Genomic DNA, 72,089 nt, shown 5'->3' with positions numbered 1-72,089 from the left:
AATTAAACAAGACAGTGTACAAACATGCACATTACAACACCTAAACAGTGTGCTGAATCAGTTGCTTGGTTGGTGAACTGGATTTTTCAATTGTTTTCTTATCAAGTCATAGTAAGGGGGCCAATTACATAAATAAAACTAGTTGCTGTTAACATTACACTAGTACTAATAATTAATACTGAAACTGCTTTGATTAATCTCAAACTACATTAATTGTTTATATATTAATGAAATAGACATGTTAGGTTCCATTAGTCAGACCGACTAAAAAGATAGGCTAGATGTGACTTCTCTTAAAAAATAAACTTAAGTATTTACGAATTGAAAGCAAGAAAAGATAGGGTTGGCAGCAAAATGCCAATATTGATTGATTTAGTGCAAAAATCATTGTCTGTTTTAATTATTGATAGAAAGTTCTAAACATGTGCTATTATTTTTTATATGTTAGTACGCGCTGGACATTGCTGGTTTTTATGACTAAGAAAAATTAATTACTATTATCTCTTTTTCAGTTGTTCCATAGTTAATGTTTGCATCCGATAAATTCCTTTAAATAAGAGGAAGGTAGGAAATTTGATACACCAACAAAATCTATAACACGTCTGCTTGGCAAGCTGCAAATTAATGATGAACTCTTACCTTCAATATATAGATGATATTTCGTTTATATATGGATACAACCTTAATTAGAAATCTTTTACAAGCCTCTTTAAAAAAATAAACAAATACTTCCTAACGCATTTGGATGTTAAGCAACCATAATAATAATGCACCTCTTTTATGTTTGTATGTGTGAGAGAGAAGACATACACATAAAAAAAGTGACAAAGTCAGAAATTCGAAAAATACAAGGGAAATTTTATAAAAAATATATATTAGAGCGATGTACTTAGGATTTGAATATGTGATTTAAATTAAATTTTGAATCCCCTTTACCGTTATATTACAATATCTGTCCTAATGTCAAGGAGTTTGAATGGTTAACTCATGTATAAGCAAAAAAAAATAGTTCTTATCCTATTAATTGAGGCGAAGAGAATTCTTCCTTTAGCTCCATTTTTGCATAAATGTATTTGCCCCAGGAAATATGGAACAACTGAAAAAAGAGATTAGAACGTGCTTGTGGGCGCGCGCGCGCACACACACATATTCACCTTGTACGGTGTTAAATAGAGAATCTCAATCTTATAGCTTTTAATGCTTAGCAGAGGTCTCAATAGTTGCATCTTACCTAACAACAATCTCCTTTAATTTCTTGACGTATAGTATTTTTTTTGTTTGTTTGTTCATTTTGTAGTATATATAGATTGAGTAAAACTCAAGTCTGATCCTTGCCGTAGTCTTTTCGACTAATACTACATGCACTTGAAAATGACAAATGAAAGACGAGAGCCAAGGAAAACAGTCGGTGGGCTGATAATCCACTCGAGGAAGGCAAAATCCTGACCCACCAGTCTGCAATCACTTTAACCTCGTCAATCTTTATTAAGGATTTATTAATTTAACTACATGCAAATTGAACGCCTAAGTTTTTGTTTTAAAAGTTGATTTTTACATTTGTAGGCCTGATTTTCTGTTAATATGCTAAGCACGTAGAAATTACTTTTGGTGATAGGCGGTTGTAAGATTCGATCGCAGAATCTTTACCTGCTCTGCAGGGGCGGAGCTACCCTTGCCCGAGAGGTGTCAAGCGACACCCCTTCGCCGGAAAATCACATTGTATAGATAGGTGAAATTTTAATTTTATAGATATGTATCACAGCGTGTTTGACCCTTGACATAAGTTGATGGTTTAGCGCGTGGTTAAGGGGTTCTCGTAAAAAATCGCTAAGGTCACATGTTCGAACCTGGGTAGTGATATATTTATATTTTTTGACACCCTTTAATATATATCCTGGCTCCGCCACTGCTGCTCTGATGCCATGTATTAAAGTGTCTGACCATCTCATTTAAAAGATTAAAATATTAGAGAAATCACATTTTTATTTACTTAATTATTTTTTCAATAATACTGATCATTATGATTAATAAAAGTGATGTAGTTAGAAGTTCTAATTTTATTTCAAACGGACTTTGTAAAAAAAAAACTCCTAATAGAATCTAATTGTCATTCCTAACGATGACAAACAATTAGATTAATTTATCAGTCTCAAATTTTACTGTGGGAAGCTCATGGAAGCATTTACAACAGCAAATTAAAGCGTAACAAGATGAAAAGGAGCCCACACAAACGTAACAAGATATTCCATGAAGATATGCAATGTAGAACTTTATCATAAGTTTATTTGTTGTTATATTGGGAGGTACGATATGAAAAGGCATGAAGCCAAACCGGCCTAATCCCTATGAGTCATGACGTTGATACTTTTGTACTTGTTTGATATATAATTAATTAAAAAGTTTAAAATTTTATTGATAATTTTTGTGAGGACTATAAAAGTCTTTTAATTGTCATTTATATATAATAGTAATTGTAGAGTGACTGTTCATATTTATACACTTCTCATTATATTTTGTTCGGTACTATTCCTTTTATTAATAATTCAGATATAAAAAAAAGATATAGTTGTATATGTTTTGTGATAAAAGATGTTTATAATATATATTTAAATCATAAAGTTGAAAATTTTTAGCCGCATGTTGTAGCAAATTTTAACTTTTTTCCTTTTTACTAAATTTAGTGCCAAACTAAATTATGTCAAAAAAATAAAACGAAGGTATACATAGTTTTCTTTTCTTTCAGTGAAGTGATCATTGCTTATCAGGAAACGAACAATTTTTTAGTCTTGTCGTCTCATTTCAGTGTTGGCACATTTGGAGCACGTGGTCTCTCATTGTGTTTTTCACATGCAAAGGTACAGACAAAGGATGAACCTACGTGGTTATTGCGATCCTGTGGTTAGAGTGATACTTTTGAATATTTTAAGACTCTGGTTAGTTCACTAAATCAATGGACTTCGCGCACAGAATTTGAAGAGAATAAGTTTACGTTAACCCTTTATTTTAAAAAAGACATAAAAGGGCATTTAGTTGGATTCGATCTCACAATTTTAAGGAATTAAACTCAATACTTAATCAGTACTCCACTCGATTTAATTTGATTATCTGTTTCTTCAATTAATATTAAATATATTTTAAGGATTATATACATAACATACCGAGTTTAGTTGGGTGATCATGTGCTCACGTGACCCATTTTTAATGGGTAGATACGCCCCTGGTGCATTGGATTCCATTTTCAGTAAGTTGTGCTTTAATTCTCTTCGAATATATCCATAAAAAACATCTTTAATACTGAGCATTTTACTTAAAAAAGTGAATTTTCGATATAATTCGAATTAGTGATGCACAACAGACGGAATAAGTATCAGATATTGAGCGGAAAAAAGAAAAAAAAATGGGGAAACAATATAAAAATATCCCTCCGTCGGTTTTAACATGTCCATGTTTGAAATAAATACAATTTTATTTTATAAACCCGCATTTATTATAAATTATCTAAATAATTTAAATCAATAACATACTTTAAACGTCATGCAACCAATTACAATTTTTTGAAGTTTTCAATTCAATATTTAATATTAAGTGTAAAATAGGTATAATGATTAAAAAAATTAATGTTTCAAATTGAACAACTAATATACGGGACAAATAAAAATGGACAGAGAGAGTAAATCACAGATGGCGGATGGTGAGCGAAAGTCCACGTGGTGGTTGCGGGATATTAGTAAGGTCAAAGTCTGCGGCTTTATTTGTAGTTTGCGTAGAACACCGACTTTGCCTGTGCAATCTCGAGTCATTTTCAGAACGGAAAAGAGCTAAAATTCTTTTGAACTTTGAAAAATAGTTGTAAATCCATTTTTCGTTATCTTTAGGGCCAATTATCACTTACGCTTATCTTGTAATTAATTATCATGCAATACTAGCTATTGTTGCCACGTGACATCATCCCGTGGCTTCAAAATTATTTTACTCTCAAATAATTTTTTACTCACTAAAAATAACTAATTCAATTTAAATTTTTTTTCCAGCAAAAATAATACGGATAATTTTTCCAAAAAAAATATAAAAATAATTCCGTATTATTTTTGCTGAAAAAAAAAAATTCGGGTCGGATTGAGTTATTTTAGTGAGTAAAAAATTATTTGAGGGTAAAATAATTTTGAAAAACTGGATGCGCAACAAATAGATTGTAGAAAGATATACCCTTACAAGATAACCCAGAAGTATAATTACTCTAAAGATAATATTAGGTATGAATGAACGAACTATTTTTCAAAGTTGAAGGTAATTTTGCCTCTTTTCCGTTTTCAGAAATAGCAAAGCAAAACGAAAACAATGAGAGAGAGAATTTGAAAGTGAAAGCAAGTGGACATATGAGCTGCACTGTGCACCTTTTAATTCTGTCCTTAAAAAACACCGTGTATAATCAGTACTTATCTCTTTAGATATTCTTAAAAAAAAAAAAAAAAAATTATCTTCACTCTACAGATAAAGTACATGGGATATAACTTTACAGACCATTGTTTTACAAAAATGCGTTTATAAATCAACTCATTAATAATATCGTCTGCGTCGAACCTAAATTACATAGCTATAAGATGGGTCATTGATGTTTAAGTTTATATATCCAATATTTCTCTCAGATTTTGTCCATATATGTATGGAATTCGCTTTTGGTATTGCATACATCTCTGTTAAGCCCACTAATGACATTATCCACCTTGAACTTAAGTTCGCATAACTTTAAAACGCCTAACTTTTAAATTTTATTTCCACATTCACTCAACATCATTCAATTATTTTTGGATATATTGAATTTGCCTAAGGTATTACATAATGAATTCAAATTTAATATATATCATCGCTAATTTTTTTTTAACTACAACTGAATAATTTAAGTAGAAGACCATACATACAAACTCATCTATGAATACGTATACGTTTTGGCAGTAATAGTAGTATTTGTCATGTGCTTTTATGATGGGTTGATGGAAGTTATTTGGTATGTACACAGCCCCCGGTCTTTTATGTTTTCTGGCATTACTCACCCTTTATCTATATTTAGTAAAAAAAAAAAAAAAATCATTTGGTTCAAGTTATTTTTGTGAGCTCATAGGACTTTGGTTTATATGGGTAATAATGGGACAACAAATTACAGTTGAGGTACAAGGACAGATGATAGGCTTTCAGAAGCATTAATTTATTAATGAGTTGTGGTTTTAGTTATTTAATGGGATTATTTAATGTCCCACGTTTAACTTTTATTCTGGTTTAAGGAATTTATTTTGTGCAAAATCACGCTTCAACAGGTTATAACAGATGCATCATTACTTTAGTAATCATTTTCCTCTTTTGTTAAATTTCTCACAAGTTTTGCCAAGTCGAAAAAATTTGTATACGTTCAATTATCCACAAGTTATGCAGGGCCGGCTGGAGGGGGAGCAACCAAAGCAGTTGCTTTAGGCCCCTACAAAATGAAGGCCCCAATTCTTTTTAATTTTATATACATTGTTTATATATTATAAAACTATGATTAAAAGAGACTAGATTTTATATTCCTTTTCTTGAAATGTGATAGAGATAATTGAAATAAATAAGTCTAATTTTATGCTCTTTCCGTCCCATTTACGTGACATTCTTTCTTTTTTAGTTAGTTAAAAAAAGAATGACATCTTATTTTACCTTTTATGAGAGTTTATAGCCACAAAATTTCTTTGACATATTTTAAACTAAAAATTTCAAAAATCTTTCTTTTCTCTTATATTTCGTGTCCAATCAAACACCTTCACATAAATTAGAGAGTAATAAACATTATGCATTATATAAAAGTGAACAAAATGATGACTACTTTGATAATTTTAAAAAGATGAAGTCTCTTATAGAGTTAATTGTTTCTTATAAATATTGGATTAAATCATTTTTTCTTCAAAATAGACTTGAATTGTCCTAAATGTATGAAATTATTTTGACATCTACATAATGTCATGAAATTGAGATTATTAGATTATGAGAAGTTAGAAAAATATTATCATAACGGTTTATATATGTTTCTTACACAAATATTTATTTAAATTTTAGTAAATAGAGTTATTAAATATCTCTAAGAGTGAAGCTAGCATGTAACTGAGTGAATAATCAAGATATACAAGAAGAACTATATACCATCTTCACAAAAAAAAAAAAAAAAAGGATTTAGAATAAAAATATGTAAAATTTTATTAGATGTTTTAAAGGCCTCTTATAGAGGTTTGGCTTTAGGTCACCGATTTCGTTGAGCCGCCCTTGAAGTTATGTCACGCATTATTATTTTAGTATAATCTTCATTCTCCTATTTTGTTAAATTGTTCACAAATCTTGCCGGATTGACAGAACTTTCCTGTGTTTAATTGTTCACATATTACAACGGGCACGACGTATATAATTATAATATAGTACAATTTCACATTCTAAATTTGTTAAATTATTCACTATTCATGCCAGATTGGCAGAATTTGCCTCTGTTCAACGGACTTATCATAACTTTAGTACAAGCTCATTTTCTTATCTTGTTAAGATATATTACTCACAAATCTTATCGAATTGGCAAGACATAATTACATTGTACCGCCGAGGATATTTTGCACGAGTTTCATAAACATGGAAAAATCTTAAACAACGCCCAAAAATGTCACATCTGTACAATATTTTTGACAAAATGACCCCTTTGAGGCCATTGTTTGTATTTTGTTCACATTTTTTTGAAAATTTGAAAAGTGCAAATATAACTCGTGACACGAAGGAATGGAAAATTTATGCTACTCTGTCATAAACTTATTGTAGTTCCTCCATAACTCTAGATCATTGTTTTTAAAGTTTACAGTGAACTTAGGTGAAACTTTTTGCTTGTTACATGTGGTCTGTTAAAATTAGGAGAATCGCACCCAAAGTTCTACAATATTTATTCTAAGAAGATAAGAGAAACATGATTAGTACCATAAGTTTTGATTGTTGTTGTTATATATTGGGATGTAGGACATGACAGCGCATGGAGCCAAACCGTCCATTAGTCATAGTCTTGACTCTTGAGGTTTTTGTACTTAATAATTAGGGAGTAAGTGTTAATTAGTTAGTAGAGTGTGTAACTTTTCTTTCTTTCAGTCACTTCATTAATTAATCATGAAATAAATAATTTTCCCAGACAATTTGTCTTGCTTAGTTGACTGTCCATGTTTCCTTGGCGTGGATGTATCATTTGATGTGCTTTGGCAGTTGGCACTGTATGATGTAATAAAGGTAAAGATACGTTGTCCAACACACTCTTCATGTCATACTCATTGGCTTATTTTGCTTGCTTGACCATTTTTTTCACATGAAAAATCTGAATATTTCACGGGCATAGGTACAGAAAAAGGACAAATAAAAAAGATTTAGATTATAAAAACTCGCAGTTTAAAAACATTTTACATTATCAAGAGCAATTAAACTGATTTGCGATAAGTTTTCACTATTCTGCAAATTATCATATTGGATTAAAAGTTACACGTTGCTGCAAGATGGTACCAAAATTTAGTGCACGTACTATTAGTGCATAAAATTTAAATTCTTCTATAATCATGCGGTAAGAATATCACTCAATGACTTTATGTGCGGAATTTTTAGTAATCTGTCCTTAATTCGTCACAGAATAAAATCAACAATAAAATTTATTGTTTACTATGTGCATCTCTAATTTATGTTTTTTATTAGAGTTCGTCTCACTAATTTCTTCTTTAACAGAGTCATGAATTTACTTCTTTAAGTGCCGTGCCACGACGTCGATATGTTCAAAACCTATTTGGAGCCCGTTTGGCTTAGCTTGTTTTCAACTTTTTTGAGTGTTTGGTGACCAGAACATAAGCTCATTTTTGTCTTAAAATAAGTGGAGAAAAATAAGTTAGTAGGTGTGACTTAACTTAAAAAAAAAAAAAATTTTATATGTTCTAAAACATGTCATCCGAACAGGCTCTTGGTTATCACAAAAAAGGGATTTTTTTGAAATACAAAGTCCAAATACGGTTGATGTTATCTCTCATTTTTCAATTCTTTTTGAATGATTCTAGAAGTATAACATTTTAAAAAGTGATTAAATATTCATCTAAGGTCCAATTTTCTTCGTCCAAACAGGATAAGCATTAGTGGTGCGAGTTAATTATTTCATAACTTTTGACCGTGCTTGGTGCAGATTATCAATAATTACGCATTACGCATAATCAATAATTAAATATTTGCGCACTCAATAAATGTGAACATTTTAAAAAGAGCTTCTAATTATTTTCAATTTAAATCATACTAAAAAAAAATAGTGAGCAAAGAATTAGTGGTGTAATAGAAAGATAATTTGACTCCTAAAGTTTTAAATTAACTGTTGGATCATCAAAATCAGTAGTTCCCAAGATATAAAATACTCTCCAAGTCCCAAATTGAAGGTATAATTCAAATAATTCTCTTAATTTGCTTTTCCTATTTTTGCAACTAATTCCTTAGGTTCAACCAATAGCTATTTCGTTTTAAACTTACATGACTATAAATCAAAGTAGGCCGCATAATTTAAATTAAGAGATGGATTATCTCTTAGATTGTTTAAGCTGAACCTAAATTTATCAAATAAACTACTCATGTACTATTAAAGTGTGAATAATGTAAAAAAGAAAAGGGAATCTTAATCATAGAATATGTTGATTGAGTTCTATGAATCACTGAGAATGAGAATTTGGCAACAATCTCGAAAAGAGACAATCATTTCACACGTTCGATCTTGGAGTTGCTGATTCTGAAAAAATAATACTCCTTCAGGATAAAAGAAAGAGCCAACTTATTCTTTTTTTTTCTTGGATTAAAAAAAAGTTCACTTAATAAATCAAGAAAAAATTAATTTTATTTTTTTATATTTATTCCTATTAAATATTATATGATCAAATCTCAATGTCTATTTAATTAGGAATAGTTTAATCAAATTATTTATTTTTATCTAAGAATTAATATTTTCTTAAAAAATATCTAAAATGACTAAGTATTTCTCTTTTTTTTTTTAATCCGGAGGGAGTAAGTAATAGTACTATAATTTGCTACTAATTTATTAAAAAACAAAAAGAACAGGGGAATGAAGTCCACGTGGTAGTTAGGGTCAACATAGGCGGCTTTGAAGTTTCCATGAAACAGTCGATTTGTCTACATGTACAGACTTTCTGAAATATATAAAAATATAAACGTAAAAGAATTAAAATTAAAAATTGAAAGTGAAAGCAAGTGGAAATATGAACTGCACTATACCTGTTTTAATTCAATCCAGACAAAAATCATATGCAGTCTTCTATCTCCGGTCCCCTCTCCTGTTCTTTCTCTACATTTATATATTATATATATAATATAATAATATAATGTGCATATATACTCGCTGGACTGGAAAATAAAGAGAAAAGTTTCAGAGACAAAATCAAAAGATTCAAAACAATCAATCATTTCAATCTTTACTGAGAATTACTCATGGTCTCCTTAATTTTTATTTCTAGGTTTTTTAGAAACTCCTAATAAAACTTAAGTTATAAATCACGTTTTTAGCAATAAAGTTTTACTAATGAGTATCTATTACTACATATGATTAATGAAGGATTTTAAATTTGTTGATCTTAAATTTAATTTACTTATAGCATACAAAATTTATCCTTCGAATCTTGTCCTCTTAACATGTCATTTTATTAATATAAGAATGTGAGCAAAATGGAAATGTTGAAATTGAAATTTGAGTGCTAAACATGGAAAGAAAGAATTTTCCTAACTGATAGCTCTAGAAAACAATAAAGTGGCGATACTTACGTATGTGACACACAGTTAAGCTAAGGTGGATTAGTTATCAGTCACATAGTATTCTCAAAAGATGCATACCTGCAAGTATTGCAAATTACTACTTATGTACGTGGAACAAATTCAACCTAGAAAGGTGAGTGGTACTATCATGAACTTTTATATTTTGATTTGAGAATTGTTTGATATAACAGCTCAATGTACCTAACCCGAGTATGTATCACAGGCCAAAAAACAAAAGAGCAAACATTATTGTTAATCCTAATGTCAATAGGAGGAATCTTTCGGGAATATTTATGGCGTTTCTTAAACAATTTGATAAGACTGATGAGGCATTTGCAACAATATGCCGTTTGTAAACTCACACACGCTTTACCCTAAATGTGATAACTTTTCGGTGAGAATTCAGACGCAGTTGAGCTTCGATGTGAATCTTTTGAATACTAAATGAGAAATCATTTTTTTTTTTTTTAATCAAACACTTCAAATTTTCAGATCAATTTGTCATTTTTGTTATAGTAATAATTATACAGACCAACCAACAAAGATTGTGATAGTGGTAAGTAAATCATCCTAAACTAAATATCTCGAATTCGAGTTATGCTTATAGAATCGTCTATATATATTAAGGAAAATTTTATCCCAATATGGGACTTTCTTTGCACGAACTTGTATTTAGTTAGATTCTAATGTAGATACTGAACATTGAGTGGAAAACCAAAAAAATAGTTATTTATATATGTCAATTCCTCATACCAATTTATTCTCATCTAATTATTGATTAAAAGATAATCTCTTGAATTGAAAATAAAATAGTTGTATCATATATGCACTTTTATCTTTTGTTTTCAATAAAGACCTTAGCTTTAACGACCGGTAGGGTGTACAAAGGAAACCAAAAAAGCGCACTAAACCAATAGTTCGAACCAAACCGAGGAAAAACTCGACTAGTAATTTGGTTTGATTTAATTTGGTTTTAAAAAGAAAAACCCGCCACTATTGGTTTGGTTTGGTTTTAACTAAAAAAAGTCAAACCGAATCAAACCAACGCGACATACATGCATAAAATTTTAAAAATATTTATTTATAAAGTAATTTATAAATATTTCTTAAACTTTTCCATAATTTTTTGTCTTTTAACATATTATTTCAAGCTTGAAATTATAATTTTAAATGGTCCAAAAGTTTTATAGCCCATAGATATTAGTAACTCAAATAAAACCCAACAAAAATCAAATTAATACTAATGCTAAAAAAAGAAATTCAATTCTAACACTAGGAATGACAATAATGTCGGATATTTATATATTATTTTGATTTAGACAGTGAAAATACGTAACTTATTTTTATCTTTAATATTTAGTCATGTAAGTAAATACTTGTTAGCCGTACTTATTTTATCATGATTTAGTACTTTTAGATTATGATCATTTTCTATATGCCTTATATAACATGACTTAGTACTTTTAGATTATAATCATTTTATTTTATGCTATTTCATATTTCATTACTTTTTTTGTTGCAGTACAATGTCATCTACCATCTCACATTTTGTGTTATTTTCTTAAAAAATTATTTTAATTAGATAGTCGTATCTTACTTGGTGACTAAAAAATATTCAAAGTCAAGTCATATGTTTTGTACGAAGACTTTACCGAAAAAACTGAGAAAATGTGAGGTTATAAAAACTCGACTTGTGTTGGCTTGGATTGGTTTGGTTTATAAATTTAAAAATCCAATGCAATTGATTTGATTTGGTATTTGAAAAAAACCGAACCAAACCATTCCATGTACACTCCTAGCTACCGGAATTGAAACTTTCTACTATAATTAGAAGTCAAACAAGTTACTCGTTTGAAGATTTTGTATTATCAAGTTTATGTCAACTCTCTGTCTTAAAAATTTTAACACAAAATGTTTTGCCTGCAATTTTCCGCTATTGAATCAAAAATAAAAATCCTTTTCCTTATATGTACGAAAAAAGAAAATCCTTTTCTTTATTTTCTGACACAACAAAATAATTTTCTTACAAGTGGAGAAAACAGCACTTAAATAAACAAATCAAAGAGTAAGATATATAATGTGAACTCCTATAACTCGTTAAGAATTGGCGCTCTTCATAGTCGTCATCTCTCACACGTTTTTCTTAAACCACAAGACAAAAAACTTCTCTTCGTCAACTATGGCCAAACTTATCTTCTTTACTATATTCACCTTCTTTTTGTTCTTCCCTTTCGCTTTTTCCGATGAACTTCAAACACTTTTGTCCATTAAAACAACCTTAACAAACCCCAACACCATAACCAATGTATTCAATAATTGGGAATCAAATACTCCTCTTTGTAACTTCAGTGGCATCAAATGTAACACTAATGGAAAAGTCAAAGAAATTGATCTTTCAAGCCAAAAGATTTCTGGGGTGGTTCCATTTGATACAATATGTTCTCTTAACTCATTGGAAAAACTTTCTTTGGGTTATAATTCACTTTCTGGGAGTGTTAGTAAAGATTTGAACAAGTGTGTTAGTTTGAATTACTTGGATGTTGGGAACAATGAATTTACAGGGACTTTTCCTGATATATCTTCTCTCAATGAGTTAACTCATTTTTATGCGAATAACAGTGGGTTTACAGGAAAATTTCCATGGAATTCTGTTGCAAATATGAGTAAACTGATTGTTCTTAGTCTTGGTGATAATCAATTTGATCGAACGATGTTTCCTAAAGTGATTTTGAACCTTACTAAGTTGAATTGGTTGTACTTATCGAATTGTGGACTTGAAGGTGAAATTCCAGAAGACATTGGAAATCTTACAGAGCTGATTAATTTAGAGCTTTCGATGAATCATTTAACTGGTGAAATACCTGTGGGAATTACTAAACTGAAGAAATTATGGCAACTTGAGCTATATGAAAATCAGTTAACAGGAAAGTTGCCTGTTGGATTTGGAAATTTAACAAGCCTTGAATATTTCGATGCTTCGATTAATTATCTGTATGGTGATTTATCGGAAATTCGAAAATTGGATCATTTGGTAAGTCTCCAGTTATTAGTTAATCAATTTTCAGGGGAATTGCCTGAAGAATTGGGAGAGTTCAAAAGGCTTGTAAATGTGTCTTTGTACACTAACAAGTTTACGGGTCAGCTTCCACAAAAGTTGGGTTCTTGGGCGAATTTTGATTTCATTGATGTATCGGAGAATAATTTTACTGGTCCAATTCCACCTGATATGTGCAAGATGGGGACTATGAGAGGATTATTGCTACTTCAGAACAATTTCACAGGTAATCCTAGATAGTTATGCTAATTGTCTTGCTTGATTATTATACAGGAATTTGGAATGTGTTCTTGTTAATCCTTCTATGAACATATAGGCTTAGGTTAACTTAAATAGGAGCAGATATTCAACGGGATACTGCGAGCAATATTAACCTTGTTGATCAGTAATCCAGATAAATTAAGAAGTTCGATTGAAGAATACAACGTGATTGTTAGATAGCTCATAGCCTTAGATCGATTTCATCTCATTGATAACATAAAAATCTGCGCTTTCTTGGTTAAAGTTCATTTTTTAATATTCTTTTTAGTTAGTTTATAATTATAACTTTGGGTTTTATTTCATGTTTAGATAATTAGCATTATTTTAATTTAGTTAATGATCTATAAAAAGTCGTTGTGGGAGATATTCGATAATCTTATCACTTTATTACATGTGTAAGAAGGGAACTATGAGAAGATTATTAATACTTCAGAACAATTTTACAGGCGAAATTCCAGGGACTTATTCAAATTGTTCAACAATGGAGCGAATTCGAGTGAGCAAAAACTCACTTTCCGGTGAGATTCCTGCTGGAATTTGGGGGCTACCGAAACTCCAAATTCTTGATGTTGCAATGAATGGGTGTGAAGGTGGTATTACTTCTGATATTGGAAGAGCGAAATCTTTGGGTGAAATTTATGTTGCTAATAACAGATTTTCGGGTAAGATACCTTCTGAAATTTCAAATGCTTCAGCGTTGGTGAGAATTGATTGTAGCAACAACCAGTTTTCGGGTGAAATTCCGGGGAGAATTGGGGAGCTTAAAAAGATTGGTAATCTTTATTTACAGAACAACAAGTTTTCTGGTTCAATACCAGATTCTTTAGGCTCTTGTGTTTCACTAAGTGAGATTAACCTGGCTAATAATTCGCTTAGTGGCTCCATTCCTGTTTCTCTGGGATCATTACCGACTTTAACTTCATTAAACTTGTCAGAAAATCAGCTTTCAGGGAAAATTCCGACGAGTTTATCAAATCTGAAGTTAAATCTTCTTGATTTTTCCAACAATCAGTTGACTGGACCAATACCAGACTCTCTATCGGTTCATGAGGGTAGCTTTGCTGGAAATAATGGTCTTTGTAGCCAAAAGATTAAGAACTTTCGTCGATGTTATGGTGATTCTGGAAAGCCCGGAGAATTGCACACCCTTTTGCTTGTTTTATTGGTGGCGGTGATTGTGGTGCTTCTTTCATTTGCGGGTTTCTTGTACTTCAAGAAGAACAATCAGAAAGACAAGGAGAGATCTTTGAAGCAAAATTCTTGGAATACAAAGTCATTCCATATTTTGACTTTCACTGAAGATGAGATTCTTGATGGAATAAAACACGACAATTTGATTGGAAAAGGTGGTTCGGGTAGTGTATACAGAGTGCAGCTTTCAGATAGCACTGATTTTGCGGTAAAACATATTTGGACTTCTGATTCAGGAGGAAGAAAAACGTCGGGAACAACATCACCAATGTTGGGAAAACCTGGGAAGAAATCAAAAGAATTTGAAGCTGAGGTTCAAACACTGAGCTCAATTCGACATGTGAATGTGGTGAAATTATATTGTAGCATAACAAGCGATGACTCAAGCTTGTTGGTCTACGAATATATGCCAAATGGGAGCTTGTGGGATCGATTGCATACTTGTAAGAAGATGCCACTTGATTGGGAGACGAGGTACGAGATAGCTCTTGGTGCAGCCAAAGGATTGGAGTATTTACATCATGGTTGTGATAAGCCACTGATTCACAGGGATGTTAAGTCTAGTAACATCTTGTTGGATGAGTTTTGCAAGCCGAGAATTGCTGACTTTGGTCTTGCTAAGATTGCTCAAGCTGATTCAACTAAAGATTCAACTCATGTCATTGCAGGAACACATGGATATATTGCTCCTGGTAAGACAAGTTCATTGTAATTGATTTTGTATGTAGTTTTGAGTTTATCTTCTGAACACTAACCATGTACGCATTTTTTTGCACCATCTGTAAAATTGACTTACAACAATTGGGAACTCTGCATATCAAGCATGATATGGTATCTTGAAAAATATTATGAGAACTTGCTATAAACAGTTGAGTTGCTATGTTGCTCGGATACTTCAAAATTGCCGCCGCACCCCGTGCCGCATCCTCCAAAAATAGTGCCTTTTTGGAAGATCTGACATGAGTGTGGTAGCATTTTTTATTGCTCGGATCGTTCAAAAATTGCCGCCATCGGTGTCTGATCCTCCAAAAATAGCGCATTTTTGGAGGATCTGACATGAGTGTGGCAACATTGTTGAAGGATCCGAGCAACAGTTAACTTTCCCTGATGGTGGTCTAAAACAATATTAGTGTATATTAACTTAGATCCTATCTAGATTATCTATTCATTTGGTCATAGTGAATTTCTTGTTTCTTGTATCCTTTTTGAACTTATTTGAGTTGAATTGGTGTTGCAGAATACGGATACACGCACAAAGTGAACGAGAAAAGTGATGTATATAGTTTCGGGGTGGTGTTGATGGAGCTAATATCTGGAAAAAGGCCAATAGAGCCCGAATACGGAGAGAATGGCAACATAGTTACATGGGTGAGCAGCAAATTGAAGAGCAAGGAGAGTGTATTAAGCATAGTGGATTCAAGTATCCCGGAAGCTTTTCAGGAAGATGCAATCAAAGTCTTGAGGATTGCCATTGTCTGCACAGCTAGGCTTCCAACATTAAGGCCAACAATGAGAAATGTAGTCAAAATGCTGGAAGATGCAGAACCATGCAAATTGGTTGGAATTATTGTAAGCAAAGATGATGGTATTAACAAGGCAGATCAACTGAAGGATCACAACAAGATGTGATTAAATCCCGTCTTCGATGAGTTTTAATGGTGATAACTTCATACCACTTTTGTCCGTTTCACTCTTCAACCTGATCTCTATGTTCTGATGCTAATCCTCCGCGGAACGTTGTATCTTCTAGTAGTATATAAAGTTTCGAAGATGGCCTACTGGCCTTGTAACATATAGTAGTAGAAGCTAGATTCATGCTAGTGTATTGAGTTAGATTGAATTTAGAGATGCATGGCATAAGTGCCATAAGATGTACTGTTTGTATGTGCTAAATAAAAATGGTTTAGTAATTCAAATCCTTTCTCAACCCTGGGCTGCTCTCTTTTCATATTTGAGATGCCTAGAGGAATTGTCATCCACTTATCTAAATGATTAATAAATGAACAATTTGCAGCATAACAAGAAATTAAATTATCGCGCGCATATTGTAATGAGTTTTTTAAGGCTGTCAATATAATTTAACGATTTAACCTGTTACAGGAAATCAGTTAACCATGACATTTAGTGCTTGTGATAGAGATTGCCTGTAATTACATTATAATAACCTGACTACGTCAATTTTTTTTTTTTTTTTTTAACTTCAATGCATAGAATTTAAACTCTTACAAGAATTTGTTTTTCAATTAATGGGTAACACTACTTGGAATTAAGATAGAAAATTGAAATTTTTGCTTGTCTAGTTTGGCTAATCATATTATACTAAAAATGGGAAGCCTCTATGTTCAAAGTTAGATTACCAAAATGCCCATAAAAAATTGGTTTTGCCGACTTTTTATCCTTCAATCAATCACTACTCTTTTAATTTTTTGTACAAAATGAAAATACACATTAAATAAATTCTGCCAGATTAATTTGTACATTGAATCAGCCACAACAATATCACTATAATGTCGCTGGAATAACGTTTAGTGTTTCTGGCTAGAGTAATTAAATTCATTGAATAGTTAATTGTTCTTAATTTTAATGAAATATGAAAGGTTAAGGTTGATATATGAACAGTCTTTTATAATAATAAAAGACGGTGAATACCTGGACATACCTAATATACCATGGAAGCTTGGGCTTCTCTAAAAATTCTTAAACTGAGAAAGAAATATCAAGGTATTATCAATGATTCAAAGACGGGACATGTTGGGCTAAACAGTCCAAAGATACTCTTAACATGATGTGATATTGTCCGCTTTCAAGCCATACTGTTTTCCCCAAAAGGCCTCACATCATTAAGAGTATCCAACTCCTTATAAGTAGCTCCTTTTTCTTTCCAGCTACCAATGTGGTATTTTGTTCGCACACCTAACAATCTCCCCTTCGAACTAAGTTCCACATGACTCATTACGGGTCAGAGATTCAACGTGTCAATGTGCCACCCACATCGTCAGGAGTATTTCGGCCACCAAATCCCAAAGGCCAGCGCTATGCGTCTTCAAAGCCTACAGAAAGGTTGTAAACCCCATAGGACGGCAAACGCACTAAGGCGGGCCCCACACCACACTCCGCCATCTTCATACTCGTCCTGCCAAACCATTGGCTCTGATACCAGTTGTTAGGCTAAAACGGTCCAAAAATACTATTAACATGATGTGATATTGTTCGATTTGGGCCAAGCCCGCATAGTTTTCCCCAAAAGGCCTCAATCATTAAGAGTATTTAACTCCTTATAAGTAGCTCCTTTTTCTTTTCAGCTACCAATGTGGTACTTTGTTCGCACGCCCAACAGGACAATGATATACATGGTAATAGTGATTTTTACAACTCCAATAAAAGTTGATTTCGTCATAGAAAGAAATCGAGACAACCAACCAAGTTCTCGGAAAAGAACCAAAAGTTGAGTACTTTGTCTCCACCTGGCCAGACTTGAACTCTTAACTCTATATGATTTCCTCATTCTTTGTCAGGTAATTTTCTCCATATTTCTTGTTCTTCATAGGTTCTGGATTTTCTCTTCTTCTTATTTCTATTTTTTTGGGCAAATTAAGCGTGTTTGTTTTATATTGCAGCTCAAACTTTGCTTCATTGTCTTCATGCAAGTGTGTTTTCATCTCAGAGTTATTAATTTCTTGGTTTTTCTCTTTGTGTTTTCATGTTCCCTTGACGATTAGGTGATGAAAGAGCAGTCGAAAGACGGGAAAAAAAGGAAAGACACATAAAAACTTATCTAACCACAACAGGTATATTGTAAATTCCTTGCGCAAGAGGCTATAGCATTTCTTTTGCAATTATTTTGGATGGAGTTCTCTTTGTATTTACAGCATGAGTAGAATTCACCAAAAATGGGAAAGGATATGCAAAAATTGTAAACGTTGAAGTTCGGGTTCAAGTTTATGACTTTTATTGTAGTATGTTGTTGCACTTTTTATTGTAGTATGTTGTTGCACTTTTGTAAGATTATGTTGGGAAACATTGGTGCATGATTTAGAACATTTTGTGGATGCATTGAATTTGTACGCAATATGTAGATCATTTAAGAACAGATCAACAACACAAAGGAAACTATTTCGTGATGTACCTCTTTTTTAATTTGAAATAACGGGCCACAAGAATATACATGATGATCTTTTAAGTGCACATCATGAAGCTCCATGTTGCTTTAAACTACAATCATAAATTAAAAAAAGAGAAAAATTCACACTTTATTATATGATCGAGAAATAATTAGATCATTAATTAGTGGTTGATGTTAATATAGAGGTAGAAATGAGGACATTTTGAAATATTTTATGAAAGAGAATTAATAATGTTCAGAAGGAAAATATTAAACGACATAGTGATATACAATGATACAAAGTTATATTGAGGAGATATAGTAGGCAAAGAATAAATATTCTCGGCATATTCATTAGTGATCTTTGAAAATATGCAATGACACTTATATTTCTCACATTTTTTATTTATATTTTATGACTAAAATATTTTTTTTTTAGAATATACAACATCATCCTTCAAGTTTTATTTATAAGATCTTGTACTAATTACAATGAAATACACGTGCAACGCACGTGAACAGAAACTAATTAAAGAAAGTGAGTAAGAAAATAGTTACGTTTTTCTTGTCATGTCTATATACTCCAACATAGAGAATACTAACACGTAACAGTCCAACCTTTATTGAGTACAACTTATTTGTCTACTTCTTACCAAAATTCTCCTTTTCTGTTGAGTTTCCAGAAATAGAAATTTATTTTCTTTCCTAGTACTAGCATATGAACAGATTTTTCGCAAGTGATTTTGGTCGAGTTAATTCCTCGAAGGTCACTTATATTTTGACAATTGCCTATAAATATCACTTATGTTTCTTTGTGACTAGAATATCCCTCAACTATCCCTATTTTCCTCAAAATATACTTAACACCACAAAACCTTCTTTCTCTCTTAGTTGGCATGTCATGTCACATTAAAATTCTATTTTTTAATAGTAAATTTATTTAACTCATCAAACCCATTTAACCCAACCCAAATCCATTTTACCAACCTAACCAATATCTCATACCCATTTAAACCCGATTAATAAACATCTAAGGAAGCGTAACTTTCATACCCAATTTACTTTTTGGTTCTTGTGTCTACCAAGAACTGGATTTTGTTCCTAGCTTAATCTCTAGCTTGGAATATATAGCTGAATTGTCAAGCATATAATGACCTGATATAATGGGTTTAATCTTGTAGATTGATAGATAAAAATTTTACGCTGACAGATGCTTCAAAACCAATTATTAGTACACACTAACTGTTTTATAGTAAAGTTAACCTAATGATAAGCATAAAAATAATCTGCCTATAATGACTAAACTAGTAATGTGATAACGTAAAAATTACTTACATTTTAACTATCTAGAAGAGCCGGTTGGCTCACTTTTTCGTCGTCCGTTCCATTAAAAAAAAAAGTGTGGGCCCCATGTTAAACACCAACCAATATTAAAAAAAAAAAAGGAAGAAAAAAAGTGGAACCCACCGTCTCCAAACTCACGGGAAAAAAAAAAGTGGACCCCATATTAACAAAATCAAGCAATATCAAATCTCATATTAAAAAAACAAACAATATAAAAAAAAAAAAGTGCATCCCATATTAAAGAATCAAACAATATTCATGTAATTTCCAAAGTATCTCATTAAATCAATAATGATTGATTCATTGCCACATGCGTATCAACCCATTAGTGGGAGCAAATGAAATTATTGTACAGCAATATACTTAAAATACTTATATATTAAAATAAGATAGAATTTAATTACTTTTTCATTTTTTCCTTACTCTAATAAATGCGAAAAGAGATTAATGTCATAAAAGAAAAAATAATATTAAATGGAGATCAAATAATTAATAAGGTAAATTAGTGAAATTATAGTTCTAATTGACGTTTCCTTAAAAAACCGTGCAAAAGACAACATGACAAGTAAAATGAGTTAAACCAAAAATACCGTAATAAACACCAACCAATATATTTTGGAAAAAAAAAAAGTGTGGGCCCCATATTAAACACCAACCAATATTAAAAAAAAAAAAAAAAAAAAACCTCATATTAACAAAATCAAGCAATATAAAAAAAAAAAAAGTGAATCCCATGTTAAAACCCTCTCCAAACTCATGAAAAAAAAGTGGACCCCATATTAAAAAAAAAAAACAATGTCACAAAAAAACGTGCACCCCATATATTAAAAAATCAAACAATATTCATGTAATTCCCAAAGTATCCCCATCAAGTCAATAATAGTGGATTCATTGTCACATGCGTATTAACCCATTAGTGGGAGCAAATGAATTATTGCACAGCAAAAAATATGGACCCTATATTATTACTTTTCTTCAAAAGGTTAAGTAGGCAAGTACATACAATTTCCTTTCTTTTCTTATATTAGCATGAGATCTAATCTATATATTTAATTGCTGTATTTGTTATTTCGCCATGCCATTTATTTGTTATGTTTACTAAAATAAATATACTTAAAATATTTATATTTTAAAATAAGATAGAATTTAATTATTTTTTCATTTTTATTCTTACTCTAATAAATGTGAAAAGAGATTAATATCAAATGGAGATCAAATAATGAATAAGGTAAATTAGTCAAATTATAATTCTAATTCACGTTTCCTTAAAAAATCGTGCAAAAGACAACATGACAAGTAAAATGAGCTAAACCGAGAATATTTACCAAAAATTAAAAAATAGCATTTCTTCGTTTAAATAGAAAATCAATTTTTACTTTGTTTCGTTTTAAACATGTAAAATTAATTTAATAATTTGAATTAGAATTATCCAAATCAAAATTTGATAAAAAATAATAAGTATTTTACACCTTTAAATTAATCGAATTAAAATTGAAAGTATCAACTGATGCTCAAATATTGCTATTGTTTTATCTCAAAAAGAGGAAAATAGTTTTCTTTTAAACAAGTCTTCTCTTTTAAAAAGTATTAATAAATTTTCGTAGCAAACACGAATATAATAAAGTTTTAGATACGGAGCACAAACTACAATGTTATATTAATCATGTTTTGAACATAGTATATATATATATATATATATATCCATAAAAACAGTACAAACTTATGTATGTTTATTATATATATATATATATATATATATATATATATATATATATATATATTCACTGTCTAAACACAACTACATATACATAGATACACTATAATCTAAAGTGTTGGACCCGTGCGCAGCACTGGCATAGGCCATCTAGTTGTCACAGTATAAAATTCAAATCCTATGATAATTTGCTATATTATTTTTTATCAAAAGAGTTGGAGTATATGGTCACAAGACAGCTTGTTCTGATCTTGATTTGGCGTACAATTTAGTTGGATTAAATGGGTTTCATGAGTTAATAAATTTATTATTAAAAAAATGAAGTTTTAATATGACATGACATGCCAACTAGGAGAGAAGGAGAGTTTTGTGGTGTTAAGTATATTTTGAGAAAAATAGTAATAGTTGAGTGATATTCTACAGCTAAAAGAAACAAAAGTGATATTTGTAGTTAATTGTCAAAACAGGAGTGACCTTTCAAGGAATTAACTCGATTTTGGTCAAGACACCTTGAGATACCACATCTTTCTTTTCCTTTTTTGTATTCCAATAATTTCTTTTCCCTGCTTCCTTTCATCTTCCATCTTATACTAAAATATAGAAAAAATGATTTTCAAGCTTCTTCATTTCCCTTCTTTCCTTTATCTTCACTAGCGTTATTGCAAAGCACATGTTAACATTGTGATTTGACGAAGATTTGAGTAAAAACTAAGCTAAGGTTTATGTAAAACACGAGAGAGAAGAGATAAAGTTTTCAGGAGCTTTTCTCTTATTTTCATTAACTCAAAAACCAAACCGTATAAAATGAATGGGCCCCGGGTTATATAGATTGGACCAAAAGTAAAAGATACAAGAATGAAATATTACAATTACAAGTCAGTAGTTAAATGAAAGTGGGCCTAACTAATAAATAATTGGCAGGCCCAAAGTTCCAATTCTATGTAACTCCAACATCCCCCCTCAAGTTGGAGGGCGGAACCACTTCCACCTTGCCTAGTAAGAAGCGATGCTGGCCTGTCAAACACTTAGTAAACACATCAGCCAACTGAGAAGAAGTAGGAACATGATGCAAGGAGATAAGATCATTGGCCAACTTAATACGAATGAAGTGGTAGTCCACTTCGATGTGTTTGGTCCTTTCATGAAATACTGGATTTTTAGCAATGTGAAGGGCAGTAGAATTGTCACAAAAAATAGGTACAGGTGAAGAAAGAGTGAGGCCAAGATCACCTAACAATCGAACCAGCCAGAAAAGCTCAGCAACAACCTTACTCATAGCACAATATTAAACCTCAGCAGACGAGAGAGAAACAACAACTTGCTTTTTCGACTTCCAGCTAATAAGGCTACCTCCCAAAGAGACACAAAAACTAGAAACAGATTTGTGCTACTCAGGGAAAGAAGCCTAGTCACTATCACAGAAAGCTTGCTAGGAAAAATCAGGGGAATTATTAAGAAACACCCCCATGTTGTGGGTGCCTTTCAAACACCTCAAAATATATAGAGCAGCAGACATGTGAGGGACACAAGGAGTCTTAAAAAATTGACTCAAATGTTGTACAGCAAAGCAAAGATCAAGTCATGTATGGGTGAGAAAATTGAGTTTGCCAATCAAACTTCTATAAGACTCGAGGTTAGGCAATATATCCCTACAATCAGACCTTAGCTTAACACATAGTTCAAGAGGAGAAACAAAAGTAGAGACATCAGTGCAGCCAAATTCAATAAGAAGGTCAGAAATAAACTTCTTTTGGTGGAGCAGAACTCCTGAAGAGTGATAAAGGATTTCAATACCTAAAAAATATTTGAGGAGCCTTAGATCTTTGATTCCGTATTGATCATCCAAAAGTTACTTAAGTGCTGAAATCTCACCAGGATCATTACCAGTCAAAATTATGTCATCTACATACACTGCAAGAAAACAGTAGTAGAATCTGTGTGCTTGATGAAAAGTGAATAGTCATTGAGGGAATGGGAATAACCCCTTAAATAAAGAGTGAGACAACTTGGCATACCACTGTCTTGAGGCATGTCTCAGTCCATATAAGGACTTTTGAAGCTTGCAAACTAAAGTGGGAGCAGACTTATCAAACTGAGTATGGTCAATAGAGAGACTGGGGAAAGCTTAATATATACCTCTTCATCCAAGTCACCATGAAGAAAGGCATTGTTGACATCTAATTGGAACAGAGACCAACCCTTTTTAACAGCAAATGCAACCAAACACCTAACAGTGCATATTTTGACAACAGGGGAAAAGGTTTCATTAAAATCAACACCCTCAACCTGAGTATCACCTCTCACCACTAGCCTTGTTTTATACCTCTCCACAGACCCATCAGCTTTGTATTTAATCTTATAAGCCCATTTACACCCAATTGGTTTCTTCCCCCTAGGCAACTGAACAAGTGTCCAAGTCCCATTGGCCTCTAAAGCCTCAAATTCCTTCCTCATAGCTTCTTGCCAAGCAGGGCTGGCAGCAGTCTGTGTATAAGAATGAGGCTCAACAATAAGTGAATGAGTAGCAGAAAGGGAAGTAGAGCTAGAGCACTGAGGGAAGGCGAAAGGGAAGTAGAGCTAGAGTACTGAGGGAAGGCAAAAGTTGAACTACAAAATCTGAGAGATACGGAGGTGAAGCATGAGATTTAGTACTTTTTCTCACATCAGGAACTAAGGAAGAACAGTAGAGGAAGGAACTGAAACAGGTAGAGCAGGAGCTGCAATTGGAGGATTGGAAGGAGATGGTGATGAAGTAGTGTTCGGAATAGGTAAGGAATCATCAACAAAAGGAAAAGACTGAGGAGAAGGAGAAGATGTGGAAGAAAAAGCAGGAAGTGTGTAAGAAAAAACAAACTCATAGAAAACTACATCCCCAAACACCAAAATAGATTTAGTAGACAAATTGTATAATTTGAAACCTTTCTTACGAAAGTAAAAGATACAATGTTAACATTGTGATTTGACGAAGATTTGGGCAAAAACTAAGTTAGGGTTTGTGTAAAATACGAGAGAGAAGAGAGAGAGTTTTCAGGAGCTTTTCTCTTATTTTCATTAACTCAAAAACTAAACCGTAAAAATGAATGGGCCCCTGGTTATATAGATTGGGCCAAAAGTAAAAGATACAAGAATGAAATTCATTTTTTTGAGCGGATTTCCCTTCTTCTAGGGTGGTCTTTAATTTTTGTCCCTCAAATTGGTGGTCTTTAATTTTTTTCCCTTTGCCTAATACTCCGAGGTTTACGGGTTCGAACCCCAGCTCAGTAAAAAGAAAATACGCAAGGCAGATTTTTGCCTTCAAAATTCTGCCTTAAGGCAGAGTTTTGCCCAAAACTCTATCTTAAGGTAGAGTTCAAACTTTGCCCGAATCATGCAAAATTACGTTTTCGCGAATCCAAACTCTGCCTTGCAATTTTTTTAAAAAAAAATTTTGACCGGAGGGTGGGGGGGGGGGGGGGTTTGGTTCGAACCCAAAACCAAGGGGTTCTAACGAAGGACCAAAAATTAACGCCCGTCAATTTAATGGGCAAAAATTAAAGACCACCCCAAATAAGACCATTCCTGTGAATTGCCCAATGAAATATTACAATTACAACTCAGTAGTTAAATAAAGTTGGGCCTAACTAATAAATAACTGGCAAGCCCAAAGTTCCAAGTCTATGTAACTCCATCAGCATAAGGGAAAGGGAAGTCCACTTCTTGGCCCAAGCGTATTTGGGCCTTTGTGAAATGCTATTACCAGTGGGTCATTTGTCCCTGTTTTGTGCTGGTCTTTAATTTTTGATATAAGCTGTTCCTCGTAACAAAAATAACTTTTTCGCGGACATAAGTTTATATTTCATAAGTTATGTCTCATGCCCGTAAAAGATTTATGCCCCACAAGCCATAAGTTCCCCTACTAAGGAAAAAATTAAAGACCGGCCATTCGAAACACAAACCGTGCAATTTCTGTAATTGTATTTCTGAAGAGCTCTCTCTCCATTTTGTATTTCAGAGTTATTCAAGCAAAATTTTGTCTTGAACCAAGTCACTTCTTCTACATTTAACTGGTGGCCCATTTCTTATAGATAATATGTTGGGTATGATTTGGTGGTCTATTAGTGTCTCTTTGTGGAAGCAAATTACAAACGCGTTAAGTGCACTGGTAGTCACTTTTAAGGCATTGTTTAAATCATATTCAGCATTTATAAAGTATTTAAAATTTAGCCAGAAGATAAATCATTGCACGGACGCTGCTTTTTCTTCTTCCTGTTGCGCTGCGACTTCTTCTTTTCCCAATTGCAGTAGTTGAGGAACCCAACGTCAATTCTTGACAGCAGCTAACTGATACGAGCACAGAGCACAAAGGATATTTTTTTTACTTCTATTCATCATGATCTTCTTAATTAATTGTATTTTAATCTTCATGCAATAGGAAAATGAATTATGGTTGTAAAGCACAAGAAAGTGTTTTTTTAAAAACGAAAATTAGACGTCTCTTGAGTAAGATAATTGCTACTACTACTATTTGATTTTCTTTTTCAGTTTTAGTGTCCTAAATTTTGAATTAAAAAACTGAACCTGGGATTGGGAACAACCACGTGCCTTTCTACACTCTCTGGACTCACATTCAGTACAAATGTTTAACTAATGAATACTAATAATCCCAGAAAAAAAATACTCTTAATAATCTGCAAGATGTACAGAACTAAATTGAAACCGTGAATGAAATTAGTTGATTTACATTTGTTTGGAAAATTTTAACTACCCATGTTAGACAAGTCTATAGTCTAACAGACGTAATTCAACTTGTTTTATATTTGCTAGTATCTTTTCATATGATATCTAGGAGTTGATCCCCAAAAGTGCGTTGAGAAATGTATCTTAATAAGTTGTTGAGTGTTGGTTACAATTTGTTGTACCTATGAAAATGATTTTGCTCAATCACGTAAAATTAGGTTCGTTATTTCCTTTCCCAACAAAATCCAACTTATATTTTGTCATGGTTGCTCCTTAATTTTGAATTAAATATTAGATGGACATGAAGCTTAAGCAAAAGTTGTTTTAACTTGACGATCTAATGCAGCGAAAACATTTTTAACCAGGAAGGCATCTTTGAGTTAGTGAGTCCGGAGCCAAAAGGGTATAAAAATACACGGTATAAACTAAAAGGGGGCGGCCAAAAATTTACATACCAAAAGGGGTATAACGTGGATCAGCCCACGTTATACCCCAATTTTTTTTTTAATTGTCAGACCATTGAAGCCGTAAAAAAAAAAAAAACAATTTTTTAATAAAACGTGAATCCCTCCACGTTTTACAAACATAATTTGTAAAACGTGGATCCCTCCACGTTTTACAAACATAACTTTTTTCCGCACGGTTTAGGGTTTAATTTGTAAGACGTTGCCTCTATTTAAATCATATTCGGCTATGTTTTTAATAAAAAAAAAATTATTGATTTTTTTAATTTTTAAAGCATATAGTTAATTTTAGTGAATAACTCAAATAAATATTTTAAGACATGCAATAATTAAATATGTGTTATATGTGCGAACAGAAATAAAAAATAAAATATAAGTTAAATAAACGTCACACATTAACTTATTAATAAATGTTAAATTACATGATAACTATTAAACGGCACAAGACATGTTTTATTTTTTAAGATTTTGATTTAAACGTGTTATTTTTTAATCAAGACATAACTTTATTTTGAATATAAATCTAAGTCTAAAAAATATAAGGTGAAAAACTAGTTGTAAAGTGGTCAAACTTTAGATGGTCATAACTTTGCGCTCGGACATCCGTTTTACGCATTTTTTTTTTTAATAAAAAAAAAATTATTGATTTTTTCCATTTTTAAAGCATATAGTTAATTTCAATAATTAAATTTGTTTGAAAAAACTTAGTGTTTATTTGTAAGGTTATTTTAGTCAACTTTATATGTCGAGAAAATTAGTCGACTTTATTTTCAAAAAATTAAAATCATGAAGTAAAATTGACATTCTGAACATTTACATTACCCGGGATTTTTACATTGAAATCTATTGCATATCATCATCTTATAAGTAACTAAAACTGAAAATTTCAGGCCAATTTGGGGGAAAATTGAAATTGAATGGGATAAATGGTGTTTTTTTAAAAATCGGCTCGGCCTTACGGCGGTTTGTCCGCATAGATCTCGAAAAAATACGCAAGTTCAAAAAAAAAAACGCGTAAAACGGATGTCCGAGCGTAAAGTTATGACCATCTAAAGTTTGACCACTTTACAACTAGTTTTTCACCTTATATTTTTTAGACTTAGATTTATATTCAAAATAAAGTTATGTCTTGATTAAAAAATAACACGTTTAAATCAAAATCTTAAAAATAAAACATGTCTTGTGCCGTTTAATAGTTATCATGTAATTTAACATTTATTAATAAGTTAATGTGTGACGTTTATTTAACTTATATTTTATTTTTTATTTACGTTCGCATATATAACACATATTTAATTATTGCATGTCTTAAAATATTTATTTGAGTTATTCACTAAAATTAACTATATGCTTTAAAAATTAAAAAAATCAATAAATTTTTTTATTAAAAACATAGCCGAATATGATTTAAATAGAGGCAACGTCTTACAAATTAAACCCTAAACCGTGCGGGAAAAAAGTTATGTTTGTAAAACGTGGAGGGATCCACGTTTACAAATTATGTTCGTAAAACGTGGAGGGATTCACGTTTTATTAAAAATTTTTTTTTTTTTTTTTTACGGCTTCAATGGTCTGACAATTAAAAAAAAAATTGGGGTATAACGTGGGCTGATCCACGTTATACCCCTTTTGGTATGTAAATTTTTGGCCGCCCCCTTTTAGTTTATACCGTGTATTTTTATACCCTTTTGGCTCCGGACAGCTGAGTTAGTGGTCCCATTCGGCATAATCTAATAGCTTAGGTCTAAAACTCGGCATTTGTTTTTGAAAAAATCACTTAATATGTTAATATTTTTAGTTTTAAACCCAATAACAAAAAAGATTAGATCTGCAAATTTCAAAACCTAAATTCGTCTCTAATTCTAACCAAAGAAAGTCACCCAAAAGCTGGTTAGCTTCAATCTTCAACTGCTTTTTTTGTTCAAAAAAAATAATTCTAATGTCACAATCAAATGACCATAACTTAACTTAAAAAACTTTCCATTTGAACTACTTCAAGGACGATTCGAGATTTAAAAAAAGGGACAGTTCGAGGGTAAAGGGACTACAATTTAAATTCTAGTATTACAGTCAAATGATCGTCTTCATAAATTATCCCGTTGATTTTTCCTCTTTTTTATTAATGTTGGAAAGTGCTATTCGGTCGGATCAATTCATAAGAGGTGTTAATTAGCCTGTTAACCCATTAGTTTATTCTCCTCCTAAACCCGACATATAATGTATAAATACATAGGTGTAGGAAAATAGACAATTTTTTCATATATTAGTATGGCGATTAGGATTTACAATAGAGAAAAATGTTCCTTTATATTTAGATGATAGAGGTTGTGGACGAACAGTAACCCGACCGTAGTTACAGTGCATCCGCTTTCGCTAAAGAGAAACCGTAAGTCTACTAACTAGTATTTAATATTTGAAACACTACAATTAACAATGTTTAAAACAGATTACCTTCAAAAGACATTCAATTTGTGACCAAAGAAACATCAAGAAAATGGTTAAGAAATGAATTATAGTTTCTGACATTTCAACAATGGGTGAAAATCATTTTTCCCTCCAACTTTGCTTTAAAAATCAAAATCTCCCCTCAACTTTGAACAATAAACATTCTGCCCCTTTATTTTCACTCTTGTTTTTTTCAATCCTCAATTTATGTAATACCTTTTTGTATTATAATAATTATTTTTTTAATCTAAGTATTTATAGATTCTTATTTAAGTTCATTAACATTATACATAGAATAATACTTTTATGAATTTGTAACAAAATCTAATGTTATTTTTTATGATTGTTATTTCAATATTTTATGCAGTAAGTATGTATATATGTATGTACATGCATCTGTGTATATTTAAGCTTCACTTCTCTCTTATTCTCTATTGTTTATATAAATAAAGAAGTTTTGATTGTCACTAATGGAATATTTCTTAAATTATAATAAATTCATTTACAGTATAAATAAATTATTTTTTAAAAATTTACCTCTATTTTATAATTTTTTTTTTTTTTGCTGATTTTCCTTTTTAAAAGAATCCAACCACAAAGATAGCTATGTTACAACGTTATAGGGCTATTAGTATTTTAGTTCTTCTAAATCCTTGCCGCAGATGGAGGCGAATTCAGAATTTGAGTATTACTAGTTCGAGTCAGAATACTATCACGAACTTTATTATTTGTACTTATTCAATAAATTTGTAAGTCCTTAACTGCATCCGCTCCTGTGATGCTGTTATGGAGTCAAAAAGTCTATTTTGAGAAGTTAAGACGAGTAAGTGTAAGTGGCTTTAGGAGTCCATTTGCTTGGAATTACATCTCTTGCTGAGAGGGCTCTTCTTTTTGATAGTGTTGTTAACTTGATTGAGAATGGCCCTTGTAATGGTCCACCAATAATGCACCAATTTGCTCCCCATAGATGTGCCATATTTAACCATTGATTGGACCTTGCCTCTCTAATATGCATGGATCCAATATCACCATCTCCATCTCCAAACTCAACCAAAAGAGAGAGCCAATAAGCTGTTGAGCCAGCATTCACATGAAAGGCAACGTTCTGTCCAGGATACTTGCAAGGAGTCTTGCGGTAAATGACTAATTGTTTTTGCATTACCTGCATATAAATATATTTATAAAGTTATTATGACCTGTTATTTTTCACTTATATAAATAAATATTAAAGTTTTGATTATTTTTAATAAGATTAACTTTTTGTTTATTCTGCTAATTTATTTTATTATAGAACATCATTAACTTATATACTCAACTAGTATTTCTCACTTTTTTCTTCACCTAGAAGATAATACTTATTTTTTTATTAGAAATTTGTTACATAAATAAAAAATAAAAAAAATTATGATCTTATAGAAGTTAAAATAATTTTAAAAAAAAAGAAGACAAAAGTTGATAATGTGAGGGTAGGCATTTAAAAAAGTCAATTAGGTTAAAGGGTGGAGAATATGTATTGTTCAAAATTGAAGGGGGAGTTTAATTTTTAAATCATAGTTAAGGATGTAAATTAGGGGTGTCGATGCTACGGTTAGGGCGGTTATTTTATAAAATTTATACCATACTAATTTTTCGGTTATTTGATTTTGTAGAACCAAAATTAGACTTTTCGAAACCGTCCCATCATCTCGGTTTCTCTTCAGTATCGAATTCTGCTAATTTATTTTATTATAGAACATCATTAACTTATATACTCAACTAGTATTTCTCACTTTTTTCTTCACCTAGAAGATAATATTTATTTCTTATTAGAAATTTGTTACATAAATTTTAAAATATATATATATATATATATATATATATATATATATATATATATATATATATATATATATATATTATGATCTTATAGAAGTATTAAAAAAAATTTGATAATGTAAGGGTAGGCATTTAAAAAAGTCAATTAGGTTAAAGGGTGGAGAATGTGCATTGTTCAAAATTGAAGGGGGAGTTTAATTTTTAAATAATCATATTTAAGGATGTAAATTAGGGGTGTCGATGGTACGGTTCGGACGATTATTTTATAAAATTTATACCATACTAATTTTTCGGTTATTTGATTTTGTAGAACCAAAATTAGACTTTTTGAAACCGTCCCATCATCTCGGTTTCTCTTCAGTATCGGTAATGTTTGGTCAATTTTTGATTTTTTTAACAAAGAACACGATACATGTATATTTCTATAGGACTTTGGAGAAAACTCTCTAGTCATTTTTACTATTTAAAGGGTGATGAATCAAGAAAACATGAAAGACTACAAGAATAAAAATTGATCGCATTTGTTTATGATAGTGTAAAACAATGTAAAGCAAAGACAAAGAATATAATTTAGATTGCACGAGGGGGGTGGGGGATTCAATCAAGATGGGACTCAAGAGCGGAGTCTACCAAGATTAAGCATTCAATAAGATAAATTTGAAATCATACGAGAAGAAAAATACCAAATACTTTATAGCTTTCTATCCAAGATCATTGGAATACTTTTTAGCTTACAAGCTAGTTACTACTTGAGATGCTAGAACTAATTGAATTTCAATAGGAGTAGTATACAGTCAAACCTCTCTATAACATCATCGTTGGGTCCGAAATTTTGTGGTTATTATAGAGAATTGTTGTTATACACCTATAACAGTATTTGACATCTAAATAATAGTTCACTATTATAGGCAAAAAAGATGCATAAAATCTATTTTTTTTATTTTTTTTAATGTTATAAAAATAAAAAATAAAAACTATTTAAATTTTAAATCTCAAAGATATACATACTTCATAACCTAAACATTAAAAAAAATTAATACAATTTTAATAAATTCATAACTGAATGTATAATGTTTTAAGCTCTAAGACACACATTTTAAATCTACTTGAAATTAAATTCTTCAGGATTGATGGAAGAAATTTATAATCATAGCTTGTTTGTAGATTCTCTTTTAAAAGGATTAGAAGAAATCAAAGATTTGTCTCTTTGCTTACTCTAAAGAATAGGATTTGTACTCCTTACTCACATTGTTTTCCTTTTTGAAAATTATTTATAAATAAAAATAGAAGACAATGATATTTTTAGATTACAAATATTATTCATATGTAATATTCTGTGATAAATATAGTATTATAAAGTATCAATATTTGGTCAAAATCTCTACACTAATTATTGGTAATCATAGATATTTCATTTTATAAAGATGGTTAATTATTGTATTACAAAAAAAAAAAAAGAGTTGTTATATTGGGGTTAAATTTACAAAGAGTACACTGTTGTGAAGTTGGATGTTGCTGTTATAGGTAAATGCTGTTATAGAGAAGTAAAATATAACATAAAAAATCGGTTTCGAAAAAACTTAGCTGTTATATAGAGAGGTGCTGTTACAGAGAGTCTGACTGTAATAGGTTTCAATGTTGGAACTTTAGGTGTTAATTATGTTGTCGGCTTGTAGTCGTTTTCATCATCCCGAACTCAAGACGAAAATTTTAATATTTTTTATATTTAAATTTATTTCAACATATAAACTTATTCGGTACAGTTCGATATTTTTTCGATTTATTTTTATAAAATTAAAAACCAACCTAATTATTTGATACAGTTATAAATTTATATAAAAATTATCGGTTTTATTAAAAAAAATCTAAAAATCGATTCGCTACGATACGATTCGATCGGTTAAGTCAGTTTCCTGAAAATCATTGACACCCGGTAAATGATTTTTCGCCCTTTCAACAACATGGCCTGCTCCTCATTGATTACTGCTCCTTATTGATCACTTGTCTGCCTTTGGATTTGAAGGCAACTGTAATATTTTTTTCCCATAAATAAAGCAAGCGGTACTTTTCTTTACAAGCAACTGCATTCTCTTTTTCAATATGATAGCAACTGTATTAAATACTGTACTAAATTCTTTTATTTTGAACTAATTTATGGAAAGAAAGTCAGATTTTCAGATGCCCTACTCTAGCCCGGCTGTTGTACTATGAATAAAATTGCACACTACTACCACCATCATCATTGTAAGTTTCAAAAGTTTGACTTCACCGATCAAATATATTCACATAAATCATATAATGAAATTTTAAATTTAAATTATTAAATATAAAAATGTGTCTTTCTTTTTTGTGAAAAACAAAAAAATGTCACATAAATTAAGGCAAATAAATACTCTTTCCATCCATTTTTACTTGTCCTATATACTAGAAATACAACAACAACAACCCAGTGAAATCTCACAATGTGGGTTTGGGGAGGGTAGAATGTACGCAGACCTTACTCCTACCAAGGTAAGACGGTTGTTTCCGAAAGACCCTCGGCTCAATAGAAAGCATAAAAAGACTTAGATAAGACCAAGAAATTCAAAGCGATATGGAAATGAAAATAACAAAAGCGATTAAGCCATGATAAGCGATTCTTTGCAAAGGGACAGTAGCTACCACAGATAAAATAAGATAATCAAAGTACAGGAAATAACAGATAGTAGCAGAAATCAAAGCACAAGAAACTATAGCGCAATAATGCGACTACTAATATGAAAGGATAAACGAGACTATCTACCTTGATTTAAATCCTCCATATCCTTCTATCTAAGGTCATGTCCTCGGTAAGCTGTACCTGCATCATGTCATGTCTAATCACCTCTCCCTAATACTTCTTCGGCTTGCCCCTACCTCTTCTGAAACCATCCATGACCAACCTCTCACACTTCCTCACTGGGGCATCTGTATTTACTCATTCACTTTGAAAAACCAAGAGATAGTTTTCCATCTCATACTTGTTTTATTGATTTCAATCATTAGATTACTTAACAATAAGTAAAGCTGGTATAATAAAATTGTCATTCTATTTTTGGGTCCTTTAATAAACATGTCAATCAAGTAAAAATGAACGGATAGAATATAAAATATAGGAAATTGTCATTCTTTCGCATTAACCGAAAAGGAAAAAGTATCTAATTTGAGACTGAGAAAATACTACAGTACTAAATAATTAGTCTTTTTCAGAACTATTTATTTTAATCTTCTTTTATGGAAGCCACTTTATTAAAAAAGTCAAATTTTCAGATGCCCTGCTCTACCCCGGTTCTTGTACTGTGATTAAAATTGCACACTATCGCCATCGATAATCCATCTCAATTAACTCTTTACATCTTAATGGTTTCTTCTTTATTTTCCCATTTCAGTTTCATGGATTTACCGGCTAACAAATTCTCCGGTCTAATTCCGGCGACTTTCAGTGGCCTTGTTAGCTCATCATCATGTCCTCTTTTAGACTTCATCGGACGACTTTCTCCGGTCACCGGTGCTGCATCTGCCGCCGCAATATTAATCGTAACCGTCGCACTACCCGGCTTCTTTTACTTGAAAAAAAATAAAAATAAACCGCAGTTTAATGTCCGCCGTGAATCGAGAGAAACTCCGATATTTGATCCTCGTCTAAACGGTACAAATATATTACTATTATGCTTTTATTCTTTAATTTTGGTCCTGATGTTATGGGTTTGCTTAAAAAGTATTTTCTGATCAGCGTGTGCACAAATTTCTTCGGAATTTTCACCATGCTTATACGATTTGTAGATATATACTGTATATCCTTTTATAGTGATCACTGAAAAAAAAAAAAAAGGATCGCATTCATCTTTGATGTTACAACAAGAATTAGTTTGTGTTTTCTTTTCCACAAATTTGTTTGCTTGGAGTTGAATAGTGAGCTTGTTTTACCGGTTTCTTTGATCTTAATTTCAGCTTTTCCCGTTTGGATTGGCTTATAAGTTACTGAAAACAACTTATAAGTTGTTTTCAGCTTTTTTGAATGTTTCTTAGAACATAACCTATTTTTGTCTTAAAGCCCAAAAAATAATTAGGCGTTTAAAATTCATTTAAATTTCATCTAAAAAACTTATAAGCTAAAAAAAAAAAGTTGAGGCGAACATAAGTTGTTTGAAGCTTATAAATTCATACTTTTTTATTTCATCCAAACATGCTCTGGACTATTGTCGATATGTTTTGAAACCACTTTTTCCTTGCTTTTTAGCTGTTCGTGTGAAAGTGATAAGCAAAAGTTCTGCACTTTTGCCTTAAAATACTTAGTAGGGGTTCCTACCTCTCACGCGGTGAAAACGAGCTACCTCATAGAGCCAGCAGAAGTGAATTCAGGTTTCAAGAGGATGAGTTCATCTTAATTTTTTTTTTTTTTTGAAAAAGACGCAAAAGTGCATTGTTCAATTTCACAAACTTAAAGGATTAAACTCAATACTTAATCAGTGCTTCACTCAATCTAGTTTAATCACGTATTTCTTCAGTTAATATTAGGTTATTTTAAAAATTATATACATAATATATCAAGTTTAGTCGAGTGATCATGTGTTTACGTAACTCATTTTTAATGGTTAGATTCGCCTCTGAGAGGTCGAATACTTAATTAGAGACTCGTCTTTGATAACGTATTATAAATTAATAAAACAAGTAAGAACAATATTATAGACAAAGAAGAGAGAAATTCTTTTATTTCTCTTATTAGGATAATATACAATGAAAAAATAGCTTTATCTATAGGAGAAAATTAACTTGATACTAAAGTAAGAAACCTAAAGTTTCTTCTAAAAATAGACATCTATAATTAAATAATATTTATAACAAAAATATCAGTTTTCCGTACTGGCCGAAAAGGAAAGAATATCGACTAAATACTTTTTTAATCTTTTTTTTTGGGAAGCTAATTTATTACAAAGAAGTCAATGTTTGAGATGCCCAACTCTACCCCGGTCCTTGTACTATGATTAAAATTGCACACTATCACCATTGAACATCCATCTGAACGATCCTTGTTCCAATATAGGAGTAGTAACACTTCAAATCTTAATGGTTTCTTCTTTATTTTCCCATTTCAGTTTCATGGATTTACCGGCTAACAAATTCTCCGGTCTAATTCCGGCGACTTTCAGTGGCCTTGTTAGCTCATCATCATGTCCTCTTTTAGACTTCATCGGACGACTTTCTCCGGTCACCGGTGCTGCATCTGCCGCCGCTATTTTAATCGTAACCGTCGCACTACCCGGCTTCTTTTACTTGAAAAAAAATAAAAATAAACCGCAGTTTAATGTCCGCCGTGAATCGAGAGAAACTCCGATGTTTGATCCTCGTCTAAACGGTACAAATATATTACTATTATGCTTTTATTCTTGAATTTTGGTCCTGATGTTATGGGTTTGCTTAAAAAGTATTTTCTGATCAGCGTGTGCACAGATTTCTTCGGAATTTTCACCATGCTTATACGATTTGTAGAAATATATATTCTTTTATAGTGATCACTGGAAAAAAAAAACGATCGCATTATTTATTGATGGTGTTGTTTGATGTTACAACAAGAATTAGTTTGTGTTTTCTTTTCCACAAATTTGTTTGCTTGGAGTTGAATAGTGAGCTTGTGTTACCGGTTTCTTTGATCTTAATTTCTGCTTTTAGTCTATTGTCGATATGTTTTGAAACTACTTTTTCCTTGCTTTTTAGCTATTCGTGTGAAAGTGATAAGCAAAAGTTCTGCACTTTTGCCTTAGAATACTTATTAGTAAGGGTTACTACCTCTCACCAGTGGCAGAGCCAGAATTCCCGCCGAGGGGGTTCAAAATATAAAAAAGTAAACATACGAAGAAGCCTAAGGGTGTTCAACATCTACTATATATACATAAAAAATAATTTTAACCTTGTAAAAATAGTGTTTTTTTCCGCCGAGGGGGTTCGGATGAACACCCTCGACATAGTGTGGCTCCGCCACTGCCTCTCACACGGTGAAAACGAGCTACCTCAAAGAGGCAGGATAGCATTTCCCAGTGGCGAGGGTTCATCATCTGTTATATACTCCCTATGTCCCAATTAATGTGATATTTTTCGCTTCCCGAGATTCAAACTGCATGAATTTGACTAATATTAAAATGTATTTTTTCAACAAATTGATATGAGAAAAGTTGCTAACTGATAGTACTTTCATGTAGTTTTCAAATATATAAATTTTAATTTTGAAATATTGAGTTAATCTGATCCAGTTTGGCTTCAAAGTTTAGTCAAATTGAATTTCGAAGAGCAAAAAGTATCACATAAATTGGGACTGAGGGAGTATATATTTTGAGAAAAATTGAGCTTGTATATATTATGTTATTTTCCCGCGACCCCCTTCCGCCCCTTTAGCTCTGCTACTGGTGTTTCCTGGGATTTGACCAAATTCTGTGGAACTCCCCATTGCATTCTATCCCAGTGAATTTCACATTTCAACTGTTTCGGGTAATGATTATAAGGAGGAGGGTAATTTGTGGTCTCTCTTGTTGATGTAAGGTTATTTACTTTGAATTGCAGTTTGATTTAGTGAAACCTTATCAAGTTTCCTCCTTAGTCTATCATAAGTCACTCTTATAGCCTATTTGACCAAGCTTCTGGGAAGGCAAAAATGTTTATTTTCTTTAAAAAGTGTTTATTTTAGAGAATTGAGGTGTTTGGCCAAGCTTTTAGGGAAAAAATAAGTGCTTTTGAGTAGTAGCATACTAGCATGACCTGTTTTTCAGAAGCTTAAAAAGTAGGTTTACCCTAGAAGCACTTTTAAAACCTTGTTCAAGCACAAATTCCTCCTCTAATATTAGCAAAAGTGCTTTTTCAGAAAACACTTACGACGAAAAACACTTTTTAAGATAAGTAGATTTTGGAAGCTTGGCCAAACATGCTATTAGAACTTTTATACCCTGTTTTATGAGCTTGAACTATTTTCTTTTCTCATTAGGTAATTAATTGTGTTGATTCTAGGTCTTATCTTCTACTTAGGTAGGAGATCATGATACAACGATGGTAAGTTGCAGAGATGATCTTCAGTTTGTATTCATTGCTTTCTGCTATGTGTTATTCTCATACCATGTGATTAAAACAAATGATTTGGAAGAGGGGAAACCAAGAAAATGATGGGGTATGAATTGTCATTGCTTGAAAGCAAAGCACCAGAGCCCTACCAATTAAAGAAGTGGAAGTTAGATTATGAAGTCTTTTTTGACTTTTCACACAAGGCTCAACAAAATAAATAGGTCCTCTCCAGGTCATTCTTGATATTTTACTTCAATAAGTGATGTTTAGATAAATTAGATATATTTGCTATACCCTCGCGTCCTTAACCTATTTGCAATTTGAAATGAAATTTAGTTTTGTTCCCATCTAAGTTACTCGGACTCTTCGAAAGTGTTGCCGCACCCGTGTCGGATCCTCCAAAAATATACTACTTTTGAAGGATCTGACATGCACCCGATGACATTTTAGGCGAGTCCGAGTAACTTAAGTTCCCATACCAAGTATTTCTTCTGTGATCCACATTTGTGCTTATAATTATGTTGCAGAATTTGTTGGAGGACTTGTCCATCAAGATGCTGAATATGCAGAAGAGTTACAGCTCCAAGAAGCTTTAGTAGCCTCACTTTACACTGGTCAAAGCAGTAACTATGCATCTCTATCTGGTCAAGGACTATTGTCGGAACCAGAAACGTTGAAGCTTGAAAATGAACGTGACGATCAACTCAACAGCTTCTGTGAGATTTGCTTGGATAACAAAGAAAGCTGGGAGATGTTTAAAAATGATGGTTGTTCTCATTCCTTCTGTTATGAATGCACAAGCAAGCATATTATGGCAAGGATTTCACAGAAATCAAAAGTGATTGGTTGCCCCGGAGTAAGTTGCTGTGCTGCACTTGATGTTAATGCTTGTCGGTTCATGATTCCTGAAGAGGCACTAATCCTGTGGGATGAATCAGTATGCCAGTCAATGATTCTCGACTCTCAAAAGCTGTACTGCCCTTTCCGTGATTGCTCAGCTCTGTTGGTAAATGATTCTGAGGTGAGTATAGAAAGGATAGAATGCCCTTTGTGCAAGAGATCATTCTGTGCAGCATGTCGAGTTCCTTGGCATTCGGAATTTACATGCAAAGAATTCCAGAAACTGAATGCAAAAAAGAGCGGCAAAGGGGAAGACATGGTGAAGACACTTGCCAAGAAGAAAAACTGGCAGAAATGTCCTAATTGTAAAATATTTGTTGAGAAGACAGAGGGATGCATTCACATGACTTGTAGGTGTGAATATGAGTTCTGCTACAGATGTGGTGCTAAATGGACTGGTTCTCATAATTGCCGTAGAAAATGATCCTATGCTGGAAGCTCCATAAGATTTCTCCGGGAAATGACAATCGATGAAACTTCCTTTAGGGTAAGTTTAGCTAATGGTAAATGTAGGTATCAATTACTTGAATCTTTTTGAAGGAAGCAGAAATGTCAATTATGTACATAACAATCTGGATTTTTAGCTTTGGCCCATGGTAAGTACTAATTTGCAGTGTTGGGTAACATTGTTGCTTTTGCTTATTTACAATGTTCTGAAGTTAAAAAGATGCATGTAGTACTCTTTCTTGTCTCACCATGGAGAACAGTGGACGTAGTTAGTACTAGTGTTTTCTCTTCTTAAAATTGGTAAGACAAATGGTAGTACAGTGTTTTCAGATTCGCTCTTTCTATTCAGTTGTTTGAACCAATCTACAAATCATATTGTTATTCTATAGTAGTTTCACAACTGTCAAATTTAAATTCATTTAAACTTCAAATGGAAGAATCATACACAAAAGGTTTTAGCTTCCCACTGTACTATTTAGCCATGTGTATACTTTTGAAGGGTCATTGGTAGGGACAACTTGCACGATTGTCCTTATTCGGGGGTGGTCTTTAATTTTGGTCCTCAAATTGGTGTCTCTAATTTTTGTCCTTTGCTAAAATCTCTTGATTCCGGGTTCGAACTTCCGCTTAGCCAAAAATAAAAATAAAAAATTGTAAGGTAGAGTTTGGATTCGCAAGACAGAGTTTTGCTACCTTCAAGCAGAGTTTCAAATTCTACTTGATCAGGCAGAGTTTGACTGCAAACTCTACTTAAGGCAGAGTTTTGCCTTCAGTCTGCCTTAAGGTAGAGGTTTGCATTAAGATTAAAAAAAAAAAAAAAATTTACTCAGTTGAAATTTTGTAAAATTCTGTCTTAAGGTATAACTTTTATCCGAATAGGCCTAATTTTGTTACGACATTCTACCTTGCAATTTTTTTTCACTGAGCCGGGATTCGAATCCCAAACTTTATGGTATTAGGCGAAGGACAAAAATTAAATACCAACAATTTGAGGTACAAAAATTAAAGACAAGTGCTTTTGAGGCATGGGTGGAGCCAACTTCGGCCAAGGGTGGTCAGGTGCACACCCTTCGTCGGAAAATTACGCGGTATACGTAGGTTAAATGTTAGCTACTGCATATATATTTAATTTTGCACACACACAAGTGAGAAAAGAATTTGCACAGCCTTCACCAAATTCCTGGCTCCGCCACTACCGAGTTTGAGGGACAATCCGCACAAAAAGGCATTGGTAGAGGTCTCAAAAATTGGCCCCAAGTGTTTGCATTGACTCCCTTTGGGCCTGACCCAAGTGATTAAGACCCAACTGATTTGCAGTCTTACTTATCTTCTACATAGGAACTTTTCACTGAGAATGCTCTTCTTTAGGTTTGCAGAAGTATATCATTTATCAGGCATTGTGGCAAAATCTATCTAGGAAATCTGCCTTTCGCCATTTCACATCGGTGAATATACCTAAGCTACTTGAGCCAGTAGTCAGCAGTATTGACAGGTTTTGGGCTGCAGCCCGTTCCGAGATGAGTCCAATTCATGTGTATGGATGACAAATTGCAAAACCTGGGCTGTCTACACAACAAAGTGGCTGATACCAAGATTAGAATTTAAGAGATAAGAAGTGGAGTTAAATTGGCCAAACGGTCGTCAATTGAAACTTTTTTGCCAAAAATTATACTACGCATGGTTGAATATTATATATATATATATATGTATAGTTGAATGAAGGTAAGCTTTGGAGCAATGGTAAAGTTAGCTCTGTGTAATCTATAGGTCACGGGTTCGAGCCGTGGAATCAACAACTACTAATGCTTGCTTCAAGGTAGAATGCTTACATCGTACCCCCTTGGGGTGGAACCTTTCTGTGGAATGCTTTGTGCGCTGTGCTATCCAGATCATGGAGAAAGTGGAGCAAGTGTTCCATGGGACATGACAATGTTGGAGAGGATAAAACTTTGAGAAAATGGTTTCCGTTTCGGATCGACATTCTCACAAAGTATCTTCTCTCTTTTTTAAACCTTTGCTGTAAAGGAAGCTTTCTTTTCATGCTTTTGCAAGCATGGTCTATTTTTGCAAGCATGGTCTATTTGTTTATCTCGTGTTATTAGTTATATATTGTAGGGAGTGTACGTACATATCTTGTAAAAGAAAAACATAGAGGTTTCAAAATAGAGGGAATACTTGGGTAATGAACCCATAATACTAGCTAGGTTTTTGCTAACGAGTATTATTAAATAATCTAGCATGGAATTTGAATAAATTGGAAAGTTAAATGTTCTCGCTTGTTATAATTGAAGAACTGAAAAACATAGTCCAATAAATGAGAGAAAGATTTCGTTCAAATTATAGGTGTTTTTACTGCTTTTGAGTTGCAACCATGTAACAAGGTGGCCGAACAAGATGCAACGATTCGAACTATAGTGTTACAAGTTTTAATTCAGTGGTTTGCTTACCACTTCTACCGACTAAAGGCCATTCTTCTCTTCCTCAATCAATTTTCAAAGAAAACAAAGTGAAAGATAGTTTTGTTGAAAGCTATTTAGTAAAAAGCAAAATATGGATAAGAATTTGTCTATAGTTTTGTTGAAAGCTACTCCCTTCATTCCATAATAAGTGTCACCTTAGTCAAAAACACAAATATTAAGAAACTAATAATGTAATGTGAAGTTTATCAAATTATTCCTATATAATAAAAATAAATTAATTTTACCTTTTGACTAGATCATGCACAAAAGTAAACCTTTTGACATTAGAAATCTAATAACACCAAGTTATTATGTGGCCTTTTCAATCATCATTTAGATGTTACTTTATTGTCTAAGGGTAGAATTGGAAGAAACTAATTAATTTATCTTTTGGTTTCCTAAGGTGACACTTATTATGAGATAATTTTTTTTAATTAAGATGATATTTATTATGAGACGGAGGGATTAGTATTTAGTAAAAAGCAAAATATGGATAAGAATTTGTCTATCTGGCACCCCATTTGACAAGGGGTCAATAAATTCGAATTCTTGAATCTTGATTGCTTTAGTTTATCGATAAAAAGAGGCAGAAAATCAGTTAGGTATTATAAAGGTCAGCTTTCTTTCTTTGTCTCATTCGTTGCTTTCTTAAAGCATAGAAGATAGGTTTCCTAAAGTAAGACCTTGACCTCAGTAAGAACAAAATTCCAAGAACCACTTGGAAGGCAAGTCACTTTAGGAATAATTCAGAATTTAAATTTAATGAATTCAATATTTAAAATCTTTTGTTGAGTTTATTTGAATTTATGGTTGTAAATCTAATAATAAGTAATAATATTTACTTTATATGAAAAATGTTGAGTTCGGCTGAATTCGTGTAATATGCTACCTCCCTCTCAGCTTTTTACTGTAAATGAATTCAATATTTAAAAATGAATGTGCCATAACCCTCACAATCTTATTTAGTCCAAATTCTATCGCACTTTTGTCATAATCAAAGTTATAATCAATTGAAAGCGTTGAGTGTTCACCAATAGGAAACCACGATGACCTCAATTTGCCCTTTTGCTTTTCATCCACTTTTAATATTCAGTGCCCAATTTGGCTGGAATTCAAGATAATTAAAAGAAACAATTAAATAAACTAAGATCGTGCAATAATAAAGCATTAAGAGAGAGATGCTAACTCCATTATGGAATAACAAATGTTTTAATAGCATGGGGCATTATATTCCCAAAACTATCATTACAAATTGACTTGCTAAAGCTAATCCTATTCATCCCTTTACACAAAGAGAGGAAAAGAAATAAAAAAGAGATGAAAGGAATAGATGTGCTCTGGGATGCGGCCTACCGCAACATTAACTTGACATTAAAAGTAAAAAAGAATTCCTTGGACATCTTTTAGGGCCTTAATCACAACTTTAATTATTTATTATACAAAAGTGGAAATAGATAACTCTTATGGAATTTGGGGAGAATTTCGTACAGTGATGATATATTTCATTTTTTCCATACTTACATGCTAGTCGTTAACAATGAAAAAATAAAATAAAAATAGATGGACTATCATTATGGGAAACACCACTTCTGAACTGTTGAAGCGTGTGAAGTTTTAGACGAGATTAATTGTAACATAATTTAATATGATATCAAAACAAATATGTGATTCTGAATTCTAGTCTTACCGCCTTACATTATTAATAAGTATTTTTTTGTGTTTGGACATGAAATAAGAATCAGACTCGCATGTGAGGGACGTGCTGACTAAGATAATCACACCTCAACCTGAACAACGTTGGAAAGAAAGAGTAGAAGACTCCCTCGTGGATATATGGTGACCACATAGTTGCTACATCAATTACCCAAAATCTTCCATATCATTGAGCAAGAGTGGACATCTTTATTTGCACTTCCATTATATAGAGTACCTTATCCAATAGATATTCCCATTTACGTGCTCAACAGACACTCTTGCCTGATCTTTGATAATATATGGTGGTCGGGTGATATTCCTTGTGTTACTGATCGGTTAAATTACGAGAATAACAAAAAGTATCAACTATTCTTATGGTCAAGATCAAATTGAAAGATGTATACATTCTTTAGTAGTAGCAAATATATTCTGCGAGAAAGTTAAAACAACAGTCAACAGTAAAGAAAGCAGCCCGATCCATAAGCATTCCACGTTAGCAGAATTTTGGGAAAGAATGCACTCAAGAGGTGTGATGTGAACAAATAACTCAAAAGGAAAGAGGTGAAAAGGGCCAAAAGATTCTCTAGTGTCAAAACCAAAACGATATAAACTTACTCGCGTCAAATATTTACATTAAACCAATAGATGCATTACATGTATTTGAACATACATAACTATTGATCACTTGGTGAAAATTAATTGACGTGTACTTTTACTTCATTAGTTCGCTTAACTATAATAATTTCAATTGATTTAATGTAAACACCCTATACGAATAAGTATTTACCAATGAAAACCAATTGGCTCTATTAATTTCGACAACACTTCTTCGAATATTCCAGGTGGTCCTTTCCAATGCATTATGAGATATCCTGATATAAATTTCATATACGCAGGACAGATTCAAGCTTATCCACCTTCATCTTCAGCTATTTGTTGTAAATTTACCACTTTCTCCTTTCCAAATTAACGGTCGTTTTAGCTTAAAGAAATTGTTCCAAAATATTTGTTACTTTAGGAATTTAAGGTTAAAATTGACAATTATTTTCAATTATATCCTTAATATTAAAAAAGAATCATACTAGTATTTAAGAGGAAACAATCAATCTACTTTTATTAAAAGGGATAACTTAGTAACGAATATCTTGTATCTATCATTTTATTCACGTGGAAACATCTAAAGTGACAATTAAAATGAGACAGAGAGTAACATTTTCTTTGTATGCATTTGGTATTCGAACCTGATGCTCAAATTAATGCAGATTCATATTACGTAAAGTCTATTAAACGAGAAAGCGCTCCTTATTGTGAGTTTCTTCATTCCCAAGCTCGACCTCAAGATCATTGAGTAAGGATGAATGAATCTTATCATATGTACTCTTCGGTGGTGCCTTCATTGAATTATAAGAGCATTAGAATCAGGGCAGATACAGCTTGTCCCAAATGATGTTATTATACACCGCTTCGTTAATTTTTTTTTTTTATTTTTTTTATTTTTACTATTAGGTGTATATATAATATATACAAATAATATTCACAATAAAGATATTGAGTATAAATATAAAATTTGACACTGCCTATCACGTTACTGATTTATTTATTTGTTCACTCCAAAATTATGCGTACGTGAAGACAAAATGTATTCCCGTACAGTTGTGCAATTTGTCCATCTTTTAGAAGTCAACATAGAATAAGTTTTATACAAGTAAACAACCTTATTCTAAGTTCTAACAACGGTAATATCTAACCTATTTAAAATGAGAAATTAAATATCTTAAACATGTGTATTATTTTCCTTTTGTGGATTGTATTCCAAATGTGTAGAGCGCAAGGACAAGAGTGCAAATTGATATACGTGTTATTATATTCGGAGACGGATTCAAACATTTTATGAATTTTACATTTTAGAATTTTGAGTTCAAAATTTGAGTTTATAGATTCTACATTTGAACCGAGGATCTTTCGAAAACAGTCGCTTTATTGAAAAGATAGGGATAAGGTCTACGTACATCCCCTCCCCATATGCCACTTGTGGGATTACACTGGGATGTTGTTGTTATTGTTGTATGGATTTTGCATTTTAAAATTTTGAATTTACTGAGTTTTGAATAGATTATTTATACATATTAATTAAATTTCTTATCATGAATCCATAATTTTGATGAATATTATTAAATTCTACTGTAACTAAAACTCTTGCTCGGATTATAACATTCTTCACTCTTATACGAGTCCGGAACCAAAATGATTCCAAAAAAGTGCTTTTGAACTAAAATACCCCAACAAAAAAAATGTTACAAAAGCGGCTTTTTAGCGCGAGCAAATTCTTGCGCTAAAGGGTATTAAAATCTCGCCTTTAGCGCAAAGATTTCTTGCGCTATATCTATCCCTATTTTCCCAAAACTGCCTCTTATTACATTTTCACACTTTTTTACGTATTTTAGCCACATACACTACAACACAGAGTACATATAGCTACGAAATACATTGTAGCTAAATATAAAAAATTTCGTGGCTAAACACTTTAGCTACAAAAAAAAATTTCGTAGCATTCGTAGCTAGAAGTAGCGTAGCTAAAAGTTAGCTACAAACTTTACATGGTCCGTGGCTAAGGACAAATACTTATTGCTACGATTTTTTTTTTGTTGTAGCTGTAAAACTTCTTGCCACGAAATATATACTTGTAGCAAATAGTTTTACTCTTTTGCCACGACAAATAAATTTTGTAGCAATCATTATATTGTAGCTACAATATATTCTTTTGTGGCAAAGACTTAATTTGTTTGCTATGAAAATTTAAACTTTGTGGCTATTTTGCATTCTAGTCTCGTGGCAATAATATTTGTATTTAGCTACGAGTTTGAAAGCCATAGCTATGAATTGAAATATTTGCCACAAACATTTTGTTCGTAGCTACAAATTTATTCTTTTTGCCACAAAATACCTAAAAATATGGCTAATTTTTTTTTTTTTTTTTAATTTTGCTACCAATGGTGAAAATGTATAACCATATTTTTGCCAATTATATATAGGTTTAGTCGTGATTACAGAAACTCCATTGCTACAAATTGAAGAATACGCCATAAGCATCGTTAACTCAAGAATTTCTATAACGTAGCGAAAAATCAAAATTTTAGATTCCAAAATAGGTTTCAACTTACACATAATTACATAGTTGAATTTCAAAATATTCACAATACATAATTTTTCTATGACAACAATTACAATAGTAGTGTCTTGCTTGAGATATAAAGCCGCATAGTCTGCTCCTTTTTCTTCCGTCATTGTCTCCAATTGTACCATAGCTTGATCAATATCGGTCACTTATCATTGTTGCTCTAATAATTCCACAAATTTACCTGTCAATTTCAACAAAGTAAATTAATACTAAAAAGCAAAAATAATTGTACAATGTATATAACTTTAACAGGTACATATGATCATATATTTTATAGAAAAGCATTATCTTTACTAAAATCTCCTGTACATTCTTATATGACCAATTTTTACAAGATAATGAAACTCAACAATCTGAAAATGGATCGCAAACTCCAAGCAATTCAATTTTTTGCACTATAAGCTTTTTTTAACAAAGTTTTAATCAAGGAACAAGCAGTATATGCAACACATGCAAACACTTCATTATCCTTCATGGAAGAATTATAGATCCATAACAAGAAAACCCTGCCGAACTAATATTAACATTTACAATAATAATAAGCATTTGATTTTAACTACAATATGTCTGTTGAACAATATTTGAAACATAAATATTTATACGACACAACTAGAAACTAACTTAGCTTCTGTTGGTGGTATGTATAACAAAAAAAATCAACCTTGTCCACAACATCCAAAAAGCAAAAGCCCAACTTATCTTGTCATCGACTTCACAGAACTTCACTCTTAATATAAATGGAATCACCATTGCTCGCCTTAAATCGATGAGAACCAATCTACATACACAAATAAGACAATTGCTTCAATGTCTACAGTTAAAGCAACTTAAAAGAAGAAAGTAAAAATACTCGTGAACAACAAGCGGAGAGGAAAGAAAATACTTGTGAACAATAAGTGGAGAGGAAAGAAAATTAGAGAAAATACTTGCGAACAACTGAAAATTTGATATCGATTGACGAAAAGTACGTCAATCGATAAATGGCGATGAGAAGGATTAAGGGCTTAGGTTTTGGGAAATTGGACGTACCTATTCTTGTTTTATATACTTTTTTAACTTTTTGTATACAAATACCATAAATGAAACGAAATGTAGTACTCAATTATAGTTAAAAACTTAAAATATTTTGCCTATAAAAAAGAAGGTGTTAATTACACTAAACACTAATATAATATAATATAATATAAAACACTTAGACTTTCTATATCATGGAAATTCTACCCTTACACCTATTACGAGGTTTATCCCAAACTAATAGCCTGTTTGGCCACGCTTATTTTTCCCACAAAAGTATTTATTTTTTCAATAAGTGCTTATTTGAAAAAAAAAGTGAAGTATTTGGCCAAGCTTTTGGGAGAAAATAAATGCTTTTGGGGAGTAGCAGAAGCAGTTTTTTAGAAGCTAAAAAAAATAGATTTTTGTCCAAAAGCACTTTTTTGAAAAGTACTTTTGAGAAAAATACACATAGAAACACTTTTTAAAAGCTTGGCCAAACACTAATTGCTGCTCAAAAGTGCTTTTTAAATTAATTGGCCAAACACAAACTGCTTTTCGCCAAAAGTACTTTTAAAAAAAATACTTTTTAAAATAAGCTGATTTTAGAAGCTTGGCCAAACAGGCTATAAGTATACTAAAATATAATTAGTCAACGACTAATTAGAATTATACTGAATTATGGTATTGTTTGTTGGGTCATATGCTCCTATATTAATTATATTAAATTATTAATTTTAATATTTGCTTAGATTTATCATAATTATCAAGTTATTGAAATTGATATGCTTTCTTTAATTTGGGTCTATCAAAAACAGGCTTTGTACCTACCAAGGTAGGTATAAGTTCAGCGTACGCTCTACCCTCTTCCAACCCCACTTGTAGAACTACATTGGTGTTTTTGTTGTTGTTGTAGTATCAATTTATTAAAATAAAATAATAATACACAATAACATTAATTACTTGTTTTGCTTATTTAAATTGAATATATTTAGATACAAGCACATAATTGTTAAATGTGATATAATAAGATATTCAAGTTTAATTAAATAAAATTAAATAGTTACTTAAATTATGTAGAATCTTACAAGTAATACTCTATTTGATATAAATTATGATGTTATAGTTATGATCTAATAGATGGGCAATGAGTTTTATGATAATGAATAATATTAAATTTGAAAAGGACCATGCCATGGTAACTTTTTTTATTTGTCTATATTAAATAAATATAACTAATTAGACAATGTAATCAAACACGAGCATATAGGTGTTTAAATTTTATATAATTAGTCATTTACAAATTAATAATATATAAATCAATTGTTTTTCTAATTGTGATTTTAACTCATAGGTAACTTACTCAAAATTACAACATAGTGTTTTTTTTTTTTTTTTATGGACTTAAATATTAACCGTATTAAATTCTCAATTCTTAGTGCCACTAGATATAAGCAAAATATATTCTTATATTCTACATAATTAGAAAAACATAGTTTTTTTTTAAAATAATTTGAAATATTATTATATTGTTAGAAAGTAGATTTCATGTTAAATGTTAGCACCAAATTTGGCAACAAATTTCATTTTTCGTCGAAAATTCATACCTATTTTAATTATATATATTTTTGTTTTTATTAGTGACAAAATCAGAATTTTATCTAGATAATTAGTTACAAAATGTCACATGTTAGTAAATCTATTTATTTTTCTTTTTGTAGTGTTAACATGTTCCTCTAAGTATTCTGAGCTCGTGGTCATTTGTCAAAATTAAATGCACTAAAATTACCACAAAATTCTTCTGTATATGAGTATTTATTTAAATATAAGTGTTTAGATATATTAAATTACTCTAAGTACTTATGTAAAATAACTAAGGACCACACATACATAAATCTCTCTACAAATTATTAATGTTTTAATAATATGAGTATTTTTATAAAAATAAGCATTCAGATATAAGAAAACTCTAAATAATTTCTCTATTTTTTTTTTTTGTGGATAAATTGTTGTCATGATTTTTGTAACCAAAGAAAAATATTTATGTAATTAATTAATTGTGATTAAATAATACAATATAATATGATATCATAGTATCTTCAAGCGCATGAAGAAAAGTTATATCTCGCCATGAAAATTTATCGTCTTTCTGATTTTGCGGATATATCATTTTGTCGTAAAAAATAATTGTAGTTGTTATCCAACTATTGCTACTTTTTTATAATATGACGTAAAAATATTTAGCAATAATAACTTGAAATGCTTAACAAAAATCTATATTTGGCTATAAAATTTTATCAACAAGTTTGTAGCTATTAAGCTAATTATTGCCACTAGTTTTTAGAACTTGAGGCAAAACATCAGTTTAAATGCATTATTTTATTTCAAATAAATATTTGTGGCTAAAAAGATCACTGTTGCTACAGTAACTTCAAATACGTGGCAAAAATATATTATTTGTTATGAAATTTTATTCTAGCAATAAGTTTGTAGCTATTAGGATAGTTATTGCCACGTATTTTTATAGCTTGAAGCAAAAATATATCTATTTAGCTACAATATTCTTTTTCAAGCAATTTTTGTGGCTATAAAGTTACTATTGCTACAGTAACTTCAAATGCGTGGCAAAAACATATGATTTAGCTACAACATTTTATTGTAGCAACAAGTTTGTAGCTATTTGGGTAATTATTGCCACGGATTTTGTAATGATATTAATCATGCTTTGAGACTCCGGAATTTCAATATTTTATATAGAACCCTACTTATTTTTGTGTGATTAATAAGGTGGGCTCAATACATCAAGGATACGCAAAAGTTCGGATTGTCGTTTTAGTAGTTGAAAAGTGCTCGAACTCCATTTTTGTTTGAAGGCTTGGTGTCATTAGCTTTAAGTTCTTTATGATTTAGGGTTTAGATTTAAGTGTACTATTTTTTAATCAAAATTGCAGCATTCATACCAATCTCAAAATAATTAAATTGCATCATTCATAACAATATGAAAATACTTAAACTTGTTCATTAATAACAAACCCAAACTAGAAAGAAAAAAACTTAAAAAACATTCATCAATTAATGCCCTTGAGTTGATCTTCCGCCACCACCGCGAGATGTGCCACCACCACTAGATCTTCCACCACCACGAAAGTTTCCTCCACCACGAGAGGTACTTCCACCGCGAGATGTAGTTTGACCACCATGTCATAAGGGACACTTGCGCTTATCATGACCAACATAATTGCAAAATGAGCATTTTCGAGTGTATCTCCACGTGGAACATCCATTTCATTATGAATACGGGAGTATGCTTTCTTTTTAAATTTACGGATAAATGCTTTATTTGCAACCATTGAAAATGGATCCGGTGGCCAATAACTCTCACTACCAAGTGGGTAGAACATTCCAGCATACGTTTTTGCATAATTTTCAACTGCATATTCCTCAGCCATGTACGGGAAGACGTTCTTTCCCATTGCGATAAAACACTTGAAGGCATGAGAATATGGCATGTGATATGATTGCCACTTGCCGCATGTGCATGTTCTTGGAATCTCACAAATTTTGTGGACGTTACCTCTTTTACCTTGGTGCACACTTGTTGTGAGTTCAAATATGTGCTCTGCAGAGTTGTACTCCATCCGGTCATGTTGCTAAGCCTTAAATTTGTGGTACTCGAGCAGTTTTGATGTTTTGGCATCCATCTTAGACCTTCTGTCGCATGTGCTTTGGCCTCTTTTGATCTATTGACGAATCGCTCCACAATCTGCTTAAAAGTCATTCTCACCATTGCGGTGACGGGTAGTCCTCGTGCAAATTTCAACAAGCCATTGAATGACTCAGAGCTGTTTGTTGTCAGCATACCCCAGCGCCTACCTTCATTCTGGTGTAATGTCCATTTATTGCATTCAACCAGTGGAAGGCTTCCTCATCCGCCCGCCTAATAATGTCCATCTACAGGTCAAACTTCTTCTCCTGATGCTCTGTTGCAGCCGCCCACGTCCAATTGCAAAGTGCGGGGCTTCGATATGCCTTTTGGAAGTTTGCCTTCAAATGCCTTAAACAATAACGATGGTAGGCAAAGGGCGGCTGCCACCCCTGCAAATTAAACATATTTTGTGCAATATGCCAACATTTCTGTCTGAGATCACACATATTCCCATGCGATCCTTAATAACGTGTTGCCTCAAGTAGTCCAAAAACATACCCCACGTACTAATGCTCTTATTAGCTGCAATTGCAAAAGCTAGAGGGAATATAGCTCCATTTGCATCCATTCCAACTGCAATTAGCAGCTTTATGTCGTATACCCCGTACACATGTGTTCCATCTATTGATATTACAGACCGACAATGAGCAAAACCATCAATGCATGGTTTGAATGCCCAAAATACAAACTCAAAAATATTACCGGGCACACCAGGCTTGGATTTGAGCTTCCATTCAACAACAGTACCATGTATCTCGGCAACTTCTTGAAAGAGCCCACCCAATTGCCGTAGACTATCTCATGTGCACGCCTACGCCCAAGATACGCCTTCCTCCTACTAACAGTTTTGCTATATACTTTCAAGACGGCTGTAATACAATCTTTAACAGCCCTTTGCAATGATTTTTTCGAGTTGAAAATCATGTCTTTTTCAATACGAGCCTTTTGTTTTAAAAGATCCACAGGCTCTTTCCACAAACTTCGCCAAATATGATCATCATCCCTAGTAAAGACAAAGGCATCTGGGCGATCTTGAAGATGATCAAGATAGGGGATCTCATCGGAATGCCACTAAACCGGGGTCGACTCTTGCTGTTGAAATTGGCTTTGTGGCTGAATCGGGGTAGACTTTTGCTGTTCAAATGGTTGCTGTGAATTCAGTTCCTCCTGGCGTGCCGGACTGTTCATCATGTCTTGCAACAGTTCTACTTGATATTGAGGATTAGTTCCAACCTCAACCTCATTCTCACTATCGCTCGATGATGTTACTATATAATTCGGATAATCCGAACCATCCATAGCAGTTCTTTGCCTATAATTTGGTGCAACCACCACATTCTCCCTACATAAGAAAGTAGAGTATTTTAACTACTACACATCAAATAATACTATTGATGTTAAAAAAATAGACGTACCGATAGTAACCAACTGCACCGAAATAACAACAACAGAATAATGATGATGATGATGATGATGATGATGATAATAATGTAAAAAATGAATATTTACCACTGCCCATCAAATTGTTGACTTAAACTATCCAGAGGCATTTGGCTCGTCAAAATGCCTTCCTAAGTACTCATGTTAGGGTAATTGTGTTCATAAGTAGGTTCCGCTTGAGTGACTTCGGCCTGAATTCTAGACGGGGCTTCCCGACGAGATCTATTTCGGGCTTCCCGAGGAGCCATAGCCATGAATTCAAGTCGATTAATGGGGACCTTCTCTATGTACATTTCAAGGACGTTTAAAGTTATGCATTCCCTATAATCATAAGGCGCCTTCAAATAATCCATCAAAGAACTATAGTCTTGAATGTACCACTGTCCATAACTAGTTACACCTTGCGGCGTAAATGACATTGGATGTCTTCCAATTATATTTAAATCAAAATCACTCCTACTAACTTGTAGTCTATTATACAAGGCTTGGAGTAGTTTTGAGAATTTTAAGTCAAGTGGAAGCTTAACATGGTATTTTGGGGGAGAATCATGGCGCAAATTATTTTTCTCGAATATAATTTGTCTGTCCCAGAATAAAGAAACTCTAATTTTTGGAACATCTTTCATTTTTTGACTGCGCTATACCACTGCACTATGTTGTCACCTCAACTGTCATACAGAAAAACGTCATAATTCAAATCAAACTTTGGGTTTCATGCAGCAAGGTTTATATAACGTAATTTGATGAATAGTTACCAACCACACAAAATTTCACACAAAATTGAGTTACTATGACATTTTTTGACTAGTTTAGAGATATTAGTCGTATTATATTGTTCTCTCCAGAAAACATATTCGACGCAATGGGTAGAACATGAAAATTGGGTGAAGATTTTGAATACTCGAACAACCCGAACGAGAGATACAACCAACGTTGCAATAATATGATGACAGATGAGTGGAATTAGCGTGTTAGGGAGGCTGCAGCACTGAAGCAAAAGTTAGCGTCAGTACGGCTTAAATGCCCAAAAAAACGTGCTATGTCAATGCCTCATGGAACTCCACAAAAGTTTAATTTTGCTCTTAACCGTTTTCGCGGAGAGAACAATCGGATGCAAATATGTTACCTTAGGGTAGAATATGGTGTAAATGGTAGCACAAGATTTAGATCCAAGTGGGATTCAGACTGTGAGATGTCCGATGAAGATTAATATTTTTTTATATAAAGTAAGTAGGTAGGGTCATAAAGACCACCCACCCCCTCCCAACTAGAGTATACGGGGGTTTGCAACTATATAAGTAGCACTTTTCTTTTGTTATTAGACTACAACATATTCAATGTCGAGTAGTAGAAACTCGGCCGTCTTTACTCCTTCCAAAAGAACCAAATAGCGATGATAAGAGAGTTCAAATCATAACGAGTTTTTGAGTGATACCGCTGGTTTCAAACTAGACGAGCTAAATCCCCACCTTCTTATAGAGCGCAATGATGATTTACTGCGTAGCTGTGAAATATTCAGATCCGCGAGAATATTATTGCGGTTTACGCCGAGAATGGTCACGTGAACTTACTTTCGAATCGAACGTCTTGTTCGTGACTTGAAAAATCTCAACGCTCCAATCCCAACAAGGTACTCCATAACCATGCCTCGAGTAGGTCCAGCAACTTGCGAGCTTGCCGTACAAAGGATTAGAAAAGAAAATAACAGAATGCTGGCAAGACGATGTAGATTTTACATGCTAAAGTTGGCCGAGGAACAAACATCATTAACCGGTGGAGAACTAACATCTACTGAAAAAAGATGTGTCTTAAAAAACCGCCAATATTTTTCTGAGGACGATATTGAGGACTTCTATTCTGATGATGATTAAAAATGTTGTGATTTTAGTTTTAAGTTTAATTTATGATGATGTTGTTATTTTGAAAAATATTAGTATGTTTAGTTTTTCATCAACTCAAGGGCATGAATTGATGAATGTATTTTAAGTTTTTTTTATTTTTATTTTTTATGATTGTATTTTTACTACTTTTGGTTTATTATTAATGAATAAGTTTGAGTATTTTCATAGTACACTTAAAGCTAATGATACCAAGTCTACAAACAAAAATGAAGTTCAAACACTTTTCAACCACTAAAACGCCAATCCGAAGATTTTCTTATCTTTGATATATTGAGCCTACCTTATTAATCGTACAAAAATAAGTAGGGTTCTATATAAAATATTGATGTTTTGGGGTCCCCAGGCATGATTAATCTATGGTCAAAGTACGTTAAAAAGTATAATGAAAGAGAGGTTAACCAAAAGAAAAAGAAAAAAAGACCCTTTAGCGCAGTATTTTACTGCGCTAAAAGCAGTTTTGTAACTTTTTTTTTGTTGGAATATTTTGATTCAAAAGTACTTTTTTGGGGTCATTTTGATTCCAGACTCTCTTATACTAGGGTGGTACCAATTTTCAGTATTTTGTCATTGACTTTTTGTCTCATAGCCAAATATGAACTATTAAAGGAGATCTTTTAGATATTCTACAGATGGTATAATGGCACAACTTAGAGATGGGACCACATCAATCATCACTAGGATAAATAAGGGATAACCTAGGGCTTTTGTAATCCTCACAAAATTTTTCAATACAATCTTACATTTTTTCATTAATTACTTTTAGGTCTTGACTTTATTTTCAAGTCAAACTTACATTTGTCCTTATTTTTTTATGACAACCAAGCATTTAGATCAAAATAAAAGAACTCAAATTTACTTTTGTCCTTATGGTTTATTTTTTAAAAGCAGCCCAATTTTTGAAGTCCTCATTAAAAAAAAAATCTTGTCCATTTTACCCCTATTTAAAGTTTTAATGATCTTGCAAGTTCTCACCCATTTTAACAAATTTGATTAGTTATATGGACTTCTTAAATGCTATAAGGAGTGATGATGCCACGGAAAATGTGATAGTGGCCCCACAAAAGACCTATTTATTCAATAAAATTTAAAATTGATCCAAAAGTTTGTTGTATTTCTTCTATGCGAAAATGGCTATTAAGCTTGTTTTAAATTATCTTTTTTTTTTTAAAAGAAATTTATTATGGACAAGTAAAAAAGTTATTAAATAATTATTTTTATATATATAGCTAAAAATGTTTGAAAAAATAATTAAAAAATTAGAGTTTAACTCTCCAAATAAAAATAATACTAAGTAATTGCAAATGAAAGTGATTTTTCACATTTTTGAATATTGCAATGTTATAGCAAAAGATAGGATAATCAATGTTCCATATAATTTAGGACAAAATGGTTAAGTTAAACATGAAATACTAATGTTCCATACATGTTTGAAAAATCACAACATAGATTTCCTAAAAAGGTATATTAAATTAAAAAAAAACTAAAGTACATCATTTCTTAATATGCATTTTTTAAGGAAAAAGAAAGATTAAATTAAGAAAAACAAACGATTTCATTAGATTTTCAACTCTTTTAGTATGATTTAATTTGAAGGAACGTCCGTAAAAGTGTTTTGCTATATCAAGACTTTTAATTACTTGATTTTAAATGATGTCTTTATTTATAAGTTAACTTCACTGACGTTATCATACAATAATTTGTAGCATCAAATATTTTTGATATTACTTAGATATTGAAATCTTTCTTGCTAAAAATGAGTTAACTAATATATGTTTAATTGAGAAAAAAGATATAATGAAGTTAATCCAACATAAGGTACAAGATTTTACTATCAAAAACTTTCATTAAAATAAAGAAGAGAAGAGCCTCGGTGCATGCATTTGTTTGAAAATAAAAAGAAAGTCTAAAATATACTATAAGAAAAATGTTGTTTTAAAACTTACAATTTTTTTTATATAATTTAATATTTTAAAAACATTGAGATATTATCGAACTACCTTTGCAACTAATATAATGTTACAAAAACAATGCAAAAATAAAGAATAACAAGAAAATAAAAATAAAAAGTTGCGAAGTATAAATTTAATGTAGTTTGGGTCCGGGCTTAACACGGGCCAAATACCACTAATTTCAATATAAACATCAATTAGATGCAACATATGCAGATAATAAATTTATGGCCAAATACATGCTTAGACGGAGGTCGACAAAGCAATTTGCCCGATACACTTATCCAAGAAAGAAGAAAAGAACGAGATAATATAGTACAAACAAATACTACGTAGGTTTCCATCTCTAATCAAATAGTTCTACCATGTAGGAAGTACAAATGATCAATCGATGTAAGACCATTATTGGCTAAGCCACCTTTATACAAGAATTGTCGACCGACACCACTTCGCCAAAAATATTTAAAGGGCAGCCCGGTTTACTAAGCTCCCGCTATGCGCAGTGTCGATGGAACGGTCGGACCACAAGGGTTTATTCAGTTGCGGAGCCAGAAATTTTGGTAGGGTTGTTCAAATGTTGACGAGTACATAATTTTTTTTCTGATGAATGAATGCAACAAAAAATTTTAACATCATTACTGCACCCCGCCTAAAAATTTATGGTCCATTTGATTTCGCACGTTATTCTTGATATATTTCATTGCTAGAAACTCTTATAGTGATTACAGTACCAAATGACAGCAACAACAAACAACAACATAACCAGTGTACGTAATCCCACAAGTGGAGAACAACAAGGGGCATTCCGAGAATGTTACAAAGCGAGAGATAATGACTAATTAATTTTCTTTGAAAAAAGAAAGAAAGAAAGAAAACAAAGTTGGATAATTAAAATGTTCACAGAAGCAATTAAAAAAGAAAAGAGAACAAAATAAGTGGTCTCGTTGTCTTCTTTTTAACAACACGTCTTCTTCCTTTCTAGGAAATAGGAAGGAAAGAAGAAAGACTAAAGGAGCTTCAACAAATGAGTCCACTGTAACTCCAAACCAACCTAGGAATAAACCAAATGCAAATCATAACTCAAATACAAATAAGTTTACTCGGAACATGGAAGAAAACAAGTGCAAATACAAATCAACCAAGTAGCTTCTGACATTGTTTGTATGTTTTCTTTTAAAGAAAGAAGATGACCAGCGTTTGACGCAACCTTTAAACCGTGAGTTTTAGGTAAAATTGAATACCCTTTACCTCTAAGCTATCTATCTCAATTATTTTAATAGTGTTCAAAATTTAATTTATATCCAGTTAACTATAATATCTAATCCATATACTAGTACCATTTTCCAGCCAAGGGTTTGCAGGTGTCTACCTTGGCCATGAGTGGCTCCGCCACTAAGTCTATTGTACACAGCCGCATTTTTGCAAGAGTCTGTTTTCACTGCTCAATGTCACGACCCAGCCCCGTAGGCCGTGACTAGTGCCCGAGCTGGGCACCCATACGCACTCATTAACCGGAATCGGCATACAAACAATTTATACAGACATAAAGATCAGACGTGGTTCCAAACTGTCACATACAAACATATATACTGCACAGAAGCCGGCAAGGCTGTCGTACTATACATAACATATCGAAGCATACATACGCGCGGCCAGCAAAGGCTGCCCGCGTGACGGGCCGCCAAACACAAATCAAACGAAGACAACCGGACGGTAACTAACAACGACCCACATATGTCTACGGACCCCCAAGAGCTATAACGAGAACCATATGACGGGACGGGGGCCCGCCGTACCGTGAACAAACATATGTACAAATAACGAAATGTACGTACCAAAAATGTGAGCTCCGAACAAGGGAGCACTCGAAAACGGCAGAAAGTAGGTATCCTAAGCGGCGGATCTCGAATCGGGCGTCTGCTGCGGGCGTGAAAACGCGGCATTTAAAGAAAAGGGGTCGATGCGGAATATGTGCGAGTATGTAAAGCATGAAATACGAAAACGAGGTCATAACGAAAAGTAAAGTACGAGGAGGTAAGCATAATAACCAGAATACCAAAGTGCTTGTATCTGAAATACAAATCGTACATAAGAGGTACAAAAGACAAATATAATAACCAGAATGCCGAAAGGCTTACTCCTGAAATACAAATCATGCATATCTATGTCATGTATCATGTCCAAACCCGTAATGGAGATGAGTGACATCGATAGTAATCATCATATACGTACCGTACATATCATAACATCATAACCTATCAAATGAGATGACATTAACCGATGTGGGATTCGCCTAAACTAATGTGGGATTCGCCTAAACCAATGTGGGATTACGCCTAAAATGGTCTTACACTACTTTAAAAACTTTGGGACTCGGCGTGCTGTGAGGTTTGCCCCACCATGGGTTTGCCCCTTGCTGTTTGCCTCGCATTGGGTTTGCCCAGCAATCGGCTCCGATACCCTGTTGGTCATATTATCATATCATATCAAACTTCGTATCCCGTAAATACTTCGGGATATAGCATAGTGCGCACGATAACATACCGGCCCGGGACTCGGCGAAAGATGTAACAACAGAATGCACGAGAAACTATATGCAGTTTGAAACATTTTCAAGACTCATTAGGATAATCAAAACGGACCATCATTTACAAACCAAGACAATAGTCAAATCAAGTTTCTTCCAAATGGCACTCGGGTACATATCAAATAGAACTTTAGAAATCATAGTTACGTATCAAAATCGTATGCATAAAAATCATCATTTCAGACTCAACAGATAAGTATATAATCATACTCGGGGGTCGGAAAGATAGTCATATTAAGTTCTTTCAAAGGTTGTCAGAACTATACAAAGGAAAGTCGCGGGACCCACGGACGAGCGTCAACCCAATCCGGGCCCGCCTAAGAAAGTTAAAGTCATTATACGTTATCAAACTTTCTACGAACGTTTCGAAGCGATCCGGTTCTGTCTATGAAAGTTATAGACATTTTTAGACGTAGGGTCCTTTGGGAACAAAACCATGTATACCACATTCTAAATCCAATCGTATCAAAACATAAAGTCCATTTTAAGGATACCACCATTAAGAAGCAAATTTGAATCATAAACATGCTCGGATTTTAAGAATAGAATTACCCCCAAGGCTCATAACATATCACAACTTACTCGCGTCTAGGACATGCCAAAAGGGAAGAAGGATGAGCTTCACATACCTCGTCCGCTCTCAAGCTAATCCAAACTCAAACCTCGGGCTCCCCAAGATCTACAAATACGTCATAATATGCCAAACATTAGCTATAGATACTTAGGAATTCAATTCCAGCGAACACTAAATTCTACGAAATTTGGGCAGCATTTCCCCCTGCAAATTCAACAACCCCGAGAATTCAACTCGCCAAATCATCAACAACAACACCAACAACCATTCCAACAACATCAACAATCAATTCGAAACGCATTCGAACATTAATAATTCTTCTCCACATATTTCGACAACATTCCAATTATGTCAAATACAACTACATACATACAAACCAATATATAATCAAACTAACACTAATGCTCACACATTCAATTACTAATCCGAAACCATTCAAACAATATTCAAGAACCCTTTAAACAATTCACACAATATTCCAAACAACCTAACCAACACTCCAACTCACCCGAAAACCACCCCAAACCCAGGAACAACACAACAACACATTCCTCTCCCCCGATTCATGAATTACATCAATACTCCACACTTAAACAATGTCATTTCCACAAATACAAAAATTACATAAAAATCACATTAAGATGCCAAACGTCCCACATCAGTTACAACTCCAACTTAGATCATTAAACTCTCATTTTCATCATAGAACTCATAACAACAACAACTAAAATGCCACATAAAATCAATTCATTCTTTGCTACACAAGAAAGGGGGTATTCGGCCACAACCACCCCAAACTCAATTCATGATTTTCATTCATTCCAACACACTACAATAACCAAACATGCTAAATAGAATTTATTTCATCACTCCTACACAACACACACACCTACACGGCCACACCCATCCACACGGCCTCACTTTAACATGCAATATTTCTTGAGTTTCATCCATTTTCGCATACTACAACATACACAAATCATCCATAACATATGTAAAACAAGGTTAATCCTTACCTTTTCCTCTTATCTTCACAACTTGGCTAGGGTTTGCGATTGATAAAACGGATGGTTTAACGACTCCAACAACTATCTCACGTTAAAGAGGACCTTCCAATTGGTTGGTTTGCTAGAAGAAATAATTTTTTTGATGGAGATTTTTGGTCCCTAATTTTTCCTCTCCTTGGCCGAATGGTCTCCTAGTTATTTCTCCAAGCTTCTCAATTTTTCTCAAGTGTTGAAGATGATGAACACAATTGACTTGGTCATCTTTTATGCCATATAATTAGCATCCATGTGGGCCTTGGCCCACACCCTAGGTGGCCGGCCACATGCCCCTTTTTTTTTTTTTTTTTTTTCCATTTTCATGAACTAATTACTTTCCTAAAATAACTTTTGACCCCAAATTTCCTTAATATTCCATGCCACAAAATCATAAGCAACTCATGTCCTAAAACAAAATCGTACTTAAAGTCTCGACTTCGTATCCCGGAATAGTTTTGTCCCTAACTTATCATGGTTAACTCGGGTTGTCCCAATGTTCAAAGTACGAGATATAACACTCAAACCCGTTAAATGTATATTGAGGAGCACTTCAAAAAATAGACGGACCTTGCTTGAAAAAATTGCAAATTAAACATTAATTTGGTACTAGAATGAAAACCTTGCAATTTTTTTTTTTTACAAACCCTACCAACCGAGTTGAGATAATAGGAAAAAAAAAATTGAGATAATAGGCCGACATTATTTGCACATATTGCAAAATCATTTTTTTGTGCGGAGTGCCCTTCAAATGCACTGGTCTTTAATTTTTTCCCCTCAAATTGGTGGTCTTTAATTTTTATCCCTTTCGCCTAATACCATGAGGTTTGAGATTCGAACCCCGGCTCAGCGAAAAAAAAAAAAGATAATTTCTCAAGGCAGAGTTTTATAGCAAAGTTAGGCCCGTTCGGGGCAAAGTTAGGTCTGTTCGGGCCAAAGTTAGGCAAAACTCTACCTTAAGGTCAAACTCTAAGGTAGAGTTTTGCCTCAAAACTTTCCCTGATCAGGCAGAGTTTGAACTTAAGGTAGAGTTTCAAACTCTGCCTGAAGGATGCAAAACTCTGCCTGAATCTGCCTTGAGAATCCAAACTCTACCTTGCAAATTTTTTTTTTTTTTAAATTTTTGACTGAGCGGGGGTTCGAACCCGAGATCAAAAAATTCTAGCAAAGGACAAAAATTAAAGACTACCAATTTAATGGACAAAAATTAAAGATCACCCCAAAATAGGGCATTCATGCGAATTGCCGTTGCACCATCAATTTCGTACTACAAGGAACGCCTTACATCCTATGATAGGCCCAAATACAAATCAAGTAGAGATAATAGGCCGACAGTCTTTGCACATATTGCAAATTAAACATCAATTTGGTACTAGAAGGAAAACCTTAAAACCCTTTACAGATGCAGATATAAACCGAGTTGAGATAATAAGTCGATACTGTTTACGCAAAATTCTTCATACGCCACTGATTAAGGCCTCATTTGTTTGCACTTATTGGAGGTCTGAATCTTAATGGTTCAGACCTTAAGCCATTAAGTGCATTTGTTTGCATTAAGATCTAAGCACTTATTGGGTCTGAATAGGTCTTAATCATTAAGATCTTGAACCAAGTCTTAATATCATTAAGAGGTATTTTTATATGGACTTTTTTATCACCAGCTCCAACCCCAACCCCAACCCTCCACCTCAACCCCACCCCACGCACTCTCCACTACAACCCCACCCATCCACGTCAACCCCACCCTCCACTCCAACCCCCCACTCCCCACCACCCTACCCCACCAACCCCAATCCCACCTCACACCACCCACCCTCACTCCCCACCACCAACCCCTACCCCACACCACCCACCCTCACTCCCCACCACCAACCCCTAACCTACACCACCCACCCTACTCCCCACTACCTCCACTTCCCACCACCAACCCCACCCACACTCCCCACCAACCCCACCATCAGCCCCTACCCCCACTCCTTACTACCCCCTACCTCCCACCATCAACCCCATCCCCACTCCCCGCCAACCCCACCCCTACTACCACCCACCCCTCACCCCAACCACCCACTCACCCCTCCATCCTCACTCACCACCCACCACGACTACAAAACATCTCTGCCATTGCTAGTGAACATAAATGTTTCATTTTCTTTTTATCAAATAATATATTTTTTTATTAAATTTGTATTTATTTTCTACGATTTAGTTACTTTTTAATTTGAATTGTATATTTATCATATTTAAATAAACACATTATGCACATTTAGATATTGAAAAACAAACAGTCTTAATCATTCAGTGTTTAGACCTTGAGACAACATCTTAATGATTCAGATGTGTATTCAGATTCAGACGTCTTAATCTTAATGAAAACAAATGAGGCCTAAGACTGGTCTCTAAGAATATGATCATACTAGGGGTGGCAAACGGGTGGGTCGAGTCGGATATGGGTCGGGTCGAAAATGGGTTGACAAAAAACGGATCAGTTACCCGACCCGCCCATATTTAACACGGTTAAAAAATGGGTTACCGTTGATAATATGGATATCCATATTATCCATATTATCCAAAGCTACTTCAAAGATGTTGGCTTCATGTAGCCAATATGGAGAAGATTAATTTACCATTTTGTCCACAAATCCAATCCCTAGTACATAGTTGCACCTCAACATTTGTGGGAAGAATAGAACTTCGAACCTTTTCAATGACACGACCTCAAAGAAAATCTTTTGGAAAATATCCACCCAACCCCACCCCCCACCACCCACTCCCAACCAATCCCAAATTCCCACCCAACGATCACCCTCGAACGCACTTCATCTTCACCTACCCACCCCAACTCCATCTTATCCCACACCACCGCTCAACCCAACCCTCACCCACCCCCCTCCCAAAGCGTCTATTTCATATATGACTACTTTGTACTTTGAAGACAACCCCAAAAAGTGACTATGTTTGTAAACTAGCCATTTTTTAAAAGTGACAAAAAATGGCTATTTTTGTAAATTGATCATTTTTATAAAGTGACACAAAAATGGTTATTTTTGCAAAAATTTATTTCTTGGAAAACAACCGAAAATGCAAATTTGCAAAAATAAGCAACTTTTTTGTCATTTTTTAAAAAATGGCCACTTTACAAAAGTAGCCATTTTTGCGTCACTTTAAAAAAATGGCTACTTTACAAAATTGACCACTATCTTGGAGATGGTACATTTCAAAAATGGTTATTTTAATACTTTCACAAAGAAGCTATTTTAAAAAATGGCTAATTTTGCAAAGCAGTTAGTTTTTAAAGTAACTACTTTCACAAAATGACTATTCATGAAAATTGACTACTTTCAAAAAGTGACTATTTTTAAAAAGTGTCTACTTTCACAAAGTGGCTATTTTCTAAAAGTGACTATTTTCTTAAGTGAATACTTTTGCAAAACGACTATTTTTGAAAAGTAGCTACTTTTCGCAAGTAATATTTTGAAAAAGCGGCTACTTTTGTAATGTGATTACTTTTGCAAAGTTGCTATTTTTGAAAGTTACTACTTTCACAAAATGTCTAGTTTTGCAAAGTTGAGAGATAGGGGTGGTGGTAGGGAGGTGAGAGGTAAGGGTTGGGGGTAGGTGGTGATAGGGATAGGGGGGTGGGGTCAAAGGTGGTTATAAGGGGTGGGAAGGGAGGTAGTGGGGGTGGTGGGGGTGGGGGGTAGGAGGGTGGTTAAGGAACTCGTTTTCTAGAGAAAATATTTTTCAAAACATTTTGACCAACCAAACACTTTAAAATTGAAACATTTCCTTCATACCAAACACACTCTATATGTTGTGGGTTTTATCCATTTTACCCATTAATTTACCCATATTTTAAGTGGATAATATGGATTGACTCATATTGGACCATATTAAATGGATAGGGTATCCAACCCATTTAAAATGGGTTGGATCGAAGCGGATAACCATATTTTTAACCCATTTTGCCACCTCTAGATCATACTGACGAAACTTGATAAATAAATCCGTGCAGAAAATAAATAAATAAATGAGATGCCCGCAGTATATTTCAACAGCCTTGATGAGTATAAAGGGCTTTATATATGTAGATGTTATTCTGTTGAGGTTGCAAGTGGGGGTATAAACATAAAGCTACTTTCTTTCTATCTCTCGCTTTCAATACATGAAATGCTTCTTCACACTGCTCCAAAATGTTCCCATCAATCATCCCTTTTATATATTTCTTCTCCACAATCTCCACTGCAACAATCACAAAATAACCACTTTCTTTGCTCTCTAGGGAAAAAAAAAAAAAAAACCAACTTTATTAAATGACTATTCAGAAAATTGTCACCCTTGTATTTTTTCTTACCTTGTCCAGCTTTGTTCAAGGAACCACAAAAAATGATCAATCTCAGTTCTTTGTACTCATGAAGAAGTCTTTCACAGGGAATTCTTTGTCTAATTGGGATATTGGAAAACCAGTTTGCCAATATAAAGGAGTTGGCTGTGATGAACAAGGGAATGTTACAAAAATTGCCATCTCAGGTTGGTCTTTATCAGGCCAATTCCCTGATGATGTGTGCACTTATTTGCCAAAACTACAAATTCTTCATCTTGGTCACAACAATTTCCAAGGTGGTTTTCCTAAGAGCATCACAAATTGTTCTTTCTTGGAAGAATTAAACATGACTGCAACATCACTTACAGGACAAATTCCAGACTTGTCAAATTTACAATCTCTGGAGTTACTTGATCTTTCCAGTAATCAATTAACGGGGGATTTTCCTTTGTCAATTACCAATCTCACCAACTTAATCGTCCTCAATTTCAATGAAAATCGCCATTTCAATCCTTGGCAATTACCGGAACACATTTCCAGGTTGAAAAAACTCAAGTGGCTGATTTTAACAGCTTGCAAGTTGCATGGGCCAATTCCAGTATCAATAGGAAACATGACATCTCTTGTTGATCTTGAATTAAGCGGAAATCGCCTAGTTGGTCAGGTTCCAAAAGAACTCGGGCAGTTAAAGAATTTGAAACTCCTTGAGCTTTACTACAACCAACTCGAGGGTGAAATCCCCACGGAGCTAGGGAACTTAACGGAACTTGAAGACTTAGACATGTCCGCGAACAATTTGACAGGAAAAGTTCCGGAATCTATAAGCCGCCTTCCTAAACTTTCAGTCTTGCAGCTTTACCACAACGCGCTTTCAGGAGAGTTTCCAGCAGCACTTGCAAATTCATCCACTTTAACAATTCTGTCCCTTTATGATAATTTCTTCACAGGAGAAGTTCCACAGAATTTCGGTCTTTCATCAGCTTTGACAGCATTGGACTTGTCAGAAAATCAATTTTCTGGAAAGCTACCGCCTTTTCTGTGTAATGGAGGTAAACTGAATTATATTCTTTTACTCCAAAACATGTTCTCAGGTGAACTGCCTGAAGGGTATGTGAAATGTGAGTCTGTTGTTCGCTTTCGCGTGAATTACAATCAGTTGGAGGGAAGAATACCAGAAGAGCTTTTTACTCTTCCACATGTTTCCATTATTGATATGAGTTATAACCATTTCAGTGGTCCAATTCCAACAACAATTGGAAGTGCTAAGAATTTATCCGAACTGTTTATGCAAAGTAACAGGTTTTCAGGTTTTCTTCCTTTTGAAATTTCTGGAGCTACTGATCTCGTGAAGCTTGATCTTAGCAATAACCTCTTGTATGGTCCAATTCCTCCTGAAATTGGTGACTTAAAAAGCCTCAATTTGTTGCTCTTGCAAGGTAACAAATTCAATTCTTCGATCCCCGAGTCACTTTCTTCGCTTAAATCTCTCAACTATCTTGACTTGTCGAGCAATCTTTTGATGGGAAATATCCCTGAAAGCCTTTGTGAACTGTTACCAAATTCCATGAACTTGTCAAACAACTTACTTTCTGGTCCTATACCTCTCTTGTTTGTAAAAGGAGGTGTTTTGGAAAGTTTTTCGGGTAATCCAGGACTATGTCTCCCTTCTCCTCTTAACTCATCAGATACAAGTTTTCAAACATGTTCACATAGTTACAACCATAAGAAGACAAACAACATTGTTTGGATTTTTGGGATATCGATTGGAATTGTCGTCGTCGGGATAATCTTGTTTCTCAAACGATATTTTGGTAACAAAAAGGCGGTGATGGAACAGGATGATCATTCCATGTCATCCTCATTTTTCTCCTACGATGTTAAGAGCTTCCATCGATTGAGTTTTGATCAACGTGAAATCTTCGAAGCTATGGTTGAAAAAAACATTGTTGGATATGGAGGATCGGGAGCTGTATACAAGATCGAGCTGAGTAATGGAGGAATGGTCGCTGCAAAGAAACTGTGGAGTCACAAACACAAGCATTCTGTTTCTGAGGATCAATTGATTTTGGACAAAGAACTTAAGACAGAAGTTGAGACACTTGGTAACATAAGGCACAAGAACATAGTGAAATTGTACTGTTATTTCTCAAGTTTGGATTGCAGCTTGTTGGTTTATGAATACATGCCTAATGGAAACCTTTGGCATGCCCTTCATGGTGGGAAATTCGTGTTGGATTGGCCTATTCGTCATCAAGTTGCACTCGGTATAGCACAAGGATTGGCCTATCTTCACCATGATCTTAATCCACCAATTATTCACAGAGATATCAAGTCCACCAACATTCTCCTGGATATTGATTATCAGCCAAAAGTCGCCGACTTTGGCATAGCCAAAGTTTTGCAAGCCAGAAGTGGCAAAGATTCCAGTACTACAGTGATTGCTGGAACTTATGGTTACTTGGCACCAGGTATAATTTTCATGATTCATAATTATCACTTCAATCTTATAATATCATAGAATGATTCCAAAGTAGTGTAGTTTCTTGAAATTTTTAGAGCTTCATTATGGATTTTTATGTGCAAATAACATTCTCATATGCTTAAGTAATAGAATTCAATTTTCTAAGTTAGACCTTTTATGTTGAATTTTCATTTAACACAAGTTGAAGTGTTTTTATTGCTCTAATGTTACTCTAATTTGGTTCAATGTGTTGTAACAGAATATGCATATTTTTCCAAGGCAACTAATTATAAAGTGGTGTAATTTCTTGAAAATTATACATATCACTATCTTGAGTGAGGTTATATGAGTGTATATATCAGCTACTTTCTTAATTACGGCTTTTTATGTGTAAATAACTTCCCATATGCATTGAACTTTATTTAACACGAGTTGAAGTGTTCTTATTGGCCTAATGTCAATTCTATTTTGGTTCAATGTTTTGTAACAGAATATGCATATTCTTCAAAGGCAACTACAAAGTGTGATGTCTATAGTTTTGGAGTTGTCTTAATGGAATTAATCACTGGAAAGAAGCCAGTGGAGCCAGAATTTGGAGACAACAAGAACATTGTTTATTGGGTATCAACAAAAGTGGAGACTAAAGAAGGTGCATTTGAAGTCTTGGATAAAAAAGTCTCAGATTCTTTCAAGGAGGACATGATTAAGGTTCTACGTATAGCTATACGTTGTACGTATAGTACGCCAACTCAGCGTCCTACGATGAACGAAGTCGTTCAGCTCCTAATCGAGGCGGATCCTTGCAAATTCAATTGTTGCAACATGTCAAATAAGAAGAAGAGTGACACAGAAGAAGTGATCAATAAGCCAAAGAGCATCTATGACTTTTGAATATATCAGATTAGTATATAAGGTATATAGAATATGAGAACTGTATGGTCTCAAAAGAACTAGTCTTTGTGTTTTTTGGTTTAATAAATGGTACTCTAGTAGTAAGTAAATTCTCTTTATCTTTTATTTCCTTTTAGTGTAACTTTGCTTTATAGTTTTGGCCTGTTGTAAGTATTTGGGAATTTATGAAATACAACAGCTTTATGGTAACGCATAGAATATTTGTATTATGAAGTTCTCTCCCATTGACCCACAAAATGGAAATAATAGTCATTCCTTTAAGAAATTTGTTGTTGTTGTTGTTGTTGTTGTTGTTGTTGTTTTTTTTTCTTTTTCTTTTCATGAGACTTGTTCAATAAAAGAGGTTACAATAAAAAAGGAAGGTGCTGATTCAAAGGGGTTTTCTTTTGTGCATGAAAGTGGGGTTTCTGATTCCAAACTTTATAATATATGAATGATTTTTGTTCATGGAGGGACCAATTCAGCTCATATATAAACATATATAATTCCATTAAAAAGGAAAATGCCATGATTGATTGATCAGCATCGTCTTTGTTTCCATTTTAGAAAGGCACACTCATGAAAAGCAAAAAAAGAAAAAAATAATATCTACCTCTCATTTTTTAAGTTGAACTCTACTGTTTTTGTTGAAATATAAATGTAAGGACAAAGTTATGGAAAATAATTAAGCTGATGGTGTTCCAGGAATCTCCACTTGCAAAATGTATATATTATTATTTGAGTGGGAAATAGGATTCTCTAAAATCACTTAACAAACTTTGATTACCCCTATACACTACGAACAATAACTAGGCAACTTTTTTAGACAAGTACAAATATGTCAACTTGATGTGTTATTTATAGTTCCTCAGCATATCACGAGACAAGAACAATAATACATAAATTAATTAATATAGATTTAAGTTATATATATAATAATACTGTAAAAAAATTACATTATCAATATAATTTAACCTGTAATAATAGGTGCTTATCATTAGTATCAGGTTAATATTTATAATAAAAATATTTTTATAATTTTCTTATAAGTGAACTGATTCTGTAAACATTCTTTTGCATGGTTACACGTGTGCAAGTTCTTTCAGTTCATTAAGTGGTAGATTGGGTCCTCAATAAAAAGAATATGTCTTTTAGGTGCTGAAAAAAATGCAAATTCGATCAAAAAGCTTTTCCTTTTAGCATGGTGGAGTGTGCATAAAACCCTTTTAGCATGGTGGAGTGTGCATAAAACAAATTCAAAGGTTCAAATGATTCTTCAATGGAATACTTCCTCTTCCATGGAACTTTACCTACAACAATTTCTGATGCAATAATTGATAACTTTACAATACCCATTGAGAAGATTTAAAATTAAAAAAAGAAGAAAAGGAACATAGTGTGGTGTGGTAACGATAATTTTCACTGCTTTCCAATTTCACCTCCTTTTCTTGAATATCCAAAAGGAGGGTGCACGTACATACAGATGCCATTTTTTAATTGCTTGACGTGACAAATAGCGGACTTAAAAATTGGCAATAATGGTATCAAACTCAAGATTGACAACAGCAAGCAAAGTTTGGGGTAAAAAACAAAAAAACAAAAAAAAAACACATGACCTAAAGAAATTCTTAGACCACATTTGTCGTTACACTAAATCTTCACTTACATTAAGGAAATTTAACAGTTTATATATAACTAAAAACAAAAAACAAAAAAACTTGATTTGCCCTATTAAATCTCCTTGGCTCTATATAGCATCACCCTGATTAAGCATAAATGGGTTGTATTATAATTTATAATAAACAAACAAGAAAGATAATTTATAATTGATATAACTTATAAATACTCACAATTAAAAATTTATTACATTTTAAAGTGTAAGTAAGTAGGTTTGAGAGTGATCTTTAACCTTGTGGTGATTTCTTAAGAAAAGTTATAAAGGTCATTGTTTTATTAATTGGTTCTCCTTTTCTATGTTCACAATGTTTAATTTTCTTATTTTTATTTTTTCTCTTAATAATTTATGCTCGTATACAGGACCTCAAGTGAATAAATAATAAACGAGCATTTCTTTGAATATTTTTTTTTTCAGCAGCATATCTTTGATTCGATAGCGTCCTTATTTCTCTAGCATACTTTATTAATAAGCAATTATTAATTGATTAGATTTAGAGAAAAATATCAAATTTTTTAACTTTGAATCGGAACATCACCAGTTCAAATCTCAATGTTTTCCTAGTGTACATATCCACTTGGACCCTTCTCTTTAATATCCATTACTATACACACACAGAGCCTGAAGACACCAAAACAAAAATACACAGTCACTATGAAATAATGGGCCGGCAAGTTCGAATGAGGTGGGCTGTCCTGGATAGCCTATCCACAATGAAAAAGACCCAACTGAGCTAGCCCGACTGGAAACGGGCAATTTGCACGACTGTCCTTATTCGGGAGTGGTCTTTAATTTTTGTCCCTCAAATTGCTGGTCTTTAATTTTTTCCTGGGCTTAGTAAAAAAAAATCTCAAGGCAGAAATTCTTAGCAAAATTAGGCCTATTCGGGCAAAAGTTTGGCCTTTAAAGGCCCAATTTTTTGTAGAATTCTATCAAAGTAAAAAAAAATCGCAAGGCAAACTTTTGCCTTAAGATAGAGGTTTCGTGAAGCCTTGCCTTGCGATTTTTTTTTTTTTTTTACTGAGCGGGTTTTGAACCTAGAACCTCGGGGTATTTTCGGCCACTTTTTCAAGCGAAGGATAAAAATTAAAGACCAGTGCCTTTGAAGGGCAATCCGTGCCAAAAAATGACTGAAAACTAGCAATTTATCTGATGTGTGGAAAAAACGTGGTAATAGCGAGAGCTAGCCACTTTTCAGTTATGTAACTACAAAATACTCTCTCCGTCCCTAATTAGTTATCATGTTTCCCTTTTAGAAAGTCAATTTGACTCATTTTCAAAGCTAAATTGGATTATATCAACTTAATATTTTACATTTAAAATTTTGAAATTCAAAAACTATGTGATATGTAACACAAGTTGTGAGTTTTTTTTATTAAAATGCTAGTCAAAGTCATATTGTTTGACTCTAGAGAAGCGAAACATGAAAATCAATATGGAACAGAAAAAATTGTTACTAATCATGAAATTTGAAATTTTACTGTTAACACTCCATGATAATAACTATTTTTCGATTATATACAAAAATATAGATATTTATAAATTTTATCCATGAAAAAATGAAAAACAAACAAGGCAACTAAAAACAGAATTTAGGGCAATCAATGGGCACTAGGAAACATAAATGAGTCTAGAGATTCACAAGACATAAATATGTTAACCTGTCAAACTTGACAAACAACCTCACTAATCTCACTTTTAGGGAATTGCATTTGCATTCACCACTTCCTTCTGTATCCAATTCCACTATATGTGTTCCCAAAATTTTTTAGGGCCTGTTTGGAAAGCCACCCAGCTAATTAGAATTGGGTGTAATTACACAATTTAGTCTGTTTGTTTGGTCAAGTAATTACTTGGTTAGGTGGGAATTGGGTG

The 72,089-nt window shown here is 33.0% G+C and overlaps 3 protein-coding genes and 1 long non-coding RNA gene across 5 annotated transcripts; 3 read left to right on the top strand and 1 right to left on the bottom strand.

Moving 5' to 3' along the window:
- The first annotated feature begins 11,814 nt into the window (after nt 1-11,814).
- On the top strand, nt 11,815-16,259 carry LOC132033552 (receptor-like protein kinase 7). Its single transcript, XM_059423560.1, has 3 exons — nt 11,815-13,106; nt 13,588-15,024; nt 15,570-16,259. The coding sequence occupies exons 1-3, from the start codon at nt 12,005-12,007 to the stop codon at nt 15,959-15,961; spliced, it is 2,931 nt and encodes a 976-aa protein (XP_059279543.1). The 5' UTR covers nt 11,815-12,004; the 3' UTR covers nt 15,962-16,259.
- An 18,044-nt stretch (nt 16,260-34,303) lies between these two features.
- Nucleotides 34,304-39,521, top strand: LOC132033551 (E3 ubiquitin-protein ligase RSL1-like). Of its 2 annotated transcripts, none has more exons than XM_059423559.1 (2): nt 34,304-34,599; nt 38,525-39,521. In XM_059423559.1, the coding sequence occupies exons 1-2, from the start codon at nt 34,311-34,313 to the stop codon at nt 39,319-39,321; spliced, it is 1,086 nt and encodes a 361-aa protein (XP_059279542.1). In that variant the 5' UTR covers nt 34,304-34,310; the 3' UTR covers nt 39,322-39,521. The 2 variants fall into 2 exon arrangements, with proteins under 2 accessions (XP_059279542.1, XP_059279541.1); XM_059423558.1 differs by lacking the exon at nt 34,304-34,599 and adding an exon at nt 35,897-36,306.
- Nucleotides 39,522-47,048: 7,527 nt separating this feature from the next.
- On the bottom strand, nt 47,049-47,638 carry LOC132035353 (uncharacterized). The gene is made up of 2 exons (XR_009409223.1): nt 47,603-47,638; nt 47,049-47,454 (listed from the first exon to the last, which is right to left on the bottom strand). It is a non-coding gene; the product is annotated as an uncharacterized LOC132035353 (long non-coding RNA).
- A 17,341-nt stretch (nt 47,639-64,979) lies between these two features.
- Nucleotides 64,980-68,749, top strand: LOC132033549 (receptor protein-tyrosine kinase CEPR1-like). Its single transcript, XM_059423556.1, has 2 exons — nt 64,980-67,655; nt 68,139-68,749. The coding sequence occupies exons 1-2, from the start codon at nt 65,177-65,179 to the stop codon at nt 68,537-68,539; spliced, it is 2,880 nt and encodes a 959-aa protein (XP_059279539.1). The 5' UTR covers nt 64,980-65,176; the 3' UTR covers nt 68,540-68,749.
- The last annotated feature ends 3,340 nt before the right edge of the window (nt 68,750-72,089 follow it).

This window comes from Lycium ferocissimum, chromosome 10 (assembly GCF_029784015.1).
Source record: "Lycium ferocissimum isolate CSIRO_LF1 chromosome 10, AGI_CSIRO_Lferr_CH_V1, whole genome shotgun sequence".
Classification (NCBI taxonomy): Eukaryota; Viridiplantae; Streptophyta; class Magnoliopsida; order Solanales; family Solanaceae; genus Lycium; species Lycium ferocissimum.
The sequence above is the reverse complement of the archived record's forward strand: the minus strand, read 5'-3'. Positions and strand labels throughout refer to the sequence as shown.

Bases quoted from the DNA above. Each gene is read 5' to 3' on its own strand.
- LOC132033552 (XM_059423560.1), top strand. From the start codon at position 12,005: ATGGCCAAACTTATCTTCTTTACTATATTCACCTTCTTTTTGTTCTTC. The intron at 13,107-13,587 runs GTAATCCTAGAT...ACAATTTTACAG, and splicing joins ACTTCAGAACAATTTCACAG to GCGAAATTCCAGGGACTTAT. The intron at 15,025-15,569 runs GTAAGACAAGTT...TTGGTGTTGCAG, and splicing joins ACATGGATATATTGCTCCTG to AATACGGATACACGCACAAA.
- LOC132033551 (XM_059423559.1), top strand. From the start codon at position 34,311: ATGGTTTCTTCTTTATTTTCCCATTTCAGTTTCATGGATTTACCGGCT. The intron at 34,600-38,524 runs GTACAAATATAT...ATTATGTTGCAG, and splicing joins ATTTGATCCTCGTCTAAACG to AATTTGTTGGAGGACTTGTC.
- LOC132033549 (XM_059423556.1), top strand. From the start codon at position 65,177: ATGACTATTCAGAAAATTGTCACCCTTGTATTTTTTCTTACCTTGTCC. The intron at 67,656-68,138 runs GTATAATTTTCA...GTTTTGTAACAG, and splicing joins TTATGGTTACTTGGCACCAG to AATATGCATATTCTTCAAAG.